Source organism: Trematomus bernacchii, unplaced genomic scaffold (genome assembly GCF_902827165.1).
Source record: "Trematomus bernacchii unplaced genomic scaffold, fTreBer1.1, whole genome shotgun sequence".
Classification (NCBI taxonomy): Eukaryota; Metazoa; Chordata; class Actinopteri; order Perciformes; family Nototheniidae; genus Trematomus; species Trematomus bernacchii.
Window position 1 is genome coordinate 30008 of NW_022987748.1, and position 72089 is coordinate 102096.

The 72089-nt window shown below is 42.3% G+C and overlaps 2 protein-coding genes across 2 annotated transcripts; one reads left to right on the forward strand and one right to left on the reverse strand.

Moving 5' to 3' along the window:
- Window positions 1-12056: 12056 nt before the first annotated feature.
- On the forward strand, window positions 12057-16949 carry lto1 (LTO1 maturation factor of ABCE1). Its single transcript, XM_034148143.1, has 5 exons — window positions 12057-12339; window positions 14076-14181; window positions 15244-15314; window positions 15819-15936; window positions 16540-16949. Exons 1-5 carry the CDS (start codon window positions 12281-12283, stop codon window positions 16609-16611), a joined length of 426 nt encoding a protein of 141 aa, XP_034004034.1. The 5' UTR covers window positions 12057-12280; the 3' UTR covers window positions 16612-16949.
- Window positions 16950-46338: 29389 nt separating this feature from the next.
- On the reverse strand, window positions 46339-52774 carry ccnd1 (cyclin D1). The gene is made up of 5 exons (XM_034148145.1): window positions 52214-52774; window positions 50669-50884; window positions 49457-49616; window positions 49137-49285; window positions 46339-49034 (listed from the first exon to the last, which is right to left on the reverse strand). The coding sequence occupies exons 1-5, from the start codon at window positions 52409-52411 to the stop codon at window positions 48879-48881; spliced, it is 879 nt and encodes a 292-aa protein (XP_034004036.1). The 5' UTR covers window positions 52412-52774; the 3' UTR covers window positions 46339-48878.
- Between the last annotated feature and the right edge of the window lie 19315 nt (window positions 52775-72089).

Genomic DNA, 72089 nt, shown 5'->3' on the forward strand with positions numbered 1-72089 from the left:
GGCTGTGATTTTAGTATTTTTAAGCAGACGTTGAGTTCGATAATTTGTACGGCCCTCGGAGGATGTTGTAAAAATTGAAATGGCCCTTGAGAGGAAAAAGGTTCCCCACCCCTGCTCTACAGTAGATGATAGGAAAGGAGGTTTGAAACTTCCTTTATAACCTCCTTTAGCTTAGGAAACAGTGGACCTTCCTTTACGAAAGGAAAGGAGAAAATGCTGCCCAACAATGCCTTGCGGCCGAAACATTTACCGTAAGACAACATTCGGCCGTTCACGGAAACAACCGATCGTGACCGAGAAATGTGTATCATGAAAGCTACGGTGCTTATTCAGCATTTTACAACTTATACCGTAACTTGCCAAAGTGCTTTGTTTTAACTCTCAACACTATAATAATCAAAATGAGAAATCTGAAGTCAATACTTCAAAGTGTTTACTGAGCTGTGTGGGGTTTCTTAAACTTTAAACATGTTTGAATGCTGATATACACAGTGATAGGTTAAGGCCTAACAAGTATATATAAAAAAATTAGTTTTAAATATTTTCATACAATCATACGTGTTGGGATTCATGTGGATTAATACGTGTGGACCGGAGGGGGGGGGGGGGGGGGGGGGCTCAGCACATGCAGGCTCAGCACATGAACCAGACCTTGCTGTTTTTATCTTTAAAATGTTTATTTTTACAATGCCATGCCTTTTTTTATGCTGCTGCAAGAAAACACTTCCCAAATTGTGTTAAATAAAGTACTTCTTTGACTTATCTTATTGCTTGTTGATAAATAATTGCACCCAACAGCGATCACACAGAAAGATGGCATCATCTAGGCGTCCCTCTGCAGTCAGAAATATCATAAACACCATCATCGTCCACAAAGCACTGTACAGGGGTTTATGGATTTAAGAGAATACTTATCACAGTGAAACCTTTATCATCTGTTGCAATTAAAGCAAATAAGAGAATAAATACTTGGTTAAATAATACATTTTAACTCTTTAGCAGGACAACTCTGCATACTGTTTGAAATTGATTTTGCTAGCTTGAGGTCCTCTAAAACATAACATTACATATTTTGTAATGGTATTAAGAATACATGATAAATAAATACATGTAGTAAAAATTACTCAATTGTAATACCCTCGTTGTGCTAGACTCAAACACATTGCTTATATATTTCAAAGAGAAGAGAACAAAAGAAAACACCTATACAAAGAGAGCGGTGCACAGCGCTTAATATTTACTTGCACTATATTTCTGTTTATCTGGGTTATTGTGTTGCACTGTTGGAGGAGCCTGTGACCTAAGATTTTCATTGTCATAACTACACTGTAGCTATGTTCGTATGACAAAATAAAAAACCTTGAACCTTGAGGCTGTGTCTTTCAGACAAACCATCATAATCATATTATTTTATGCTGTGGATACTTTAGCCTCCATCCATGTTAACAATTGTTTACACTTGCATTTATGAATATAGTTCTGCTGTGTTTTACACTTTTGTATTTATGTTTATAGTTTGCTTTGATATTTGCTTAATTTATTAGATTATTATTATTATGGGGCAGTAAGTACTGGTGCTTGAAATTCAAATATTTACTAAATAGTCAATTCTGATAACATTTTTTCGGTTTAAATAATTTGACAAACACATGTATGTGAAAAAAAAAAGATTTATTTATGTTCAATACAATACAATGAATATTTAGGTATTACATTATACATTCTAGGTATTCAGGGAGCGCATCAGACCCTCTCGTATGTCCCTGCCCTCCTCTGCACCTTGAGCCACTGCTACCCCTGGTAGACGTAGGTTTCCTCAGGCATCCTGAAGTTCTCCACCCACTGAGTGTGTGTGAAAGATGGAACAATCACATTCCACCACTCGGTAGCTCGGTCGAGCATCCAAACACATGGTCTAAGGCGGCGACGTAACTTCTGAAATACACGCAACTTCTGAAATACACAAACAAAAGCATACATATTTTAATACGTAAAAGTGGTAGCTACAATTAATTAAATACTTGAAATACTTTGGTCGTATAGGGAGCGTGAGCCTAAACACATTGCTAGTTAGCGAACGTTAGCTTACCAAGTAGCATTGTAGTTAGTAGTAGTGATTTGAGTCGTCCTGTAGTCTCTGCGGCGTAGGACTGCCCGAACTCTCGCGTCAGCTTCTTCTATACCTCGTCTTGCTATAAGTCGCCTCTTTCGAAACAACTCTTGCCTATTTCTTGTGATAATAAACCACACAGCAAGAAACAAGCAAACGATCGCTTCCACATCTCCACATCCTCCATTGTTGTGTGTTGTGTCGCATTGAAGATGACGTCACGGCAGTTTTAAGCAGCGTCGCTCCGCCTACACTGCGTTACTATAGATACTACCCCAGTTCCTAAACTGTAATGGAAACGCGCCATAAAGTGAGCTGGTCCTAACGAGGCCAATTGCGGCCAAGCGAGGCCGAGCGAGGCCGTGTAGTGGAAACGCGCCATTAGCTGCCGCTGCTCTCCAGCTACTTTTACTTTTAGTTTTATGGAATGCAACTGTTATCGCTCACTTTGATGACTTTGGCCATTATAATATGATCTGGATGTATCTGCCCAACGATCGAATTAACCGGTGTACGTATATGCAGTGTGTGTGTATTTTGGACTAATATCAACCCTACCTGCTGTGTGTCGGGGCCACCACCCCTCACCTGGCTGCTTCCGCGGCGTGAGGCCCATCCTCTAGCCAAACATCACCGACAACTATGTGGATCAACGAGCTGTTTGTGTGGTCTGTGCTCATCTGGACTGCCCTGTCGTTCAACCTAGCGACAGCGGCACTCCAATACACAGCTGCTGAGCTCCTCCGACTACGATTCCACCTGCCCGACACATCACCGGCATTGCACCTCTTTCTGGACATCGCTCGTCATCCCCGTCGGAAATATATCCACCGTGGTTCCCGGCGAAGATTTTACATCGATGACTCCAAACCCATACAATCCATCTGGTCTTCAACTCGACAACACTCAAGAAACTCCGCACGGAAAGTTGACCACACTGTCTTAAGGCCCTGACACACCAGGCCGTAATCGGCCGTTTTCGTTAGTTGGACGACGAAGCGTGCCCTGTCGCCCAAACTCAATTTGGTGTGTCCCGCACCGTCAGCCGTGACACGCCTTATTTGGCCTTTCATGGCCGACGCACGGCCGATTCAACATGTTGAATCAGCCGTGCGTCGGCCACAGGCAGTCGGACAAAGAAATCTGATTGGCTGTTCAGCTAGCGAATCAGTGCATGAGAAGTGAAACGGTTGCTTGAGAATGTCTTCCACAAGCAACACTCCAATGGCTGATAGCTCCAGTACCGCACGAAACATGTTTTCGATGGACGAGAGTGAAAATGGAACGCACATGCTATTTGTTGTTTGTTTAGATCACGCAGTCTGTTCTTCTTCTCTGTCTTCCGGTTGTTGCCTCTTTTGAATGACGAATACACACTACCGCCGCCTGCTGGTAAGGAGAGTTATTGCCACTCACGCATGCGCAGTTTGTACATGCACGGCTGAAGTCTTTGCGGTGTGTTCCAGTGCGACACATGGCCAAGACGCAGGAGAACACGGAGACGCAACAGTCGGCGTCGGCGAGTTCTCTGGTGACTGCCTGGTGTGTCAGGGCCTTTAGCCAGCTTAGCCAGGTCGGCTAACGTTAGCGCTAAACATAAACACGAACACATTGATGTCAACTTTGGACTATTCAACATCTGTTCTCTTACGACCAAGGGTCCTCTTCTCCAAGATCTCCTGACTGATCGTAAGTTTGATTTTCTCTGTTTGACAGAAACGTGGCAACAACCTAATGACTTTTCACAGCTGAATGAATCTACTCCTCCTGGGTTTGTTTACATCTGTCAACCCCGTGCCACCGGCAGAGGGGGAGGTCTCGCGATGATTTACCGCGAGAGTTTGAAAGTCTCGTCTGTATCTGTGCCTGTTCACGGCTCATTTTAATCAATTGCCTTACAACTCAATGGGCCTATCCCTACCATAGTTGCAAGCGTCTACCGTCCACCTAAGCTTAATAACAATTTCATAAACTAATTTGCTGCTTTCATCACACATCTCTGCTCACTCTCACCTAACATAATAGTGCTGGGAGATTTTAATATACATAATGGATACTGTCAACAATGCTCTCACAAAGGACTTCACATCTTGCCTGGACAGTTTTGGATTACAGCAACATATCGATTTTCCGACTCATTCCAAAGGACATTTTCTGGACTTGATCTGCTGTTCTGGTTTCACTCCTCTTAAATGTACTGCAACTGATCTTCCCATTTCTGATCACACATTAATATCCTTTACTGTCACCTTAACACTGTCCAAACCAAATCTGTCACGTGTTATTTCCTTCCGCAACATCAAGGATATTAATTTAACTACACTCTCCAGTGGCATTGACAACCTCCCCAGCATAAATTGTTCATCCCCGCCTGATGTACTGGTTTCTCATTACAATAACAATCTTCATAAACTGCTCAATACCCTGGCTCCTTTAAAAACCGGTCTGTTTCCTTCACCCATTCTGCTCCTTGGTTTACACCTGAACTACGCCAACTCAAAACAAAAGGCCGTCGATTGGAACGCCTCCGCAAAAAAACTGGACTTGTCGTTCACAAAGAAATGTACAATAACCACATTCTCCACTACAAGGACACTCTCTCTACAGCCAAATCATCATATTACGCAGTTCTCATCAGCTCTGGCGAAGGGAACACAAGGGTCCTGTTCTCTACAGTGAAGAACATTCTACGACCACCGGACTCTCTTGCACCTCATCAGTATTCAACTGCCTACTGTAACTCCCTCATGTCATTTTTTAATGACAAAATAGAAAACATTCACTAGCAACTAACTCCTAACACCACCTGCAGTATATCTCTCCCTGTTTTCACCGACCCCCTCTCTCTCATTCTCTTTCAAGTTTCACACTTCCCTCTGCCGTTGTAATATCTGACCTCATCATTAAATCCAAGCCATCTACCTGTCAGTTAGACCCTCTTCCTACCCCCCTGGTAAAAACCTGTCTACCTTCATTGTCCTCCCTTATAACTGTCATCATACACTCCTCCCTCACCTCTGGTCTTGTTCCCTCACTTTTCAAATCAGCCGCCATCATACCCATACTGAAGAAACCTGGTGCAGACCCCAACAATTTGAATAACTTTCGTCCCATATCTAACCTACCATTTCTCTCAAAAATCCTGGAAAAAACTGTTGCATCCCAGATCCATACCCACTTGTCTGACAATAACCTGTACGAACAATTTCAATCTGGTTTCCGCCCCCAACACCGCACAGAAACAGCACTGGTGAAAATCACTAACGACCTCCTTATGGCAGCTGACTCCGGACTATTAACTATCCTCATCCTCCTTGATCTTAGTGCAGCTTTTGACACCATTTCCCACAGCATCCTCATTGACAGACTGACCTCCATCGGAATCACTGACACACCCCTCCTCTGGTTTAAATCATATCTCTCTGGCCGCACTCAGTTCATCCAACTCAAAACCTTCAAATCACAGCCACTTCCAGTCACGACCGGTGTTCCCCAGGGCTCTGTCCTGGGGAACACCGGTCGTTTAAATTATACTTTTCATATGTATTATCTGTATTATCTGTGTTATCTGTGTTATCTGCGAGACATCGCCACAACGCAACGAGTCAAAATTCTCCGCTATGTCAGATTTGAATTGCTGTTTTGGGCAGTAGATAGGATCTTTGACCCGCCAAGACACAACTTACATTTAACTAAAACGTTCTTTTCTTTGTGCTCGACAAAAGTGAAATAGTGAGAATATCTCCAGGCGGAGAAACTCGACTTGAGCTCCGCCGCCGCTATGATAGTCTTGTTAGTAAACACAAACACGCCCACAGCGCGTCTCCGCATGTAACACAGGAAGTATCTAAGTACATTTACTCAAGTACTGTACTTAAGTACAGTACTCATCTCTGTTCGTCTCGCTGTTGGCGCCGCTCACTAACGTCTGGGAGCCGAGACTATATAAAAAAAATAACGGAGTAACGCACCATGTAGTAACGGTAACTGAGTTACTGAATTTAAAAGATAATGCGTTAGAGTACTAGTTACTGCCAAAAATACTTTGTAACGCGTTAGTCCCAACACTGCCTATGAGGGAAATTCAAAGCCATATAGATAAAGCAAAGTTTATCTTAAAACAGGTTTTTCACATATTGCAGTGCGTTCAAACCCCACGGTGTTAGTATAATGTTGCATGGTTTAATCTATACAAAATAATCATATTTTTTAAGTTTTTCCTACTATAAGTTATGAGTAAAAAGAAGTGTGATTAGGCTTTAGGAAAATCACAAAAATTGTGACGAACAAGTTTATTCAACTGTCGGGACTCCTCTTGTTTGGTGACATGATTGTAAGCAGAAAAAGGGAAGTATGGTAGTGTTGCAAGACCCTTGTTGCCAGTGATCTGCTGTAAATGTACAGAGGGTGTCATGGTGGGTTTCTCTTTCAATGTTCCCCCTGTACAGCTGGGGTGTGTGTGTGTGTGTGTGTGTGTGTGTGTGTGTGTGTGTGTGTGTGTGTGTGTGTGTGTGTGTGTGTGTGTGTGTGTGTGTGTGTGTGTGTGTGTGTGTGTGTGTGTGTGTGTGTGTGTGTGTGTTTTTGAGCGAGCTCTAATATCCACTTTCTAAGTATCTGACACACACCATCTGCACAGATGTCAGACATGAATTTATCTCCAACAGGTGAGAAAGTGTGTGTGTGTGTGTGTGTGTGTGTGAATGTCTACTTGTCAGTGCTACAAGAAAGAGACTGTTGCTCATGCATACATTTCACACATGCATTGCGAACCTTAAATGATCAGAAGTATTTAATCTGATTGTGAAGGGTAAAGAAGTGTCAATAAAACAAGACAATGTCTAACTGGAGAAAGGACAAAATGGAAATGTCTGTCAACAAGGTCCGCAATTGTCCGACACATTTTAAGAAGGGGCTTGGTTCATCATAACCAAATGGCTTTGTGACTGTGGGGTGATCCATGACAATCTCCCTATGTGTGCTACATGTGTGAAAGGAAAACTCCAGAAAATGCACAGAGTTCATGAGGGATCAGCTTAGGAGAAAAAGGTTTTACCTATGAAAAACAATACAGAAGTAAAAAGATGTTCACTATACAACCCAGTGTTGCATTCAAGGCTCACAATAGCAAGTGTCGATGAATCCATTTATATTCTCAGATGCATTATATACATCATACTTTAACACTGTCTTTCTCTATTGCTAATCAGTTAACAACATGGAAGAAACATTTGTGGAGGTGTGGGGCTATACATGTTGTACAGCAGGCATCCTCAAAGTCCGGACTCCGGTCCGGATCCGGACCGAACCACAACTGTCTCTGGACTCTGAGCAAATTATACTTTTCATATGTATTATCTGTGTTATCTGTGTTATCTGCGAGACATCGCCACAACACAACGAGTCAAAATTCTCCGCTATGTCCACTGCAAACAGCGCTCTGCATGTCAGACTGTTCCACTGTCTGTGTGTGTCTGTCAACGCATTGGTCCAATCACATTCAGCATCCCGTCAGCGTTTATTCCCCCCACCAACTGTCTGCGAATCAGAGGCACAGTAGGGCGGGTCTTCGCGGAATGCGGGTGGGAAAAATGCCTGTGTGTTTAAAAAAAGAAAAGTCAGAGCGAGAGTTAACAGCTCATCTAGTTGCATCTGTACTGTAGCTAGTAGCCTAGTTTCACCTACCGGGGTGGCATGGGGTGGCAACTGCCACCCTAAAAATAGGCCTTGCCACCCCAGCTGCCACCCCAGTTGGCAGCTTTGTTTTGAAAGAAAAGTTGTGGCTCATCGGACATTTATGAGAGAAAGTCTCTAATGTCCGAGTGCAAGTGAATGCAGCACAAGACGCACGTCTTGTAACCCCTCCCCCGGCCCTGATTTCATTTGAACGGTACGGCGCAAAAGGAGAAGCATTCGGACCCAAGTACTGAAGGAATGAGGTATTAGCGGTCTACAATGACAGAGAAGAGACTGTCAAGTTTGGCTGTACTCAGCATTGAATCAAAACGCACTAAAGCTGTTGATCTTAATAAGTTTGTGAGGCGTTTTGCTGAACAAGATGGTAATCGCCGCATTCAGCTGTAATAGACATGCCCCCAAAAAACAGTTTTAAGTCCTGAGAAAGTCAAATAAGACGGTGTGTAAAACTACACTGCCCAGCCAAAAAAAAGTAACCACTTTGATTTAACTAGGCCAGTAGGTAAGGACATTCCACTAGATAATAACTGAAGTATAAAAGAATGCATGACTGAAGTGATGGAGACCATGTTTGAAGGCAAACAAAAAGAGGAAATAACAGGTCAAATCAAGCAAATCCCCCTCTCAGATTCCACAGCAACCAGAAGAACATAAATACTGGCTGGTGATTTGATGAATCAGCTTTGTGATGGAATAAAAAATGCACAGTGCATTTCCTTAGCTGTGGATGAGTCCACTGACACCACTGACAATGCTCAGTTGCTGGTGTTTGTGAGTTTTTATGATGAGGCAAAGAGTTTGTTGAAGATGTGTTGGGCCTGACGAACCTCAGTGGACACACAAGGGGGCAAGACATTTATAAAGCAATAATGGGAATGCTGAATGAAAGGGGGTGCAGCTGCCTTTATTCATAACTGTGCAGCTCTTACACTGCGACTCTGAGGGATCAAGCACAGACACAATAACAATGAAAACTGCTGCATACAGAGACTTTTTGTTTTTACAACCTCGTGTTAAGAATCTTGTTGCAATTGTTTAAAAGTTTGAATGACCGTAATAAACGGACCTTTGTCTTATTGAAACACATTTTTTGGACCTTTAAGATTTGTATTTGAGTACCCCTGGTCTAGAGCCTTCAGCCGCTCTGCACCCCGCCTCTGGAACTCCCTCCCATCTGACATCCGCAATACTGACTCTCTCCCCATTTTCAAATCACGGCTCAAAACATATCTCTTCACACTCGCATATCCATCCTGATCATTATCAGGATACATCCTCTGTTTTTATTTATTTGGTTATTTGATTGATTTATATACTGCATTGTCTTGTTTATGTTTCTTATGCTGGTGTTATCTATTGTGTATCTTGTTTTTTGTGTGTTTGTACGGCGACCTTGAGAGCCTTGAAAGGCGCCTATATAAAATAAATCAATTATTATTATTATTAGTACTCTGTGATGGCACAGTGTTAGTACTCTGTGATGGCACAGTGGTAGTACTCTGTGATGGCACAGTGTTAGTACTCTGTGATGGCACAGTGTTAGTACTCTGTGATGGGACAGTGTTAGTACTCTGTGATGGGACAGTGTTAGTACTCTGTGATGGGACAGTGTTAGTACTCTGTGATGGGACAGTGTTAGTACTCTGTGATGGCACAGTGTTAGTACTCTGTGATGGGACAGTGTTAGTACTCTGTGATGGGACAGTGTTAGTACTCTGTGATGGGACAGTGTTAGTACTCTGTGATGGGACAGTGTTAGTACTCTGTGATGGCACAGTGTTAGTACTCTGTGATGGCACAGTGTTAGTACTCTGTGATGGCACAGTGTTAGTACTCTGTGATGGGACAGTGTTAGTACTCTGTGATGGCACAGTGGTAGTACTCTGTGATGGCACAGTGTTAGTACTCTGTGATGGGACAGTGTTAGTACTCTGTGATGGGACAGTGTTAGTACTCTGTGATGGGACAGTGTTAGTACTCTGTGATGGGACAGTGTTAGTACTCTGTGATGGCACAGTGTTAGTACTCTGTGATGGCACAGTGTTAGTACTCTGTGATGGCACAGTGTTAGTACTCTGTGATGGGACAGTGTTAGTCTGTGATGGCACAGTGTTAGTACTCTGTGATGGGACAGTGTTAGTCTGTGATGGCACAGTGTTAGTACTCTGTGATGGGACAGTGTTAGTACTCTGTGATGGCACAGTGTTAGTACTCTGCACTGCGGCCACAGCAACCCCGTTTCTAATCCGTGTCACAGCAGCACAAAGTTCATGTTGTGACATTATCTAACTCTATCTTCACTTCATTTTACAAAGTGTGAAGCTTTGAGGAATGAAGATATATAGGGCTAGTGCCGATGGATACGTCTCTTACTATGAGTCAGAAGATTCTAGGTCCAACTCCTGTCTAGCTCCGTTCACTTCAGCAAGTGAATCAATTGGTCCTCACTTACAACAACAACTATAACAACTCTCTACAAACTGTCCATGAAGTGAAGACCAGACTCCGGCTAGTTTAATAATCAGCACAATTTACATGATCTGCATCTGTCGGTTACGACCGGTTTTCTGTAAATAATGATAATTAACAGCAACAACCAAAGAGTTTTACATCATGCAGTGATTCAGAGTGATTTGGGGGCAGAGATCAGCAGGGTTGCTATTGGTTATTTGTCAGAGTCCCGACAGCATGTAAATATGCTCACTATGAAAACAACATGTAGAGAGATTTACAGATCTCTGCTGGATCAGAGCCTGTGTAGGAGGACCTTTGAATGATGTGTACTGTACGTACACAGAGACTGGTACAAAATCATTAAGGTCACCAGGTCCCAGTCAACACGTTCTGGCTGTGTGTATGTGTAGTGTGGATGGGAAACCTTAAGATGTTCACCACAGTCTGTGTCTGCTTTGATTGACACATAAGGTTTTCCTGCTCTTTCTTGGATCCTGACAAAGACCTTCAATGAAACCTGCTTTACTTTGCTCCAAACACTCAGAGCATACCTTAACCTTAGAGCAGCTGCCATTTACACAGCTGTGCTCATCTGGAGCCCTGCCCGGATAAATGTTTACTGAATCACTAATCCGTGGTAATGTTCCTGATGATTCTATATCAAAAAGCTCCAGCTGTGTTTTCACAGCTGTGAGAAAGGACTATTTGTTTGAAATACATCCAGAGCTGCTCAATGTTTGCAGGTTCCTTTCAGAGAACTCTAAGGATAGAAGTCTGCCGACTGATGAGAGCAGACAGCTGGAGAAACATCTGCTCATCTCCTCCTGTCTTACAGCGCCCTCTGCTGTCAGGAGGACAAATTGAGTAAACACAGCCACTATAATATCTTTCAATGCAGGATCAGGGGGTTTGCAGTGATTTAGAGTCAGCGTTCTTTAAACTTTTCTCATATCCACTGCTGTCTGACACGGTGCTGCTGTGATAATATGGTAAAGAGAGGAAACACACATTTTGGGTTTTTTTGGACTTTTGGTTGGTCAGATCACAGATCATCTGACAGGTCAAACATGCAGGAGCAGCGTTCAGCTTCTATGCCCCGCAGATCTGGAAGAGCATATAGAACCTGCAGACTGCCCCAACCCTGGGATTCTTTAAGATCCACAACCTCTGTGTGTACCACTGCTTTATCGGGGTCATTTCAAACATTATATTTCCAAACGGCACTTCTTGCAGAACTTACTCTATGTTCAATGATAATTCAAAAATATCTTCTTTCCTTTTATGAATTGCGTGTTTTGCCCCCTTCGCAAATAGATTTAAGAACAATATTAACAATATTACTTAAATTCATTTAAAAATATTTACAACATTGTTTATGTGTGAATTTCCTGTGTATCAAGAGATATACTAAAAGTATAACTGCTGTCAAGTTGTACACATGTAATTTTAAAAGATGACTATTTTATAAAATTGTAAGTGGTATTAACATGAGTATTATACATACGTTTTTGTTTACGAATATAAACAGTTGTAAAGATTACAAAGAATAGTAAGCATATGCTCAATGACCTTTAAGATTATGAGGGATTGAAGATATTCTATTATTCAAAAGGTTTGAGAACCCCATGTTTAAATAATTTAAACCATAGAATTAGGCACTGTTCAATACTACGATAATTAATGTGGAATAAGTTGTATTGAATGTATTACTTAATAATGAACTAGTTAATAAATGACTGTCATATAATATCACAGTTTTCACCACTGAGAGAGGTGGACCCTCTTTGTGGTACTGTCCGCAGAAACCCTCCTCCCGCCCCGGACCCCCAGGGGGCAGCACTGCTCTGGGGAAGGGCCGGCTGCTGCTGGAAACACCCGGAAACAGCCCGTACAGACGAAGTGGTTAGCAGCGTTAGCAGCTAGCAACCTACAGTGTTCACCTGTGTGTTAAAGCATCTGACACAGAGCTGTCAGCTGTTTGTGTCAACGTTTCTACACCGGAAGCGAGTAAGATCATTGGAGATGGCTGGCGGCTCCGGAAGTGAAGATTTATTTGATAACATTCTGTTGGCGGATGAAAGGTGAGCTTTCTGCCAGCTGTGCTGTTTTGTTTACCTGGGCACGTGCCTGACGTCAGCTGATTTTCTATAACGTGAGCGCTTTACAACACAATGGAATATCAGCCATTCACACATAGAGACAGCACACAGAGAATATAATAGAAATAAGAGGTTTGTATGCTGCACTTTGGGATAAATAGTACCTTAGCTAAAAAAACACTTAGCTAAAGTCTGGAGCGTGATACATAAATGATTTAACCCTTAAAAAATGTCAGTTTAATACTAACACTTTACACTTATTAAATATTTCTGACATGTTATTCCTCCAATCAAACTGCTTTAGTACGTTTTTGTTCTTTTTGCAGTCTTGTGGAACCATTGGGAGTTCTTCCTTCATTCGAAATACAAATGTATCTTCAGAAAAAATGTTCACTGTAAATCAGATTCTCTTTAGGATATACACTCACCGACCACTTTATTAGGTTCACCTTGATAGTAACGGGTCGGACCCCTTTTGCCTTCAGAACTGCCTTAATTCTTCGTGGCATAAACTCAACAAGGTGCTGGAACATTCCTCAGAGATTCTGGTCCATATTGACATGATAGCATCACACAGTTGCTGCAGATTTGTCGGCTGCACATCCATGATGTGGATCTCTGGTTCCACCACATCCCAAAGGTGCTCTATAGGATTGAGATCTGGTGACTGGAGGCCATTTGAGTTCAGTGAACTCATCGTCATGTTAAATAAACCAGTTGGAGATGATTTGAGCTTTGAGACACAGCGTGTTATCCTGCAGGAAGTAGCCATCAGAAGATGGGTCCACTGTGGTCATAAAGGGATGGACATGGTCAGCAACCAATCTCAGGTAGGCTGTGGCGTTAAGACGAAGATCAATTGGTGCTAAGGAGCCCAAAGTAAGCCAAGAAACTATCCCCCAAACTATTAACCCCCACCAGCCTGAACCGTTGATACAAGGCAGGATGGATCCATGCTCTCATGTTTTTACGCCAAATTCTGACCCCACCGTCCGAATGTCGCAGCAGAAATGGAGACTCATCAGACCAGGCAACATTTTTCTAACCTTCTTTTGTTCAGTTTTGGTGAGCCCGTGCAAATAGTAGCCTCAGTTTCCTGTTCTTATCTGACAGGAGGGGCACCCGGTGGGGTCTCTGCTGCTGTAGCCCATCTGCTTCAAGGTTCCACGTGTTGGTCTTCTGCATACCTTGGCTGTAACCAGTGGTTATTTGAGTAACTGTTGCCTTTCTATCACCTTGAACCAGTCTGGCCTTTCTCCTCTGACCTCTGGCATCAACAAGGCATTTTCTCCCAGAGAACTGCCGCTCACTTGGTGATTACCCTAATTGGACCATTCTCTGTAAACCCTAGAGATGATTTTGCGTGCAAATCCCAGTAGATCAGCAGTTTCTGAAATACTCAGACCATGCCCAGTCAAAGTCACTTATATCTCCTTTCTTACCCGTTCTGATGCTCTGTTTGAACTTCACCAGGTCGTCTTGACGAGTTGCTGCCATGTGATTGGCGGATTAGATTTGTGCGTTAACCAGCAGTTGAACAGTGGCCAGTGAGTGTAGGTCATAACTGGAACGTTAGATATAACCTTACACTGGATGCTGTATAGCTTCTTGTTTAACAAGCTATGTAACACAAAACAACATTTACATCTTTCTACTTTTTTAAGTATGTTGTTTTAAAAAACAATAATTTTAAGTGTGTGTGTGTGTGTGTGTGTGAGGTTCCGAGGGGAGGGTTTCCAGGAGGGCTTTGAGAGAGGGAGCCGCCGAGGGCTGCAGGACGGCCGCAGACACGGGGCCTCTCATGGGGCCAAACTGTCCACTGAGGTGAGTCAGCACACATTACATCAGCCATTGATCCACCACACAGTAGAAACACTCACATGACTGACACCATTTAGCTGACATCCCCTTGTTTGATGAGTCAGAACTTTAACAAGAACTGTTCACTAGAACTGTCGCATGTCTATATTGAAAGAGTGGTGCAGTGATGACATATCTTCGTAGGCCAACACAGAAGTTAGCATCACAAGGGCTCCCTCACTGGCTCAGCCCTTCTTATTGAAACTTGTTTTGTTAGCTACTGTATCAAAATCTATGACCACTATGTATACATGTTGTACAGTCTGTAAGTGTGTGTTGTTTTGAACTTGGAGCTTTGATGTGTCTATGGTACGATATGTTGGTTACTGGATGATATTTTTGGGTGATGTTGTCTCTTTGTCTCTTTATATGTTTTTTAAATCCGGACATGAAAAATGGGGTTAACTGGATAATCACTACTCTCACAGACTGTGAAAATATCCACTGTTAATGAATCTCTCAAATATGAAATGTTACAGTCTAACAGGACTTGATTATTGCAGAAAATATGTCAAACAAACGTTTATGATACTTACACGTTTTGTTCAGCAGGATAATCTCCACATATGAACACCACTTTGTGATTTTTTAAGTAAAAATCTAATGTTAGGCTTCAAAGGAACTACAGCACGGTCACATGACTTCACGTCTCCACCGCTAAGCTAAAGGGGGCTAATGTTGGGCGTGGTGATGTTTAGTCTTCTCATTTAGACACTGATTAGAACCACTGTTTTTAAATTCACCAGTGGGTTGACGTATTTTATGTTGTAGAACGAAACGTGAAAACATAATCAGCTTGTGTTAACCACAGAGCTTATTTCAGGATAACCAAAAACACATTCAGAAAACTACTGACTCTCAGACGAGGAATCAGGAGGTGGTAAAATGCTGACTCATTCCCGGGTTTTAGGACTCAATCCTGCACTACTCTAATAAATCAACCCGTGGTCAGTTAGTTCCGGATTCAGAATACGTTGAGATGTGTTGCTCCTGCTTGTGTACAGCCTCTTCTCCTCTAATCTACAGATTTCCTTTTATTATGGGTTTGCCGTAACATGGAAATGTCTCCTCCAACATAATGCAGATGTCAAATCCAGGTATGGCCTTCTCAAACAAGATCATTATCTTCCTCTTATTTCAGCACATTTCACTTATACTAAACATATTTTAACCTACACACTTGATGCAAATGTCTTTAGTCCAACCCCTGCTCTGCTTCAGTTTAGAACGATAAAAGCAGTAGGTCAAAACCTGACCTTTATCACAGCTCTTTTCCTGAAAATGGCTTAACGTATCCAGGCTAACATGCTACTATCATGCTAAAATGATCTAGTTCATTTATTGTCCAGCTCAGTGGCTGTTGGCACACAGATAAGACTGGATTTGTCAACAGTTTTTTCAGATTACCCTGCTGAACAAAATGTGTATGTATCATAAAAAGCCACAGACCTCATTTTCCAAAAAGAAAAACCATTGTTTTATTGAGGCAGCCCGTGCTATGCTAACTTTTGGGTTGGACTACAAAAATACATCATCACTGCACCTCTCTTTTAAATTTGTATTACGATAAAATAGTGATTTTAATTGTTAATTTAATGCAGAAAGCGTATGAAGGCGCTGGAGGCTCTGCTGGGTTTGATCCAGAACTCTCCTCATGATGATCCTCAGTCTGCAAAGCTCCAGGAGAACATGGAGAAAGTCCGTGCCAAGTTCAGACAGGTACACTCTATGTGTTAGTGAACAATAATAATAGCAGAATACACAAACAGCAGCTATCAGTTTGCATTACAGACAGCCGCTCCTCTTCAGCGGACAATAAATCATTTCTTGTCTGCCCTTCTGATGGTCTTAATATGACACAGATTTGGATCAATAGACGAAGACAAGGGAGCTAGGTATACCAAAAAAAAACATGTTCAATATCATACCCATCACTATTTTATTTCATGTCCTTTTTTCAATTAGGGATGGGTATTTATAACTGGTACTAATTTGGTACCGGTACCTCTTTGGTCAGTACTGATATGATCCTAAGTAAAAAAAAATGAAATAAAATGTAACTTTAAGTTGTTAACATCTGTATGACAATATAAGGCCATCTTATTTTGAGCAGTTTATGTGTAAATGTTTGCACAACACTAATTGTACACCGTGTGTTTCATAACGGACACAAACTCCACACAACTTCATGTCCGAGGGTTTAATCACTTCCGGTTGGAGGGCCAACGCTGTGTGTGTCTGTCAGGAAACACACAGTTTTCCAACATTTCAATCATTGGATTGGAGGGTCTCAGTATGTCTCACAGCTGACTCTGTGTCCAGGTCTGCTCTATGCTGAGTGTCCCGACTGACTTCAACGATTACATCAAAACTTCTGAAGGGACTACTTTCTGATCCTCCAGAGGGGGAGGGTGCCGAGCCACCTCTGGTCCTGGCAGAGTGGGTCTGCAGTGGACTCTGGAGGCTCTCTGTGAAGCAGCCATCTTTGAGAGGAGTGTGTGCCTCCCGTTCTGATGAGAAGCTGTGTGACGTGTAGGACAGTCCTCAGTCCTCAGGAAGGTGAGGGGGGGCTGCTGGGACTGCTTCCTGTTGGGCTTGCAGAGTAATAAACCAGAACACGGACAAAGAACGTGTTTCTCTGGACTTTGGTAAATGAGTGGATTTATGCAGTGATGAGCAACTGAAATGAAACAGCAACAAAAGTCACCAAAATAAAATCTTGGAACAATCTGCTCGTGTGTGTCTGAGGTGTCTTTGTCTGTTAAAGCAACTCATTTAGCAGAGTTGGAGAGTATTTAAGTACATTTGCTCAAGTCTTATTCACTTTCTGCTTTCACACAACATATTTGAGGAGCTTTGAAATAAGATGTTTGCTAAAAGATGTAACATGCAACAGGGTACACAGTGTCCCATTGATCAGAGGCCTGTACTACGAAGCTGGATTTTCGCTTAGCCGGCTAACTTCAGGGAAATCTCGGGCTTTCCGGTCCTACGACGCTGGTTCTCTTTTTAGCAGGCTAGATTTCCATGGTAACTTATGCTGAGCGGCAAACCTGCTCCGGAGCAGGTTAGGTGGCAGGCTAAGAGATCAACTCAGTGAAAGCACCGCCTGCTGACCAATCAGACCTCCGTGTGCGGAGTTTAAAGCTATCAAGTCATATTACAGGATAGAGGAAATACAGAAAAACTGCCGTTGCAGGAAAGACAGCCGGCAAAAATCAACTGACGATGTGAACGTGAAAATGAATAGAATATCACCTCCCATCTTCAGAGCAATCTGACTATTATAACATTAGCGTTAAGAAAGCTTAATTAAATATCTGCCACAACATAAGTAACCGGATCAGAGTAACATTAAGTACAGTCCGCGGCACTGTGAGTGCAGACGTCGATGTGTCCCATTATCATTCATATCATATCACATCATAATGTATCATATATTTCCTTATCTGAGTCAGCTGAGCCGTATCTGGCCGTGCAACACTCACAGTGTCACATACTGTATGCAGAAGTATTATTTTAAGCAACACATTAAGTTGACGAAACACTCGAGTCAAATGTAATTAAAGTCAGATCCACTCGTGTCTTAGACGGGGCAGTGATATCATAAACCTGTTAATGTACGCATTCAAACACTTTTTCTTTTACCAGCTGTATTCACCTTGCAGGTGCAGCTATGTGGCTTTTATCCTGGATAAAGTGTTTAAGTCATGGATGTTTAAAGTTTAACTTCTTCATATTTGACTAATATTATAGTTCACTTTTCATTCAGGAAGTATGACGCTGCGCTGTCAGTACGCGGCTTGTCCATGTTTGAGATTGGTCGAATGCTCCAAATACCACCCCTTTCATGTGAACGCGCACCTAACTAGATAGGACACGGCTGGCTTGAGCGATCCACTTGATATCCAGCGTCGTAGTACAGTTTAGCGAGAGCGCGTATGTTTTGGATTGGGCCAACCGGCTAACTCAAACATATCCAGGTTAGGTTGAACCAGCTTCGTAGTACAGGCCTCAGGTATACCTATCTAAAGGTACACTATGAAGGTTCCTGTGCAGAGCGTTTCACAGAGGAGTTGATTTAACTGCAGGACCGTGTTGAGGCTGGGGTTACTGATTCTGTTGAACTGTGTTATGTTCAATACAAACAGCATCAGCACCATGAAGCTCAATCCTCTCTGAAACAGTCAAAACTCAAACGTAGAGTTCACAGGAAATGTATTTATTAAATTACATTTAGCACATTTTGAATTTGAATTGAATGTTGTATTATTCACAGCTGGTACATGACAACACTAACATGGACAGCTCTGTTGTGATGTATTACAGCGAAGGAGGACAGACAAGAACATTTTGGTCAGATTTAAAGGAACCTAATTACAGAACAGCTTCTCCCACCTCTCTATAAGTTTCTTTATAAAATGTTAGAAAAACACCTCAAAGACAATTGATTTGCTTAAGTAACAGCTTTTCACTTTGTATTTGATATCCGAGTCATATTACCTCATTGTTTTGTTTTTTTGGATCACTCAAAGTGTTATTTAATATTACTATTGCTTAGTCAATAGTCAATGCAGTTTTGTATCTCCCTTACAACCACAAGCACATGCTCATACACCACACACACACACACACACACACACACACACACACACACACACACACACACACACACACACATATTTGTACACTTTTCACAATCACATTTCCTTTCTTTTTTTTACATGTCATTATTTTATTGTTTTTTTTAATTGTATGTTCTCATGGTATGCCATCAATATTAAATTCATATACTTTTTTGCAGGGAGTACAGAACACTAACATGAGAGATTACACAGAAATCAGTGCAGCTACATCCAGTTTGATAATACAGCCGTGGCCAAAGGTTTTGAGAATGACACAAGTATTTGTTTTCACAAAGTTTGCTGCTTCAGTGTTTTCAGATGTTACTTTGGTATACTGAAGTATAATTACAAGTATTTCACATGTGTCAAAGGGTTTTATTGACAATTACATTAAGTTTATGCAAAGAGTCAATATTTGCAGTGTTGACCCTTTTTATTTTTCACGACCACTGCAATTCGCCCCGGCATGCTGTCAATTAACTTCAGGGCCACATCCTTATGGCAGCCCATTCTTGCATTATCAATTAATCAAGTTTGTCAGAATGTGTGGGTTTTTGTTTGTCCACCTGCCACTTGAGGATTCACAACAAGTTCTCAATGAGATTAAAGTCTGGGGAGTTTCCTGGCCATGGATCCAAAGAAATTCTATGTTTTATTCTCCGAGCCACTCGGTTATCACTTTTGCTTCATGGCAAGGTGCTCCATCATGCTGGAAAAGGCATTGTTCGTCACCAAACTGTTCTTGGATGTTGCACTCGGAAGATGTTTTGGTGCAATTCTTTATTCGGGGCTGTGTTCTTCGGCAAAGTTGAGAGTGAGCCCCCACTCCCTCGGCTGAGAAGCAACCCCACACATGAATGGTCTCAGGATGCTGAACTGTCGGCATGACCCAGGACTGATGGTAGCGCTCACCTTTTCTTCTCCAGACAGGCTTTTTTCCAGAAACCCCAAATAATCAGAAAGGGGATTTATTAGAGAAAAGGACTTTGCCACAGTCCTCAGCCGTCCAATCCCTGTACCTTTTTACAGAATTTCAGTCGGTCCCTGATGTTTTTCCTGGAGAGAAGTAGCTTCTTTGCTGCCCTTCTCGACACATGGCCATCCTCCCAAGCCTTGGCCTCACTGTGGTGCAGATGCACTCACATCTGCCTGCTGCCATTCCTGAGCAGGCTCTGCACTGGTGGTGCCGCGATCCTGCAGTTGAAGCAACTTTAGGAGACGGTCCTGGTGCTTGCTGGACCTACTAGGGGCCCCTGAACCCTTCTTCACAACAATTGAACCTCTCCTTGAGGTTCTTAATGATCTGATAAATGATTGATTTAGGTCCAATGTTACTAGCAGCAATATCCTTGCCTTTGAAGCCCTTTTTGTGCAAAGCAATGATGACGGCAAGTGTTTCTTTTCAGGTTAACAGAGGAAGAACAATGATTCGAGCACCACCCTGATTTTAAAGCTTCCAGTCTGTTATTCTAACTCTATCAGCATGACAGTGATCTCCAGCCTGGTTCTCGTCAACACTCATCTGTGTTAGCGAGAGAATCAGTAACATGATGACTATTCCTTTTGCCCCTTTCACACCAACGCGTTTTCAGCGCCGGCTCGGAGCTAGAGCCTGAAAAGTACCGGTTTTTCCTGTTCACACCGCAGCGGCGCCGCCTCTTAGCTCCGGAATCCAGTTTGTTTCCAGCTCCAAAAAATTGTCGGTCTAGAAGCAAGAGCTTCGGAGCTAAGAGGCGGCGTCGCTTACGTCGAGGCGTGCAGGAAACTAAACCCACCTCCCCTGAACATGGGTCGACTGAAGAGTCTCGTCATGCCTGCCTACAAGCAGTAGCGCTGAGCAAAGTGACTAGAAGGCAACCACACACTTATAAAAAAAAACACACTTTATAAAGTCAGGCAACACTAACCAGGCTTCGTGTGATTCTGTTTATTTGTACCTTACTTTGACCATCCGTTCGCTGTTATTGATCATTGTGGAGAGCAGGCAGACGTTTTGTTTGTTATTATAGCAGCTATCGGATGGAATCAATACATGGGCTGCACAGGTTGTCATGTCCGACTATCACAAGTAGAATCATAATGAAAATACGCCGGTAAAATGTGCCTGTAGAAAACGGCTTAGCAAGTAGTCAGTTTAGCTTCGGTTGCTATGCTAACATCACCCATGTTATACCAGAGAAACTTTCATAACAGCGTTGTGATGCCAAACAGCGTCAATTCAGACTGACACACATTCACTTAAGGGGAACTGGGGATATGTATCAGCTGCTTGTGTGACAGTCAGACAGTGAATACTTTAGAGCCGTGTGAGCTAACGGGAGAATAAACTCCCGTGGAAGAGCAGCCAGCACTGCAGCGGTCGGTAAATGCCGCTGAAACACATTAATAAACAATGAACCACGGCACTCTGGAGAAAAGTATAAGGTTGGAGAAGTCGTTATTTAATTTAATCTGGCTTCGTATGATTAAAAGCAACACGATCATCGACCCGACGCAGTCCCCCGTTGTTGTGAGCGCCGTTGGGGAGCAAATCAGCGATGTAAACGGTGACGTCATGACGCAGCAGCGGCAGCACCATCCCGGCTCTGAGTGGTGTGAACAGAGCGGGAGCAGAAAAGGGAAACCGGAGCTGAACCAGAAAAGCTCTAGCTCGGAGCTAGAATGGGAAAAGCGCTGGTGTGAAAGCCGCATGTGTGGCAGGGCTGAAATGCAGTGTAAATATTCTTTTGGGGATTAAGGTCATTTTCTGAGCAAAGTGGGACTTTGCAATTCATTGCAGTTCATCTGATCACACTTCATAACATTCTGCAGTAAAATTGCCATTATATAAACTGAGGCAGCATACTTTGTGAAAATTAATATGTGTGGCATTCTCCAAACTTTTGGCCACGGCTGTATAAGCACTAGTTTCACATTATACAAACTACAAACAGCACACCACTAGAGGGCGGTGCAGTTATTCAACCCAGACTTTCAGTGTTCCCCCAAATCCTTAAGAAGACAAAGGCCTCAATTCATTAATCCAAAGATAAGGCATAATCATTATTGGTAAAACTGGATAAAACTGGAAAATAACTGGATGGCCTACCTGCCTGTCAGCCTTCCATCTGTGCACAAACTTATCTCGTGCCCTCATTGGTCATGTGCGCGTTCGTGTGTGTTGGAGGAGGGGCTCTATAAGGAAGTGGCAGATTTTCTCCAGTTGTGTATTTTCAAATTCTAGCGATCTCGAGCCGGTTTCTCAAACTTACCTACCCTACCTTTAACATGCATATTCAGGGCCGGCCCTAGACTTTTGGGGGCCCTAAGCGAGCTTTGGCTTGGGGGCCCCCCTCACTCTAGCGCGTTCTCACTACACACAACACGGAACCAACTTTTGTCTTATGATGTTAGCATAAGCACACATATTGTATAAAAAAGCATGTAAACACCGTGGACCTAACCTCCTCTAGGGGGGTCCTCGCCTCCTCTAGGGGGGTCCGGGGGCATGCTCCCCCGGGAAGATTTTCTTTTAAATATTGAAGTTAAAAGCATCAATCTGGTGCACTTTGAGAGCAGAATTAAGAGATCTATGGATACATCTCTCAACATCCATATGAAACAGAACTGTAAACAGATTTTTCTTTAAGGATATTTTACAAATCACTCCCCTTTCAAACTGTATTCTTGTTTTACTGTCATATAGTATTTCATACCTGTTTTTCATTTATTCTCTCTGGCTGTCCATCTCATAATGTTCACATAGAAACTAGCTGTCAATAGGAATATCATTCAGAAGAATTATAATTTCATGCAAAAATCTGTCACAAAAAGAGGTTGCACATTTAAATTCAGGTGTTGTTATGGCAACGTCAGTGGCCAAACAGCCACATTTACTGCTGCAAATACGTTCAAACATGCTGTCGACACGTAAAGCAGTGGCAACTATGCCACCATTTCAGCTGACTTTTTCTCAGAAATACTGTCACATAACATCCATATATTTCAGTGCTAGGTTGATGCTTAGCTAAGCTAACTATGAAACACTTTAACTGACAGGACTCAGGATCAACTGTGTACTGTAAGGTAGCTTCTAGCTTCATGTCGAACAGTAAGTCAACATTTCCCAGAGAGCTTTCTTTGAAATCACCAGGTAACGCTAAAAAATATTACATTTAGATTGTATGACAAATTGTTTATTTAATATATCTGGCTAGCTATAGCTACTTGCTAACGGTTTAGCTTACCCCCGCGATTCAAAGTAACGTCAACGTAGCTGTAATGTATGCTTTGCTTACATGTTCGCATAACTTGGAAGTTTACTGACATTTACATACCTTGTTCACCTGGCTCAAGTGGTGGCTCTGGGGTTGTTGTGTCAACCACGACTTGAGAATTGTCGTCTTTTTTAAGAAAAAATGTTCTTATGTCCATCTTCAAAAACTCGGAGTCCGACTGGCAGTTTATTTTAAACATTGTCACAGCTCTGAGCTCACAGGATAGGTACCTGACATCCAATAAGACAGATGTTTATTTCCATTCAACTCTCAGGTTGGTCTGGTGTCTTGCCTCTGTTGCATTCACTGAACACAGGAAATTACAATCCTGCCGTCCTCTCTAGTGTCATGATGAGGTTCAGGTAAAGCACGGTTAATGTATTATATTATTGACTCAATAATATAATACATGACTTTGAGAGTAGGCAATCTAAGCATATTAACAAAATTAATTAAACATACTTATCACGGCGACGGTGTACTGAGATTATTATTTTATTTTCATTTTATTATTTTTTCATTATTTATTTTTTTTGCTAGGGGGCCCCTAGTGGCTGCCGGGCCCTAAGCGGCCGCTTATGTCGCTTAATGGGTCGGGCCGGCTCTGTGCATATTAGCAGTATATTGGCTCTTTATTAGTCATTATAAAACACTTATTAATGCCTTATTCTACATGACCGTATTCTACAAGTAATAAGCCATTAGTTGACCGTTTTTCCTCAATAACCCTCTAATTAGTGCTTATTTATTGCAAGTAAGGAAGTTGTTGTACATGAGTTTTGGTCTTAATATGCTCTGCTCAATATGGGCCTAATAAGGCAGTAGTACCACAAGAATAGTAATTCTCCCATAATAACACTTAACAAATATGATCTATTCTTATTTAACAAGACATGAAACTATAAGTGTTAATTAAGTCTAAATAACTCAAAATGAGATATTTCTATCTAAGAACATGTTCCCTATTTTAAAGTGAAGTCTTGTTCATAACCAATAAGCTAGTAGTTTGACTCTAATTGACCTGAACAGGTTCCCTATTCTAAAGTTACCTCCTCTTCACACTTTGTAAATACATTATAGCAGGGGTTCCCAAAGTGGGGGTCGCGAGATGATTAAAAATAAAAAAACATATATATATATTAAAAATTAAAAATTAAAAGATTATTATTTTGTATTATTATTATTATCCAGTGTTTCCCACATCATTTGATTCTATTTGTAGGGGCACCGCACTCCCCCCCCATGCAAATGAGCCATAATATCATTAAATATGCGCATATTTTAATACATTTCAGGAACACAATTCTGAGCATTGGATAAAGTCAGGTTCGAAATTCTTGTTTCATTTTGTAGTCATATTAGAATCTAAAGTTTTTACAGAAGGGATTTTGGATATCTCTTTTTATCACTCCATAAATCTAAAATATCAATTTTCGCCATGTTTTTAGGTATAAAATGTTATATAATTCAGGCTATGAAGGATATATAAACAAACCCTTCAGTAAGAACCTTCAGAATATTGAGGAATAAAACTGGAAGGTTTGGTGTATGTACCAAAACTCATGTACAACAACTTCCTTACTTGCAATAAATAAGCACTAATTAGAGGGTTATTGAGGAACAACTCTCAACTAATGGCTTATTACTTGTAGAATAAGGCATTAATAAGTGTTTTATAATGACTAATAAAGAGCCAATATACTGCTAATATGCATGTTAATGAACAACTAGTTGATGGTGAATTTGTGTACCTTAATATAAAGTGTTACCGAATTATTAAAGTCTTCAACATGCTAAGACAAGGGATGTTAGAGTTTATGAATCGTTTCTCCCAAAAGGAAACTTTAACTTAAAAAAATATGACTCAAACCAGCATGTCTTAGAAAGATAAGTAATGCACACATGCGCAAATAAAGTGTAAGATTAGACAACAGGCAAAATCCGCGGTTCTGTGAGATCATCACTTGTGAAACACGGCTAGTTAGCTTTGAGAATGATTGTGTTCTGAAGAGGAGCCAGACTGAGGGATATCAGGTGAGCAGGAAGTGATGGGGGTGATGATGATGATGATGATGATGATGATGATGATGATGATGATAATGACGACGATTATGATGACGATGAGGATAAATATGTATGTACAGAGTGTGTTCAAGCTGTTGCTCACACCACAGACACTCAACAACAACATTTACAACTATGACAACAACAACAGGAGCAGGAGGCGGCAGAGAGTTAGGACCAAAGGGCACTTCTCTCTTTGTCAGTCAGTCCACTTTCTATTCCATGTCAAAACCCACAATAACCCAATAACTCGATTGTGTGTGTGTGTGTGTGTGTGTGTGTGTGTGTGTGTGTGTGTGTGTGTTTGGGTGGGTCGGAGGGGTACAGTAGCAGCTGGTTTATGCAGTGTCAGGCAGCAGGTGAACGCTGTCTTTCAGTCGGCAGCTTCTGAAGGCATACAGAGAAAAGAAAGTGAGGGAGGGGGGGGTTGACAGGGGCCAGAAGAGAGAGTCTGCATTCAGATGAGTGTTTTAGTCTGACTCGTACCCTCTCAAAGTCAACAACAATCTAAGATAGAGGCCATTACCCAGAGAAGAATCAAAAGAAAGAGAAAAGAAGGAACTGTGATTGTAGCTGCAGTAAAGTGTGAAGGAGGAAGAGCAGAGCGGGGGTAAGGAGTTGGTGGAATAATAATCATAGGATGAAGGAAAGGAAGAGAAAAGGAGGTGGGGGGGGGGGAGAGGAGAAAGATGAGGAGAAAGAGCGGGAGGGAGGGGAGGAGGGACGGAGGGCATTGAGAGAATGTAGAGGAATGTGGGAGCAGGTGGTGAGTGCTGACATGAAAAGCAGTGGTGACAAATGCTGCCGTGCAGCCGGCCGGCAACAGAAAGCCTCTGAATGAGGGGAGGGGGGCATCGGATTTCACCAAGCACACCAACAGCTCCAGGAGGAGGCGGGGGGGGCTGAGGGAACACACAGAAATCAGTGCAGCTACATCAATTGGATAATAAATGCATACACATAAAGATCAACTTTGATATTTTTTTAACGATACAGAATAAATGATATGGGATAAATGATTAGAAAAATCTTTCAAAGTCTCCTATTATACAATTTTTAGGCATATATTATAGGTCTCAGATATATAAAGTTATATAAAAAACATGTCTCTGAAGTGTTTTGCTCAAAATACCAAACAGATCACCATGCCATGCCATGCCTCATATCCCTCTGTTTCAGCCCTGATAGAGAAGTGCTGATTCTGGGTCCGTAGCAATAAAAAAAGCTGCCGTGATTAAACGCCATATTATGTTCCAAACCACATCAAGGATTATTTCTGAAACAGTATGGAGCTCAAATGCTTTCTCTCTCACGGGTTTACCACAAGGTGAGTTCCGTGTAGTGGCATTGGTTCAGTCTGTAGGGACTTGGACATTGGGCCGAAGGGTGTGGTCTGGTACTGGAGAGGAGCCAGTTCACCTCCTGGGCCACTGCCGAGGTGCCCATGAGCAAGGAACCTAACTACCAACTGTTCCCTGGTGCCGGCTAGACTGTGAGATAACTGTGTGTATGTGTATGTACCTATATAAGAAGCATGTGCATGTATAAAAAAAACAGAGTGGAAAACAGAATTTTAATAAAGGTCCATCATCTTCTTCTTTTTTATTTCCTGCTTTTTTACACATACTCTGAGTGTTAGCGATGCTTGCTAATGTAAACATAGACCATATTACGTCCAAAACGTTGCGCATTGTTTCTGATACAGCGACGTATCTGATAGGACCGTGGGCGTAAAGCCAGCCCACATTTGAGATATTACGTCATATCGGACGCAAATCTGAATAAACTCCGTTTTGGGTACAGAGGAAAAGAGAGAGGGTTTTATTTTCTGACACTTTGTGAGTTCCCTTAAACACATCAGGGACACATATTTCTGTATACAAAATATAAAAAAGTGCATTTTGCATGATAGGAGACCTTTAAAGATGAGCCAACTTTTATACTTGTAAATTAAAGGGGCCCTTTTGTGGGTTTACCCTTCCCTGTAGTATGTCTTATAGGTATGTAAATGGTCTGCAAAGGCTAACATCGCTGTGGTTTGGTGGTGGTGATGTCAATCCCCGATTTCTGGTTTCATTCACAAAGCTGGAATGATCAACAGCAGCAGCTTGGTGAGCCCCCCTCCCTGCAAAATGGATCCTGGAAACACTTCCCGGTGTGTTTGATGTGGTCTGCTCAGTAATGTCTCCCCCTGCTCTCAGACCACAAACACTTACCTGTGAGAGGACCATGAGTTACTCTCATGAGTATGAGTTGGTTCAGCAAGGAGCCGTGTTAACACGCAAACCCAGAACCACAGACATCCCTGGAATGGAGTTTAGTTCACTTCTCCAAAAACTGTTTGTAGTGGCTTAATCATAAAGAAATACAAAAGAACATTTTACTAATTTTAACTGTCGCTTGGGCACCAGTAAGCAAATCTAACTCAAGAACGTTGTCTTTGTGCATTTATTTTGTAGAATTCCAATAAACCAATATATACAGTATATAAAACAATGGTTTCACATGTGGCTTTTCCTGTTTTCCCTGGGGAAAAAAACATTTGCTTAAATCACCCAGTGCCCATAACCACCTTCAAATTAAAAGCATGAAGAATAACATTAACTAAAATAATTAAAATAAATATGAATACATTAACATTACTGCAAATACAGCTAAAACAATAAATGTTTAACTATTAAATAATATAGATCAATGTATAGCTCCAATACTGTTTTAGAACTCTGTTAAAGGCCTAATGTCTAACAATAATCTATAATGTCTTTTTTTATATAAATGATTGTATCTCTGTACAATATTTACTTATGGTAAAGTTTGTGTTCTGCACTTTATTTTGGTGATGATAAAATCGGGACTCTTATTTTGAAAGGGTTTTAAGTAAGAAGGTCCACGGAAAACACTTGACACACATGAATAACGACGGATAATAATAATAAGTAACTTTGGTTGTTTAGCACCTGGCTGATAAGGGCACAAGGTTTGTCATAACTTTATTTCATGTCTTGTTTGATGTTGTTTGGAGTTATTTTGTAGTGTTGTGTCCATGCAGTGTTTCCCACAGATCTGAAATATACTTGGGGGGGTGCTGGTAGCGGGGGGGGGGGGGGTTTGTGACGTGCAACAACATTAACATTAACCTTTCTGTTGGTCGCTTGTTAGCAGACCCTTCACGCCATGGCAGAGCGAACAGGTACAGGAAATGAAACAGAACTGTATTCATTTCAATAATCATAAAGTGTATCTTACCTTTTTTCCCCTAGTTAACTTTTTTATTTTTTATTCATGCATATTTGACTAATCACTACCCCCTCAAATAGAAATATGTGTTTACATAAATGGTGACCAAACCGTTTGAGACCCACTGAGAACTTAGACTAAGTTAACTATCTAAACACTCAGAGAGTCCTTTACCTCACCTGAGCTGAGGTTATCCCGAGCTTGAATGACACACAGAGACCAATCGAGGGCTTTGATTTATGATCTGTATGACAGTGGCCATGTCGGCAGGCCACATCATGTAGACAGCCAGTCAACCTGTGTGAGGCAGGCCACTTAACAGGCCAGGCCATCGGGAAACCCCCCGGTCCTCCCGATGGCCAGTCCGGGACTGGGTACAGGAGGCGTAGAGCGAGGGATCATTGTCCACAAGTTAATCGATCGCATATGCATGGACGAAAAAAAAAAAGATTATTATAAAAAAATTAAATTAAAAAAAAACCTAAATGGGTCGCGAAATATACTTGGGCGGCCGTTAATATACCTGGGCGGCCCGCCCAAGTATAGTCTATGTGTGGGAAACCTTGCCATGCTTTTGAACCATAGACTGTATATATAAATGGACGTAGTGTACTTGACGTCACCCATAGGATTTGCCGAGAAGCCCAGTAGGCGGAGTCGACCACTAACGTCTCGACAGTGACGTCAGAGTCTAACTCCCGCCTGCTCCAGCCTGATCCAAATAAGGGCAAAGTGGCGGAGCCGAGGCGGGACCTGCTGCCACCGAGCTGGAAGTAACAGAGCTAGCTCAAGCTAAGAAGCTAAGCTAACATGAAATACATGCATACCAAGTTACTGCGTGGCACTTTGGTTTTGATAAAACAGTGTAGTTCCACTATATAAACGTTACATTCATAATCAAACGAGACAATCTGCAAGAGAATTAGCTAATTTTTGTTATTCTTAATGCTTGTCATTCACACGTTAATAAAATAAAAATAAGTACCGATACATAGCAGAACAATTGTGGCGATGTTCAGCTTAATAAGCCTTGTTCAACATAATTTATTTAGCTAATACTACAGCGAGCTGCAGGCGAACCAAGTCCGCGTTTCGCTGCATTCCTTGATCTCCAGTTATAACGCCGGACTCCGCCGCCGGGACACTAACGGAGCTAGCCCCCTGCGGCTCCGTTAGCTCCGGCGGCCACCACTGGGATAATTGGGTCCCCTTTTAACATTTGCTCCCGTTTAGCATTATGGGCGTCATAGCCATAGACTATAAAAGTCTTACCCAAGGCTGAATCATAAACTAAACTGTATATGTATATATATATATACATGTATAAAGGGTTACGTCCTTAGCTGGCTAATAAGCTATATAACAAGCTAAGCTAACAAGCACACAAACACCTGCTAACGGGGTTAACATGTATAATATTATCATTTTAGACTTCTTGGAAGTTCTGTTAGTACATTCAACCGCACAGCACGACATTTTAATTGTCTGGTATTTGTAACAACATTCCCTAAAAGCCACGAACACGGCTAAAGGGTCAAGTACAGTAACTACAACTAGCTAACGTTGTAGCCTAGCAGAGTGGACAAGTTGCTGTTAGCTGACAGTGAGGCACGTACCTGTCCATCAAAGTGACCACGCCCTAATCTATGCAAAAACGTTAAGACCTAATATAAATAAAAGGGTCGCGTTATAAAACAATTTAATCAACAATTAATAACCATTAAGCTGGAATCTAACTATATCCCGAATAATATTTATCGCATCCAGGGGTAGAAACATGTTTATTTCTGCTGTAAAGTTGGGCATTTTAACATGGGGGTCTATGGAAATTCATCCTTTCTGCAGTCATCGCCTATCGGCCAATAGATGAACTGCAGTTTGTGGCACTTCCTTATTGGCCTCCCGGCTCTGCCCCAGAGTTTGCCGCTTGTTTTGAACTAGCAAAAATGGGGCGAAGCCTGCGAGCTAGTTCAGGCAGTCAACTCGAGCACCAATGATACATTAAGACGTGGCGCACCTCGTCTCTCTTACAACCAACCAAACCATGGGCGTCACAGCCATTATATGAGGGTGGGACAAGTCCCCCCCACCTTTTAAAATGATTAGTTTAGACCCCCCCAATGTGGAAAGTCCGTGAATCGGTCTATCCACTCGCCACTCTCTGTAGAGCGGTGTGTCAGTGCTTCATTATCAAATCCATTCCACTTGCTTATTGTGAGAATGCCCAAATCAATGAAATTCCGTACCATGTTTTCACTGCTACTTTGTACCAAGGCAGATTCTCAGAGCCGTACACATGAGCCGTACACATGCTGCGTTTTTTGTGTAGCTGTGTCTTTAGTTGTAACATTATGCGCGCCACAGTTTCCCCGCTGCAAGGCTCCGGCGCTAACAGTTCACGAGCGTGCTCCACTAGCACCCGGATATAAGGCGCTGTTATTAAAGAGGTGGAGGGAGAGTCCTCTCCTGTCATACTGAGAGGCTGATAACTACAGCTCAGTGAGGTAAAGGACTCTCTGAGGGTTCAGATAGTTCACTTTAGTCTAAGTCAGGGGTGGGGAACCTCCGGCCCCCGGGCCGTATACGGCCCGCGAGACCATTTGGTACGGCCCTCGAGGTAATTTATAAACACACGCAAAAAAGAAAAAGAAATTAAGAAATCTAGACCGCAAAAGAATTAACCTCTTCAACACCGCACCCCCGATATCGGGGGGAAAAACGCGTCATCTGAGGAAACAGTGTCTGAGGGCATCTTAATATTTAATAAACTATGAATGTTTTATATCCATATAACGGGAAGAAACTCATCTAACTGATCATTTTAATTTTTTAAATCACTCATAAAACCTTATTATTTATCCTTTCTGCACATCCAACCCATCGATCTGATCGTGAGATGACACAGAATCGATGGATACATACATTATCACTCTATGATACGAACTTGCGACTTTATAAACAAAAACAGACATCAAAACATGTGGCGCTAGGTAGCTAAAAACGCTAACATGGCTTACCTGTGTCGTAGTCTGGTCAAAAGTGGTCTTCAATGGCATTAAAACGATAAAAACGCTGCTGAAGTTAACCCATAGGTTAATCCAATGTGTCTGTGTCCCTTTGAAATGATTTCTGATAATCCATAAACAATAAACCTGCTTTTCCATTTCCAGATGTCAGAGCTAGAGTATACAGATGTAGCAGCTAATTTAGGACAGTTTGAAACGCGAGGGTCGTGGTCGGCCCGTCAACGGCCCGTGATTTGCCCGTGATCAAGAGACTGCCTCCAGTCTGACTTGAGACCGCCCCCGTGATAAATAAATGTAATTATTGTGAAGCCAGCTGCAATGGATCATTGATCCACTAGGGGGTGCAGTGGGGTTCCACACTGGAGCTCATGTGAAATCAACTTCGATACAGTAAGCTGGATGTACAGTATGTCTGGTACTACTGTATAGCGGATCTTTGTTAAGATCCATATGTCACGGATAGGATCATAGTCTGTGCTGTACAAGAGACATGTAATCATTTACAAAACATCACCATGTTGTTATTTAACAAAATAATGTTGTTTAGTCGAAAAAAAACGAACGAGAGGAAATGCAGCCGGCTCTCGATTTTTAATCCTAATTTAATCATCATCTTCACCACGATCATTTATGTTTATGTTCGCCGAATTTACATGAAATCACTGACAAATATGAATATTCTGTATTCAACTTCATTAAAACGTTATTAACGTGCCTAAACTCAGTAATTCACTAAAAATATTTATATTTTAATGGAGCCTTGTCAGGCAGATCAGGATCCCCACAGACCTTATTTCGAGCTATTTTCCAAAATCCTATGGAGAAATCCCATTGACTCTGAGACGAGGGAACCGGTAGTGGTAAAATGCTAACTCACTTCCGGGTTTTAGGACTCGTCACTGCACCACTCTATAAGGACAGCTGTCACAAACCTGCTCAGGGAATGTGACACAAGTGACAGAGTATCCATTTAAGGGTGAGTGTAAGGTGTAGGCAGGGTGTGTGAGTGTGTGTGTGCGTGTGCGTGTGCGTGCATGGGTGTGTGTGTGGCAGGCGAATGACAAACCAAACTGGGTCTGGATGCCTCCTGGAACAGAGAGAGAGACAATGAGGTTTGAGGCCTGTATTTGTAGCCTCTGTGGAGACACTCATACCCCATTCACACCAACGGTGTTTCAGGGCCGGTACGGAGCTGGAGCTTGAAAAGCACCGGGTTTTCCTGTTCACACCGCAGCGGAGCAGCCTCTAAGCTCCGGAATCCGGTTCGTTTCGAGCACCAAAAAGTTGTCCGTCTAGAAGCAAGAACCGCATACGTCACGCTTACGTCGGAGGGGGGCGAGATTAACCTGAGCTAACAGTTAAGGCGAGTACGGCAAATAAAAGTTGTAACAAGCAGTAGTGCTGAGCAAAGTGACTAGAACGCAACCACACACTTGTAAAAAAAAAACACGCTTTATAAAGTCAGGCAACACTTACCAGGCTTCGTGTGATTCTGTTTATTTGTACCTTACTTTGACCATCCGTTCGCTGTTATTGATCATTGTGGAGAGCAGGCAGACGTTTTGTTTGTTATTATAGCAGCTATCGGATGGAATCAATACATGGGCTGCACAGGTTGTCATGTCCGACTATCACAAGTAGAATCATAATGAAAAATACGCCGGTAAAAAGTGCCTGTAGAAAACGGCTTAGCAAGTAGTCAGTTTAGCTTCGGTTGCTATGCTAACATCACCCATGTTATACCAGAGAAACTTTCATAACAGCGTTGTGATGCCAAACAGCGTCAATTCAGACTGACACCAAACAGCGTCAATTCAGACTGACACACATTCACTTAAGGGGAACTGGGGATATGTATCAGCTGCTTGTGTGACAGTCAGACAGTGAATACTTTAGAGCCGTGTGAGCTAACCCGGAGCTAACGGGAGAATAAACTCCCGTGGAAGAGCAGCCAGCACTGCAGCGGTCGGTGAATGCCGCTGAAACACATTAATAAACAATGAACCACGGCACTCTGGAGAAAAGTATAAGGTTGGAGAAGTCGTTATTTAATTTAATCTGGCTTCGTATAATTAAAAGCAACACGATCATCGACCCGACGCAGTCCCCCCCCCCCATTGTTGTTGTAGTTAGCGCCGTTGGGGAGAAAATCAGCGACGTAAACTGTGACGTCATGACGCAGCAGCGGCAGCACCAGTCGGGCTCTGAGCGGTGTGAACAGAGCGGGAGCTGAACCGAAGAACCGGTTCTGAACCAGAAAAGCTCTAGCACGGAGCTAGAACGGGAAAAGCCTTGGTGTGAAAGGGGTATCACAGGTGTCCCCACTTTCTACTAACGACACTCCCTGACTGCTGCTGGCACTCTGAACAGGCTCCCAATGCCAGAGTCACTTGTACTCACTGGTTACCCGATCCAGTTTATTGAGTGGAAGGCTTCATTCACATCACTCATAGACAAAACGAAAATGTCTTCAGATGATGCACTATCTGAGAAATTATGCAGGAGGTCCAGCATGAAGAATACTTGATGGCATCTTCTTCAGACGTGACGAGGAAGCCTATAAGGATGCATGGAGCCATCTAAACCAAAGGTATGGTCAGCCCTTTATTATACAGAGAGCATTTAGAGAAAAACTGTCAAACTGGCCAAAAAAACACAAAAAGGATGCTGAGGGATTACGGCGTTGTGCTGATTTCCTAAACTCATGTCAGGAAGCCATGCCACTATGTTAAAGTTCTGGACATTTTGAATGACTGTGAGGAAAATCAGAAACTGATTGAAATGCTACCTGACTGGACAGCATCACAGTGCAACAGAAAGGTTACTCAAGTCATGAAAACTGAGCAAGAATATCCAAACTTCCAGCAGTTTGTTGATTTCATGTTTATGGAAGCAGAGATTGCCTATAATCATATTACTTCATTCTGTGCTCTCCATTCAGCAGGGGTGAACTCAGAGAAACATAATCTGAAAGAAAAGACAAGTAAAATTAGTGTTCTCCACCAACACATCCTCACTCCCAGGTCGGCCTATGTTGACGTTATGTCAAGTCCCCTGTGTCGGCTTTTTCCAACGCAAGGGGGGCGGCCCTTAGCGTACATTTTCAACTTTCCGGGATGTCCATAGGCTTCTATATAGCTCCCTAAACGTATGTTGTAGACGACTTGAGATCGCGAGCGAATGCTTCCCGCCACGGGCCATTCTCTGCTGAAACGAGACTGCATTGCATTAAAACATTATACTCTCTATATATTGTCTTTATTATGCTTTAAACAGTGTCTCGGGCTTTGGCGGCTCAAAGTATTTTGTCCGGCCGTTGTGAAAACTGCTTTGTTTATTGTCCTTGTTTTGTTTTAATTTAATGGAGAGAGAAAGATTATCTTTCGATCCCGTTTGAATTGTGCCACGAATTACACATATGATGTTTGTCAATCTTAAATAATAATTTCCATGTCAAAAAAGTCACAGTTTGTCGTAAAACTGTTGAAATATAAGACTATGAAATGTGTGTGTATGTAGCTCTCAACATGCCCAGACTTGTAGTGATTTTCACCTCTTTTAATACTTTTAATACCACATTACGTCACACGTTTGATGCGCGCCTGTGATTGAAAATCTCTTTATTTAAAAAATATGGGGAATACGGATCTCGGGGTCTCCCTGCTCCCTGTGCGCAGATGCGACGTGACATATGACGTCACATGTTTGGCATGTCTCGATTGAATATGCTTTATTTAAAACAAGGACAATAAACAAAGCAGTCTTCACAACGGCCGGACAAAATACTTTGAGCCGCCCTATAGCCAAAGCCCGAGACACTGTTTAAAGCATAATAAAGACAATATATAGAGAGCATAATGTTTTTAATGCAATGCAGTCTCGCAACCATAGACTGTATATACTCGCAACGTATGCTGCCCTGGGGTCAATGCAGTCTCGCTTCAGCAGAGAATGGCCCGCGGCGGGAAGCATTCGCTCGCGATCTCAAGTCGTCTACAACATACGTTTAGGGAGCTATATAGAAGCCTATGGACATCCCGGAAAGTTGAAAATGTACGCTAAGGGCCGCCCCCCTTGCGTTGGAAAAAGCCGACACAGGGGACTTGACATAACGTCAACATAGGCCGACCTGGGAGTGAGGATGTGTTGTCTCCACACAGCCACAGAGACTGAAACTCAAGAACAGGCAAAAACAAGTTCAAGGCCTCCATGTATACTCTGTCAAAACAGTAAACATGGTCTGCACTATTGTCCTGAGTTCAAAAGTAAATCTCTGGATGAACGAAGGAAATATGTGAAGGAAAATAAACTGTGCTACGCTTGTCTAAAGCCAGGCCATAATGCAAAAGACTGCCGTCACAGACACTCATGTGACAACTGTAAAGGAAAGCATCCTACGTCTCCATGATGACAGCTACAATAAAGCCAAAACAACATCAGTCCTGAGTCAGAGCAGCACAGATGAAACAGCAACCACACTGTCTCTTAATGTGAATACTGAGGAGCCATCTGCAAGTACCTCAATTATTATGCCAGGGTTTTTTTTTTTCTGTCAGCAATCCAGGTATGGAAAAGCTTGTGTATGCGTTGCTCGACACTCAAAGCGATTCGGTCTTCATTGAACAGGAAGTAAGCAACAGCTTGCAAACAGAAACACATCCTCTGAGGCTGAAGCTAACAACGATGATTGGAAAGGATGCATTGGTGCACAGTCAAAGGGTCCAAGGTCTCAGAGTGAGAGGTTTTAACTCCACAATCATCATCAATCTCCCTCCAACCTACACTAACGGTACGTCCACACAGCAGCGTTAAAAAAATCTTCCAACGCTTCTGCCCATTCACTTTGAATGGGGTGACGTCACTTTGCCTCACTTTTCGCCGAACTGCATTGTGGGAAGCAGAGCGGAGCTTTCCAGGCATCTCAGGCTTCAAAAGTTGAGCAATGTTCAACTTTTGAAGCTTCTGAAGCTTTCGGTGGAAGCGTCAGCCAATCAAATCATATGCCAGTACAAGCTCTAGCTAATCAAACCGCTGCTTGTGTCTCAGGGGCGGGAGATTCATGTGATTTGTTGTTGGTCGAGCTTCAGACACGCCCACCGGCAAGCTTTTTCCAAAGCCGCTGTGTGGACGGGCCGTAAGGATTGCATACCAGTGAATCGAAAACACATTCCTACCTGTGAAAGGGAAAAGCACTGGAATCATCTCTGCATAATAGCAGATGAAATCCCACCACAGCTAGAGTGTGAAATTTGCTTTTTGATTGGTTATAATTGCACTGTCGCCACGGTAAGTAATCCTGGAAGGAGATAGTGAACCCTAAGCAGAAAGGCACGGATTTAGGATGGAGTATTGTGGGTTGCACACAGAGGTTGTGCTATACTTTTTCGACGGACAGGATCGTAACATTTCCGTCAAAATCCAGTATTACCCGTCAGCCTTTACACAACTCTGACGAGGGGGGGTTATGCATGCCCACTAGTGTTAATTTCGTCAGCTATTTTTTTATTTAGTTTTAGTCTTAGTCCTGTGTTAAATTTCCTTTTTAGTTTTAGTCATATTTAGTCACCTTCATCCTGTTTTTATTTAGTCAAGTTTTAGTCGACTAAAAGTCTGAGCATTTTAGTCTTATTTTAGTCAAAGAAAATAGTAACTATTTTAGTCAAGATTTAGTCGACTAAAAGTCTGAGCATTTTAGTCTTATTTTAGTCAAAGAAAACTAATTATTTTAGTCTACTTTTTGTCAATGAAAACTGTTGAGTCTTTTTTAGTCATCAGATTATATAGAACATTTCAGTCAAACTAGTCTAGCCAAAACCAATAATTTGTCATTTTAGTCAAACTTATTTCACAATAAGATTATATCTTGTCCTTATTTGATGAATAACACAGGTTGAATGATTAAGAATGCAGCTTTGCAGAGAGTATCTGGTCAGGTTTGTGGTGTTTTTACCAGCTGTGTTATGGCCACATTGCTTCCCTTCTGATAAAACAATGCATTCGCTTTTTTTCTCCGCCTCATTGTAGCGAAAATGGGCCCAAATATCACATTGTTTCTTTCTCCCAAGCAGTGGTGGCGTTAGACTTTTTCGTTGTCAGTCATTTTGACGGACAGGATCGTAACATTTCCGTCATAATCCATTATTACCCGTCGAGGCTGTACACAACTCGTCACTCACTCGTGCTGACGGGGACGGGGACGGGGGGTATTCGGTTAACACGACCACTGCTCCCAAGCCCTGTTGTTGCCATTTTATTTTCTGTTAAATAAGGTTAGTTAGACCATGAGTTAGACCCAAGTCTTCCTGACAGTTCACAGTGTGGCGCTAGCCCGGTGTAATTCAAATGTACCGCTGCGCGCAGCACAGACCCACAGCTGCTGCCCAGCCGCAGCACAGACCCACAGCTGCTGCCCAGCCGCAGCACCGGAAATGGAACTGCTGGGAGAAAAACTGACTATCAGAGATGTAACGTTATCTTTGATAATATTTCGTCTCATAATTTTTCGTCAACGAAAGTAAAGAGAGATTTTGGCATAGTTTTTATTTAGTAAACTACATTTTCGTCAACAATATTGCATGTTGATTTCGTTACAGTTATTGTTTACTGCCGTCAGTGCCGTCTCGTCATCGTCTCGTTTTAGTCATGGAAAAAAAGGTCGTTGACGAACATATTTCGTCATAGTTTTAGTCAACGAAATTAACACTAATGCCCACTGCACATCGCGGGAGCGCGCACAGTGTAAAGCCAAAGCTCACAGACATTTCAATGATTTGTACGGCAAAATTAGGTTTGGAAACGGTATCATTTCCTTTTTGGCGGGCATGCATAACACGGCATAACACCGAAGCCTCGTTGCGCGGAAACTTTGGCGCTGTTCCGAGTTTGTTCTAATCTGTCAAAATGACGGACTGCTTTCAGATTTTTCCGTCATTGTTAAAAAAAATTCATCATAGACGGAAGATATTCGGTTAACGCGACCTCTGGTTGCACATCATCAGAAAATGACTCACTTCCAGGTGTTCAAAACGCTCATTGAGGGAAGTGATGCAAACATCAACCACCCTGTTGAAAAATGTCACTTCCATCTTTTTTAGGGCATTGGCCATTGGCTCATCAGGTGCTTCATAAGAGAACTGCCTCTGGGTTGACCTCAGCCTCTTCTCCTTGAGGACAGCATCCACATCCATGTCCTCACCCATGTCTTTAGCACTGATCTGAGCAGAGGCAAATCCAGTGGCTGTGTGGTCTTCCAGGGTGGCCTTCGTCTTTCTCAGGAGGTCAACTGCGATGTCAAGTTGCATTGACACAGACTGCATGACCTTACTGACCTGTTTGACTTTATTGAGTATGTCGTACCACACCACAGTGCAAATGGAGAAGTGGTAGGACCCCACTTCCTCAGCCAAAGACTGTGCCTCTATTTTGATCATCATGTCAGTGGCCTTGTCCCTCACCTCCAAAAGTGCATCTTGAACATCTACAGCCTGATATCGCACAGCTTCCACACTGTTGACCCGGCTCTCCCACCTGGTTTCAGACCATGATTTTAAGGTAGTGGTGACATGGCTCTTCAAAATGTCCCAGCGCTTTGTGGATGCTGAAAACAATGTAAAAACCTTTTGGAGGTAGCCAAAGTATCCAGTGGCATCTAGGGAGCTTTTCGCTGCATCAGCTAACACCAGATTGAGAGTGTGTGCGCCACATGGCACAAATTGTGCCCTCGGGTTTAGTTCAAGTAACCTGGCCTGAACTCCTTTGTTTTTCCCTCGCATATTGGCACCATTGTCATAAGACTGTCCCCTACAGTCCTCTAAGGGGATATTCAGTTCTTGGAGCCTGTCCAGGATGAGGGATGACAAACTCTCGCCAGTTGATTCCTCAGCGACAAGGAACCCCATGAAGTGTTCCGTAACTTGTGGCATCTCCTCCATTGTAACAATCCTTAAGATGACTGATAACTTCTCTGTGTGGCTAATGTCAGGTGTGCAGTCCAGAATGATGGAATAATATTTAGCCTTCTTAATTTCTTCAATCATGTGGGCACTGATTCTCTCACCGATACATTCAATGAGTTCATTTTGAATATTTTTTTCCAGATATGTGGTATGGCTTACACCCCTTTTGACTTTAGCAACGTGTTCTTTCATTACAGGGTCAAACATTGCCATGCGCTCCACTTCTTTAAGGAAGTTGCCATTGTTTGGTTTGTTGAGTGTGTCACATGTTCCCCTGAGGCCCATGTTTCTCTCAGCTAATGATTGAATGATGGCGACCAACCTTGTTACCACCTCACGCCATCTCTTCCTTTCTGTGTCTGTAAGCGTCATCTCAGTCCTATCAATAGTTTGCCCCTTTTGTAATCGAAACTCTAACTCTTTCCATGATGCCATGTGTTTAGTATGTTCTGGAGTGTTCTCGTGTGTTTTCAGTAATTGGTGGCAATTTTTCCAGTCATTTAGTCCTGCACTGATTAATTTGTATTCCTTCTGGGAGAACAGCTTGCAGCAAAAACAGTAAAGGCTGTCGTTTTTCTGTGAGTACAATAGCCAGCTTCTCTTGATTCTTTCCCCATTTACCAGTTTTCTATAAAAGTTGTGGTGGTGGCAGCTTCTCCCATCCTGTCTTTTTGGAAAAATGAAGTGTGGTTTTGCCTGATAGGGTCCTCTGCTCACAAACTCTGTTCTGACCTTATCAGACATGGATGGCCAGTCGGCAGGGTCAACAGCTGCTGCCTTTGTTGGGTCACGTGCTGCAGACTGTGTTGTGGTACTTGGGATCAATGTCTCTCCTGCAGATTGTGTAGCAGCAGGTTCACTTGGGATAGATAGTGATACCTTGTTTACCTGCATGCACAGTCAAACATGCACGGATACAGTTAGACACCCACTATGAGTGTGTGTGTGTGTGTGTGTGTGTGTGTGTGTGTGTGTGTGTGTGTGTGTGTGTGTGTGTGTGTGTGTGTGTGTGTGTGTGTGTGTGTGTGTGTGTGTGTGTGTGTGTGTGTGTGTGTGTGTGTGTGTTACATTCACATGTACATTATTAGTAATATTATTAGTAATAGAAGTGCTATTGTAATGTGCAATAATAAACTAGAAAACTGTGGAACTGTGCTGGGAAGCTTCCAGGTGTGAATGTGTGTATGAACTACCCCCCACCCTAATAAACTCAACAGGCAATATCACAAAAAACTTGACTGAACTCACCTGCTACAGGCAGTGATGCAGTAGACTCAGGACTCAAGACTCAGAGTGGGATTACCCAGATAGTTTAACAATGCACCTGGAAATTACACAGAGAATAATGTAGTAGGTATCTATTTGCAATAATACTGAGCAGTTCAGACTAGCTGACATAATTTCCTGTGCCCAAATATGCAAAATAATTGTTTTGAAGTGATAACCTAGCTCATTAATGATTTAGCAGACTTATTTTGTGCCCATTACCATTTGTAAGCTACAGATGGAACAAAATAGATAGCTTTAATAATAATAAATATATATAATGAATACAAGAAAAACCACACAGTGCAAGCTAGCTAGATGGCTCATCTGCCAGCTTCTATCATACTATATATCAGCTGCTATCGTTAGCTAACGTTAGCTAGCTAGCTTTAAACCTTTGCTTGAAAAATGCCAATAAACACAAACAGTCATCAGACATACCTCTGTTTTCCTGGAGTTTTTCCTCCTGCCTCTTTCTTCGCCTTTTCCAATGCGCCCCAGAAGGCTTTTTGTTGGGGTTGCCCCTCTTCATGTTGTGACTCAGTGAAGTTCTAATTCTTGTTCAAGCCGCGAGCGCGCGCGACACGCGAAACACAAATGGACAGAACCAAAGAAAACATAGAGGGATGCAGTGTTTGGGGCGCCCCTACATATACATATATATATTTTTTTTTTAATCTGGCTTGCACCCCCTGCGCTCCCTCTACAGTTTAACCCTCTAGGCCAGGGGTTTTCAAAGTGTGGGAAGGTGAGCCTCCCCTCAGAGAACATAAGAACAGTCGCGCCCCCCCTCCCAATTATTATTGCTATTATTATTATTATTATTATTATTATTGTTGTTGTTGCTATAATGCAGGAGTATTCAATTGCATTTCAAAGAGGTCCAGTAAGAGAAAATGTCATTAAATGTCATTAAATGCTCTGTTTTCGCTGTCTACCTTTCGCCATTTGAAATTACTCCGACTGTTTCTCTCCTCTTGTGTGTGTTTGAATCTATCGTGCTGACTCACTGACTGCACCGATTTGATTGGCTGAGTAGCGTCCCCTCCTTAAAACATTAAACAATAACTTTTTTAAACCTTTGTATCTTTACGTTTTAAACATATTGTATAAAACTCCCCCACTACTCGGACTATTCCTTGCACCCCTCTAGAATAAGCCCGACTGGTCTCAACCATATTGCATCAGTAACGTACACTTGTTCTTACAAGATCGCAAGGACACTGGTAGTGATCGGACAATTGAGTGTTGTTCAGTTTGTGTGTTGTGGAACATGCGTGTGCGTGCCTGAAAATATACCGCACACCCAATTACAATTGCATGTTCAATTCACTACCTTGGAAGTTAATAAAGTTGTTAAAGTTGGAACAGCCTGTGGACAGCCGTTCTTCCTTGCATGTCAGTCGCCGACACCTTCTTACAGAGGACAGGCAAATCTAGCTGCAGCACGACCCGTATATTTTCGCACGGTGTTCTCAACACATATTTTCTTTTAACATTTTTAACATTTTCAACATCGTGGATATATATATGCTTATATGCTCCCGGCAACACACTGAACGTCAACTTTGCCTCCTTATTACACTCACCCCTACTTTAGTGGGAACAATGAGTCTGCGTCTTTGATGCTCGCAGGAATAAACGCAGATCATCCTCTGGCTGCAGCCTTGACCGGTACTTGCTTTTGATCAAAGTCAATGCGGAAAACCCCCACTCACACAGGTAGGTGGAGGTGAAGGGAATGAGCACTGTTACAGCCTTTTTGGCGAGGTGGGAGAACTCGGTCTCCACAGACAGCCAAAAGTGGGCAAGTGTCACTTTATTAATCTTTTTCTCGTTCTTTTTTTCCTCACGCTGCGCCTCCCCTGAAGCTCTCTGGCGCCCCCCAGGGGAGGCGCGCCTCACACTTTGAAAACCGCTGCTCTAGGCGAACATCTATAAAACCAGTGCGGCGGGCCGGCCCTGGTTGTAGCAGCTAATATGAAATCTCCGTTTTTGACAAAAATAGAATGATGGATTATCAGTAATCATTTCAAAGTGACACAGACACATTGTATTAACCTTCAGCAGCGTTGTTATCGTTTTAATGCCATTGAACACAACTTTTGATCAGAAAAACAGCAAAGGTAAGACATATTTACCGTTTTGGCTCAGTAAAGCTACGCTGTATGTTATCTGGGTTTGCCTGAACTGCCGCGAGTTTTGGTCGCACAGTGATGATACTTATCCCTCTAGAATCTGTGGAATCTCAGCTTTAATCTTGTTTGTGCAGATCCGATAAGTAATAAAATATTTCTACCGTGAGTTCTGTGCTAAGTGCGTTAGCATTTTTTCTCTCAGGGCTAATTCAGAGGCTCGGCGTTAGAGTTGTGTTTTGTTTCGGTAAAAATTGTTTATATCGTCAGTTAGCTGAGTTTCTTCCCGTTAAGTGAGTATGACACATTAATAGGTTGTTAAATGTTAAGAAGCCCTCAGACGCTGTTTCTTGCCGATGTTGCGTTTTTGGCCGTGGGGCTCAACAGGTTAATGGACTATGTGCAGTCATATCATTGTGCACAAAGAAGTTCGGTCAATTTAACGTCAGCGGTGGACAACAAACATTTGTTTCATCAGAAGAAGACAGACAGGAAGTAAACAGTAAAGGGAACAGTAGAGGAAGAAAGACAGGAAGTAAACACGAAAGGGAACAGCAGAAGAATACAGACAGGAAGTAAACACGAAAGGGTGTCACTACCCGATCTGCATCCCTGCCCGATCTGCATTGCGCATGTGCGAGATGGTCCGCCATATTGGACAACTCCGTACGCCAACCCAAATAGGACACTTGACACAGTGGCGTTTGGCAAAGCACAAAAAAAACCGAGAGAGATGAGTTATTGTTATTTTTACAACGTCAGTTATTGTTATTACAACGTGACTTCACTATTATTTAACAACTCTTTTTATTGGGTTCTTTTATTTGGGGTTAAGTACATTGTCAGAATAAGTGAGAAATGGATTTAACTTCTGTTAGACAGCTATCATACTGAATAAATATTTACTGTGAATGTATGCAAAAATGTATGGCATTAATAATGTATATGTAATTACATTAACTGTGAATGTCTTTCATTTTATTTAAAATTAAATAAAATTACATGAAAGATTTTCCATAAAAAAGTTGATTCAAGAACAAATCTCTGTTATTAGATAATCACCTTTAGACATGTATTCTCTCAAATTGTTGTAAAATATAAAAGTCTTCAGTCTGTCAGATGCAATGCAAATCGTGCATCCGTTTAAGTTGAAAACTTGCGCATGCGCAAAGCATATTTGCATATTGGTCAGCCGTCTAGACGTCAAGTGTCCGATTTGGGTTGGCGTACGGAGTTGTCCAATATGGCGGACCATCTCGCACATGCGCAATGCAGGTCAGGCAGGGATGCAGATCGGGTAGTGACAAAGGGAACAGCAGAAGAAGACAGACAGGAAGTCAATACTAAAGAGAACAGCAGAAGAAGACAGACAGGAAGTAAACACTAAAGGGAACAGCAGAAGAAGACAGACAGGAAGTCAATACTAAAGAGAACAGCAGAAGAAGACAGACAGGAAGTAAACACTAAAGGGAACAGCAGAAGAAGACAGACAGGAAGTCAATACTAAAGAGAACAGCAGAAGAAGACAGACAGGAAGTAAACACTAAAGGGAACAGCAGAAGAAGACAGACAGGAAGTCAATACTAAAGAGAACAGCAGAAGAAGACAGACAGGAAAAAAACACTAAAAGGAACAGCAGAAGAAGACAGACAGGAAGTAAACAGTAAAGGGAACAGCAGAAGAAGACAGACAGGGTGTTCTTTTTTTATGAATTCCCGCCGCACTGCACATTATCCCTCCCGTAACACATTCTTAAATTAAGTATTATTTAGTTCTGGGCTCTTATTTTTGACATTGTTTAGTCATAATGACTTCAGTGGCTATGCTAACATCATCCATGTAATACAAGATAATCTTTTTGCAGCTAGAACAGGTTTCTCTGGCCCCTCAAGGTTACAATTATGAGGCAGGTGTTCCAGGCCAGCAATTGATTTGCACCTGGAGATCTCAGGCAGGTCCTAAGATTTGCCAATGAGGACAAGATCTTTGTGTTCTGTTTCCTCCACGTTCGTATCGCTCGAGTGCCTGAGAAATCTGGCTAGGGAGAGCAGGGTTGGACCGGTGACCCATCGCCAACAGGAACAGGAGGCTGGTGTGGTGGAGCAGTAGGTGGGCTTACCAGCATTACAATGTCCCAGAGTTGAGAGCAGCATAACACTTGCTACGAAAATGACTGCGACATCGGCAGGATTAACATAAGCTTCAGAGCACCAACAGCACAGCTGCGGACGCTTATATCAACAGTTAGGTAGGCCCTGGCTTCTCTCAATCGGACCTGTACACAAGCTGTAGGTGTAGGAGGCTTCATTCTGTCTGTCAGAGGGGTACAGGTACCTGGGCTGAGAGGCTCAAACCCAGGAGAATGGAGCCTCCTTATATGTGCTGATTGTGTGCCGAGTGTAGTGTGGCACAGACAGAACTGGTGTAGGAAATTTAACCAAGCCATTTTTGGAAACTGTTGACAGTCATAGGTCAGTATTCCCTGAAAGCTCAATGTCTGCAGCACAATGTACAACTGCTTTTTGATTCTTAGAAGATTTGAAGTCTAAACAAATATATACCTTTTGTTATAGGCTACTTATGAGAATCCAGTCTTATCATGATTGATGTTGGAAATAGGAGAGAACGAAACACGCACAGTGAAGCCATAAACACAACACTAAACTGCATCATGTTGTCTTTGAGCTGCAAGCTCTGGGGAGAAGTGTGTGTAGCAGTGTGTGTAGCAGTGTGTGTATCTGTGTGGGTGTTGTCTTTTTCTTCAGACACATGCAAGAAGAAGGGATGAAAAGAAAAAACAATTTTAATGCTTTTGATTTTGATGATACATTTCGGAATGGAAATCTTGAAACCTCTTGTATTTGTATTGTGTCATTTGCCTGTCATATTTGATCAAATCCTGTTTAATTTATAATGAGGTGTAAGTTAAACAAATTTGGAGCCGGGAACCATATTCCCTCATTACTGTCGGTTGTTTACTTTTTTCAGTTTCATGCACACGTTGCGCTGCTAACAATTCTCACTATAGATGACCAGTTGCGTATTAATCAGTGGCTGAAAATAGTCCTCAAAAAAAGCACTCCATTCCTCTGTTGGAGTAAAATTGACCTTAACTACATCAATAAACTGTTTAAGGTTATTGCTTAGCAAACATTTCAATAAATGTTTAATTAAATATTACTATAACCATATGCGTCATTTATACTGGGGACATGTCCCCACCACTTTGCATTAGGATGATTTGTTAAAAATGTTCTGAAAGTAGCTTGCACAAATAATTGTACACTTTGAGAACATGTACAATTGGGTGGACTGTTCACACTTTTTGGGAGTATTTCTGGTAACCAAAGTGCGACACGTTTAATATTAGTAATAATGTAATAGAGAGTGCTTGCAGTGTAGCATAGGGACTGCACACGTTTTCAAAAAAATCTGAAAAATGTCCCCACAAGTTTTTCTTACAAAGTGACGCCCATGACTATAACTACATTAGCAAGGTGTTCAACAACATGGTGTGAAGAGGTTTGCTCTTTTGTCGCCAAGAACAGACAGCCGTAGTCCATCTAATTCATCTTTTTATTGTGTAGTCGACAAGGGTTGCAGACAACTGGCATGAAGTACACAACTGTGTGGAATGATTTGTAACAAAAAACAGTCTATGGCTTACCGAGCACGACACTGAATCTATTTACAAACTCATATCAACTCACTGACAGTTTGAAAATTGGAGCAAAAAGCTTTTTTTATAAATATAAAAAGGGGCCACTATGGGCCTAAAGGGGGATAAAGTCTCTTTCACGAGACAGCTTAACACTCAACAGAGTTATACACATCCCATTTTCTGTTATGGCACCAGTATCAGAGCATGCCCTGGACGTTCCATCACAATGCTTCCTCTCAAGCAGGTTGAACAGAGCTAGTAGGCACTGAACCCAAAGTAGAATAGAATAAGGACTAAACAAATATAAAGACTACAAATTAGAGATAGATCTTGACTGTCACATGAGGTATTATGGATCAAAGCATTTCTGTACATTGTCTCATTTTCCTTGTTTTTTGGAATATTTCGGAAAATCATATGAAATTATAAACAAAAAAACAGATCACATAGAATCTACATAAACAAAACAAATGAGGATGTCAATAAAACAATTTTCTATGAGAAAATTCAAACCTAGAATGGCAGTATATTGACATGTATATGTATAAAAAACACCAAAAATGTAGCAGCAAACAACAAGAGAAAAGCATCATTTTTAATTCATTACGTTTTTTGTCATCTGTTTTTTCTTTTAAACACGTAGCTGGGATTCATTTTTCTATAGCAGCGGATTACAAGGAGTGTTTCTCTCCTACTCTCTATCCATAATGTACAATCAGAAACCTCGTGTACAGAGTTCCTACACACCGTGACTTCCAGAATACTTTTTGCAGAGAGCCTTCCTGCATTGACTCATGTGTCCATCATCACATAAAGCTCACATCAAGCTGGTGGTGGAAGCTGTGCTGTCCTGTGTAGGAACCCTGGAACTCTACAGCATTAAGACACCCCTCCCTGTTGAGCCTTCACCCTTTTGCCCCTTGTTGCCGCCTTTGCACCCCTCGGTTAGCTTGCCTGCTGTGCTCTCCACAATTTTTAGGCAAGTCCCCAAGAAACGAAGCCTGCGTCTTTTATTATTGTGCAAAATCATAGTCTCAACACTCCTCTTCTTTTTCTTTTAGCTTCATGCCTTCCACGATTCCATGAGCGGTATTTCAACTGAGGTAGCGTGAGCGAGGAGACGATGAAGAGCAGAGCAGAGTTTTAGTTGGAATCATATTTCTGGCTGCTCTGGAGGCAGATAGTTCAACAGGAGGTGGAGACACAGAGTCTGAAAACTAGAAAATGAAGGCTTAAAGAAACAATAAATAATATGTTTAACTATATAAAAGGAAGAATCATTTTGACTATAAAAAGAATACTCCTTTTGCTTGGACTGGACCTTCAGATTCTGGCTCCTCACTTGAATTTAGAGCAGCGTGTGGAACATGGGTTGAACTCAAACTCAGATTGTTGGCAGCTCCAGAAAGCCGTGGGCTCTGAGTCCCATGGCAGTATCAAGCAGCATTTAGTCTTGTTTCTGCCATAAAGCGCAATTCTTCTTCCATTAGATGAAAATATTCTGCAGCTGTCGCTCTGACTCTTCATCGCCAAGAGACCCCTGCTCCACCCCCCCATTATATTTTGTTTTACAAACGTAATCACTGTGATTTTTTAGGCGACCAGCAGTGCTGACCAAAAGTGCTTTTTTTTTTTTGACAGTTGGAATGGTTTCGGTTGAACTACACAGAGAAGAACAGCAGACTGTGGATGACTCTGCTCGTGGATCTCCTCCAGCCTCAACACCAGCAGGCCACTGAAACACAGCCTCTTACACTACACTTGGTTTAAAACACAAAAGCTTGGCAGAAAAGAGGTATAAAACTAATTGAAAAAATACATCTAAAATTATATATCATAAAGTGACTAAACATAAGCAAGCAGGGATAAATGAATGTTTGCACTGCAACAATACAAACATTGGAGCTTGGACAGGAAGTCAAAACATTAGATATACGAATAGAGAAATGAAAAATAAAAAGTCTCTTTAACAAAAGTCAGATTTCATATTCAGACCTGAAGACACAACAAGGTCCTACTGTACATGACACTTTGGGATGTTGGGTCAGCGGTCATTTCAAGATTCCTACTTTTATATGTGAGGGAATGAGAAAAGATCTACTAAATAGTTGTGTGGCTTCAGCTCCAGCCCACGCAGGCCATCAGCATTCCGTGTCTTTTTTCTTGTACATTTCTGTAGTGTTCATTTATTTCCCCAGAGAGGGAGGGGACACTGGCAGGAAATGCGACATGGGAGTTGTTGCAGGGCGGGGGGCTCGGTACCCTCTTGGCCGACGTAGCGGACAGCGGGCATGTGAGTGACATGTCGGCCATGATAGCAGCCCACCAGGAAGAAGGAGGGGGGGGGGGGGGCTGAGGTCAGCCCGCCATCTCCACCCTCTGTCGACAACGTTCCCTCCATCATCAGGTCATCACACAACACCTTGGTCAGTCATTTCAGATGTTGATGTCTCTGACATCTGTAGGGGTGCAGGACAGGTCCACGTCCTCGTCCACACGTTTGGTTTCCGTGGAGCTGCTGTGCTGCTGAGCCTGCCGCAGGCTGGACTCCAGCAGGGACTCGATCTGCTCCTGACACGACCGCAGGCAGTCCTGCAATCACAGAGGAAACACTGAGCAAACAGCTTCATACTACTAACAATCTGTGCACATACAAATATAGGTTTGGGTTTAGAACAATGTATGTTTGCATACCGGGTCACTGCGAATAACCTGTGACAGGAAGTTGGTGAGGTTCTGGGAGGACAAGGAGGCGTCGTGGCTCTTCAGGTAGAGACCTTGAACAGCTGCCACCACGCTGCCCGCCGCCACCATGGAGGGAGGACTGGCAATGAAGTTAACATCTGTGGGAACGGCACAAATCTGTTTGAGTTCTAATTGGCTACAGGAAAGATCAACTAACTACAGAGGAAACAGGGAATGAAATACTAAAACAGATCAAGAAGTGTAGAAAATGTATAAATAAGTCTCAGTATACTGAGGAGACATGAGCCGTATTAAGGCCGGTGTCGTACCTGTAGCACAGAGAGCCACGAAGGTCTGCGCGTGTTTCCTGAGGATCTGTTTGGTGGTTGGGTAGATCTCCAGCTTGGACAGGAAGTGATCGATGAAGTCGTGAGGCGTGACTGAAGCCAGGTCCCATTTCAGCTTCTTGAGAACCAGCAGCTCCATTTGCTGTGGATGGATCAGACCAGAGGCATTCACTCACACTGACCCACTTATAGTACACAACAATGTTTCCTCCTTTCTCATCATTTGGTCATTTGGCCTGCTAGCACCACTCAGTTCTTATATGTGGTGATGTAAGCTGTATGTGTATAGCTTACATCTCTGACAGCATCCTAGTTCATGTTACCAGCTGTCTTTGTATCACTGTAGAGGTCAAAATACCCCAGATTTCGGCTTTGTCAGTAATGCATTTTAATACATTTATATGCAATTTACGACTATTTTCGCGCTGTGAAAAGTGCTAAAATAATTCATATTATTATCATTATTAGTATGTAATTATAAAAGCTGCAGAAACAGATCCTTTTCCTTGATTTTTTTCAAACTTTTTGAAATGTGCTGCATACTTAACTGCCTATACGTATTATATATATGCACAGTACCATCAATAATAGTAAAATCAAGAAATATTTTAATAATATGTACAAATAAATAAAAGAAAATATATCAAAACAATAAATGCATATCTTTTTTAAGAATAATAATGTTTGTATTTGTTGTGTGTAAACACAAAGGATCTGTACATTTAAATATGATTATATTATGAAGTAACCCAAACATAAGCAATGGAAACAGCTGCACATACACAACATGTCACAGCAAACACAAAAGCAGAGTGTGTCTTCACTTCTTCATGTTCACTTTGTCATTGCCAACAGCCTGCACCTCTGTCTCACGGCCACTAGGTGTCGCTGTGAGTCAGTGCGTGTTTTGTTGGCAGTCACTGAGACCATTCATGAAATGAGAGAGGCCTTCCAGTCACCATGGGAAAGTCTCAGACAGCCATTAAGGCACTGCTGCACCAAACGTACATTTACGCTTTTTCCAACCCAATAATCTTTCTATGTCTAATCAATAACATATTTAGATTTTGCCATAATGCTGACACTGACAAATCACACAAAATGTGTGTTCTGGTCATGTGCTTTGCCCTGCATACTGCTTATGTAGTTTACTGTACATGTTATGCAACATCCATGTCTGCAGAAGTCAATTACCAGCAGTTCTCCAGGGTGCACCGAGTTGTCCGTGTAGATACACAGTTTCTCCGCCGTTAAGGGCACGGTTTCCTTCATCTTGGATGCCAGAAACATGCATGTAGCTCCCAACAGCTGTAGTCTTGTTTTCCTGGTGGCCTCCACTGATAAAAATCTGTCCAAATAGTTCATAGCCAGCGGAAAAACCTCCTCCTCACATTTCTGTTCCTCGCAGACCTAGGAGATGAGAAAAGCACTTAAGAGTTTGCTGGAAGAAAAATCCCCATTCACATGCATTGTTTAGTGTTGCCCGCCCCCCCCCCCCCCCGACTTTATCTTATTCCGCACAGCTGTTTGCATTCAATCGCCATGCTAGGCACAATCATCCAACAAATACATTAACAAGAAGTGAACATTTGATGCATGTATTACCTCAAGTTTGAGGTTTAAATATTCCGTTTGAATCGCTGTTCAAGGTAAAGAGAATTCACGTGTTGCATACAACATTCTAAATAATAATGTGTTTTTTGTATTAAAGTAAGTAGGCCTCAGAGTTCTGTAGTTAAAGAAAAGAGTGTGGAAATAGCGTGCAGTCAGTTCTGACGGAGACACAAAGGTGGCGTCGATGCAAGTTAGCCTCTGCAATTTCAACTTCGTCATCTTTTCATTAAATATTTAGAAATATTTAAAAATTACCAGGGTGTGTGTAATTATCATGTAAATGATCCCTATCATATGCCTGATCGGATGTGATTAGAATATGTCGAATTCAGACACATTTGAATTTAAAATAAATACATTTCTCTGACTGGTCTTCTTCACGTGCTGTGCGACACTTCCTCTCGGCTCTCCGATGCACAATTTCAAAAATTAAAACAAAATATAAAACTGCAATGAATTACATCCAAAAGTTCATGGTAATGTTAATAAACACATATTCTATCAAATCCGACTGTTAAAATGTATTTAATACTTTTGCCCTTTTACAAAATGTCCTTTTTCCGGAGCGACCTTCACAGAGAGCAGCGGCTCTTTAACAGCAGAACAAAGTTTTCCATCCGATTTCAGAGAAACACACTGCAGCAGACACTCTTACCATGTCCTGTGATATACATGCATTTCTAAACCATTTAACAGACTTACTGTCATTCTTCCTGATGTTATAGATTTTTAATGTTATTAAAATCCTTCTCATAACAAAGATGGCGCGTAACTGGCACGGGCCAGACTGCATACGTGTACATTGCTGTTATTTTGGAATATTTCCCCCATGTTATTACATTTCATAACCTTATGGAAGAAGCCGGCTAAAACATAATCAATACAAAATGTATTCATGGTGGAAAGGGATGCAGTCTCGAGGCAATATCTCCTCTTATAGCCGAAGGACCACCCAGCACTCATGAGGACTTCACAGCGTTTATGTAACATGCAGTAAATGAACACACATCAGCTTTAAACACCTTTCATCCTGTTCTAAGCTAACGTTATACACAGATAATAACGAGACTAGCAACAAGTAAGCAGCGGCACTGAAGTTGAAAGTTAAAGGGAAGTAAGACCCACCTCTAACATCCAGGTGGCAACTATTTTCCTCATTTTGGGCACAATTTCTTTCTGAACACACTTGAAGTAGTTGGGCGACGGTAGGTAGTTCTCCTCTGCTTTCAGCATGGTGTTCAGAACTCTGTCGTTCAGCAGGTTCACGTCCTGGTAGGCTCTCCTGATGGAGTCCACCTCGCAGCACAGCAGCTGGTCCTCCATAGTACTTCACCTAGTAATATTATCTCCGCCGTTTATTAAAGATTTAGTATCGCCCTATACAAATGTCCCTCTATTACTGAAGGAGCAGGCTACAGCACACAGAAGGATATATTGCTCTAATTTTGAATAATTTTAAATCACTTTCTTTCTCCTCGCTGCTGCTGCGAGCTGTTGCTCCTCCGGTGTGCGCGAGCCGTCTGAAGCTCAGAACGCTTCCCTTCGCGAGACAAAAAGCCCTGACTCGCGCACGTACTGACACACACACAGATATACACACATAGACACGCACACACACACAAAGTTTGTCAGCGAGCGCGCGCTGAATAGGAGGAGGTGGTGGAGCGCGATGACGTCAGCTGTTGTTAGGAGGCGGGGGGATCAAAGAGACTGGCAGTCTGCTAGGGAGCGCGCGAGGAAGGGATTCTATTATATACATATATATATAAGGAAAGAGAGAGAGGGGATGTCCCCCCCCCCCCACTCTCTGCCGCCACTGCCCCCTCCTCCTATAGCCTGGTAGCTTCTGAGAAGGTGGTGGGAGGTCCATGGCTCAGAGTCCCCGGTGGAGAGGAGCTGCTGACCGGGGGGAGGGTGGCAGCTTGGTGTCGGTAGGGGGCGATAACGGCTCACACCCCTTCTTCCTCCTTTTCCCCAACACTCAATGAAAGCTCTTTCTACAAACTGAGTGAACATGAGGTGAGCACATGGGACAATAGCGCAGTGTGAAACACACAGTGGGCTGCTGCTTTATCTATCTCCATTCATGTGTAGGCTACTCCAAATAACACAGGGGACAGGTTAGGATAAAGTCTCAGGATATGTCACAGACACAGCTACCTATTTACCCAGTTACCTGTCATTTATACATTAATGAAAGAAAGTGAATTGTTGTGCACCAGAAGCTCTGTAATGTAGTTCAATGAACATAAAGGTCACCATGTGGCTCCCTCACCACTGATCTAATGTGAGTCTGAGGTCTAAAAAGTCCTTGTTTGAGGACTGGTGAGTCAACATCTGTAAATGGGAACCCCACTGTTTGCATATTAACTTTCTGATGTCAAAAGGGGATCGATCTATGTTATAGATATATAACATATATAGATATATTTAACAGGAAAAATACTGGTTCAAATTACAACATGAAGGGAAAATGCTAAAGTTTAAAGTTCTAACACACACACACACACACAAACAGGAGGAGACTGGAGTTTCACCAATGGGAGGAATTGCTGTTACTAGGCAGATGTCGGCATAACTTTTCATGTGGAGAAAAGTTCAGTTGACATTGTTATTGATAACCCTATCAAAGTCCTTTGACGTAGTATAGTCATTCACATAATCAATATGGGCTTTATCTACTGACAGCACCGCTTTATATGGAGCCTACATCCCTGCTGCGTTATTAAGAATGAAAAGAGGACCGTAGCATATATGAATACATTACTTTGAAACACAGCTTATCAATCAGAGCATGAAGCCATGCATTGGGTTGCTTAAGTTAAAACCAGCATTTACTGTTCAGTTATGAACTTTTAATCTAGTTTCAATATGAATAGGAGCTTTTCACATTCCTGGAATTCCTCCTGAGCTATTGGGTAGACTACCGTAATGCCTGCAGAGAGTTAGTCCTCTGTGGAGCCTGCAGTCACAACACATCCACACTGTGTTGCTGTGAGGGATCACAAATAGTGGATTCATCATTTATCTTTAACTGAATTGATACTTCCAGATGTTTACTTTTCGTTGACCTTTTCACTTCACAAATGTAGTACAATGTAGTTTTGTTATGCGATTGAATCTTACAACTACACCTTTTAATTGTCTTCATTTTACGAATTGTGTATTACTCAAGCATGTTATCTATAGCATATGCATGTCAGAACAAGACACTGAGGGAACTTTTTTGTATCAACATCTCTTCTTATTTCATTGTTTGAACGTGTTTCCAAATGTGAGCAAGAGTGTTGTCAAACATTATATATATATATATATATTTATATATATATATATATTTATATATATCTTGCAGACACAGAGAGGGACACATCATTTGGACAGCTGAAGCCAACAGTAGTTCTGATCCACTTCATGTCACCTCATATATGACTTGTCTCTGTCTCCAGCCCCTCTCGTGCACAGACAGTTAGATAGAGGCTTTCTATGGGAAACAAAGGGAGCTGGAGCATGTGACTTTTGCAGTGAGGCTCTTCTAGCAGCTTTATGGTAACAGGGGAAGGAAGTGTTTAAAGGGACAGCGGAGAGCTGAAGTGAAACCAGCAGGGAACAGAGTGGCTGCTTCAGACTACTGATCACATTACCACAGAGCCCACGGCTGAGAAATAGATGATATGTCAGGAGGACTGCCATTAACGACATACAGGCCATTCCTTTTGGCCTGGTTTTCATTCACTGGCAGTGTGCTCATAAATGTTCGCTCCATTCAACCACTTGTCAACTAAACTACACAGCCTGTTTTTTCTTAATTCAGTCCCTTGATAAAAATGATAGATATGCGATATTGCGTTTTCACTAATAATCTAAAGACTAGACTAAATTCATTTCAGTTCATCATGTGGGGAACGTGGGTATCTGCACTGGTCCATCCAATATTTGTGAAGATATATCCGGCTGCTGAAAGCTTTAATTCTTTGACCGATTATATCATCAAATAAAGGCTTTTTAAAGTCTTAAACCAAGATAAGTGTTTTTATTTCTGCATAAAAACCTTTATCATCTGAACGGAACCGATCTCAGGCATCAGACTGTGTTTCAGAGCAGGCCTGTCCACATTTGATATCTCTTTGCCAACATTGTATGCAAGCTAATGCTGAAGTCAATGGTTGATTTAAGAGTTAATATCTCACCTATCAGGAATTTAAGTTTCCTACAGGTTACACTGCTGAAGTTTCACTTGGACTCCACAGATAAAGGCGTTCATCAGTGCAGCAGTTTAATTATGTGGAACAGCAAAGCACACTGGATTCTATCTCTGTGCCTGTGGTTGTTCTTTGTGACTTGAATGAGTGTCACCTTTCCCCATGTGTGTGAAAGAAACATCAGTTTTCATCCTCAAATGTCCTCAGTCTTACCCATTCACTCCCTCCATTCCACAGTCCTGCCTTTCATTCATTCACTCCTTTGGTTGGTGTGTGTGTGTGTGTGTGTGTGTGCCCACTCATCTCCCCCTTCTCAGACCCCCCCCAGATGGTATTTGTAACCCCCACTCTCCAATTTGACATGTTTCTTGGCCCTTTCTACACCATGGTTGTTTTAAGTTTTTTTGTCCATAACTCTGTATAAACCTGGTTGTTTTTACACCATACACCCACACAATACATACATATATTACATCATTCATGTAGACATGCTGTATGCTAGCAGCCCATAGCATGCATGCCTTTCATACCTGCATGTGCCAACAAGGTAACCATTTGCCTGTGATGATTAGTCACACCCTCCTTGGCTTTTTCTTGTCTTTCTTTGTATTATCTTTCTAATTCTGTAGCCACGTATGAACAAGAAATGTACTTTGATAACTGCCACAAGCAGGGGTAGACATTAAGAGTAAAACATCATTATCACTGGCCCCACCATTGTAACCACTGGCCCAAGAGCATTCGTCAAGAAAATCGACTAATAATTAAGAAAATGAACACATTGTCAGGTTGGGGAAAATTAGGACCCAAGTGCAGTTAAATTACTAAAAAGGTTTGGTAACAAAAAGCGAGCTTTATTAAAAAAAAGCCGAAGACAGGAAAAACAAGAAACTAATTAACATAAACAAAACCGGGGAGCACGACAGACAGGAATAAACTTACAGACGGGAACAGGCAGGAGACATGGACAAGCATAGACTAGCATAGGCGAGGCAGGGAACACGGACAAGAAGAGACCACAGGTAGCAGGGACATGAAACGACGACAAACAGACATGGAGCACAGGGGAAGACAAGACTAAATACACAGAAGGGTAATCACAGGACAAGACACAGCTGGGCAGGGGACGCAGAAACACAAGGGCAACAGGTGAACACAATCAGACACACCAGGGAAACTAACGACAGGAAGGCAAACACAGGAAGTAGGACCAGACAAGACACAAGGAGGAAAACATTTCAAAATAAAAAAGGTGGAAAATGAAAACAACATAAATCCAAAACCATGACACACATTTGTTGTTGCAATAGTAATTTATGCACAAACTACATTACTACTTGTACTACAACATTTGAATCATCAGTTCTTCCTCATTTTCCTCAATTGTTCATATTTGGTTTAATAAAATAATGATATTGTGGTCATTGTTAAAATCATTGCTATTATCCTTATTATGAGTATTATTATTTGTATAATGCGCTTTCTGCCTTCCTGTCATTATCAGGAGTTAGAAATATAATGGCTATGTAATAGCCTATTAGAACCTTCATTATATTCATATAATAATATTTTGGCGAATGGTTAGGTGGCGCGAAAGTCAGTAGTGAAGGAGCGCGCTCACGTGGGAGCCTGCTCACGCTGCGCTCTACTCCGCAGCAAACAGCTGTTTGCTTTTCACCCAACAACAACAACAACCGCCTCACGAAACGCTATGTTGTAGCGTTAATAAACGAAACAATTTAACAAAATTGCTTGTCAAAATACCAATACCACAGGTCAATTTTTTTTTTAAAGCAATATTTTTAGTGGCCCGAGCGGGCAAGTGGAAAGTACGTTATGCTGTACCCCCTGCTGGCCCAGGGTGTCTAAATAGTGCTTCTGGGCCAGTGGGCCATTTATAATGTCGAGCCCCAGCCACAAGGAATATGCTAGATGATTACGCGGCTTGGTTGAATATTTGACTTTGATGTGGCAATTTGGACATTTCAGAGGTTGTTAATACATGATAACCCACCACTGCTAAGCAAAATAATGACCGTTGCTAAGGAGGATCAAGGGAGAGAAGGAAAGAGGTTAAAGACGGAGTGCTGGACGTCAGAGGGATCACCAGAAGAAGACAGACAGGAAGTAAACACTAACCGGAACCCGGTATGGGCTCTGCAGTGTTTAGGACTTGTTAGTGGAACAGAAACTATGAACTGACTTGGACAGTTACAGAAAACCTCGATCAGTGCTGTCGTCATTTTAAATTACGTTGTTGTTGCCTCAGTTCTAGCTGTTAGTACGCCGTGGAACTGAGTATTTCTTTATTAGTGGAAGCAATAAGTCAAAACCAGTCAAGTTGTTTGTTTGTTTAGTATTTAGCTGTGTTAAGCGCCGGGTGTTCTTTTATCAATAATGAGCGCCTCCGTGCACATTATCCCTTACTTATTTCATGTTTCTCAGTTGTTGTGCCTTGATTTAACTCCTTAAAGCAAAGCCGTGTGTGAGTTTGCCACTGAAGTGGAGACATTTGTTTTCACTCTTTCTATTTCCAGCTTTGAAGTCCTGATGCCTCTCTATAGTCTCTGAATGACCTCCAGCTACACAGTCGGTATATATCTGTGCAAGGGCTTCCCTTCCTCCAGCCGCCCTGCAGAAGCTGAGTGAAAGAAGCAGGCAGAGAAAGAGGGCTCTTTCCTGTGAATGAAGCTCCTTTCTCTGTGAGGGCAGCTCCACAATGACCCTGTAAAGATGGATAGGGAGATTGTCCTGTGAAGTGATCCGCGAACACAGATAGGCGGGGGTCAATCCGGGCGTGTGTGTGTGTGTCCTGCACCACAACTGACCTGACAGCACCTCTGGTCTGGCTAGATGGGTGGGTTGTAGGGCCAAGGGCAAGGATAAGAGGGGAAAACCCAGCACAATGGGTCAGTGGGAGTTTGGCGGGGGCAGGGTGTGTTGGTATGCATGCATCCCATAGCACACACAACTGGAGTCTCCAGGGTGCTGCTTTGATAAGTATCTGTGAATGAGCCTCCTGCTGACTACTAGCTAGGCTTTGACCAGCTAACATTTGACATACAGTTTACCCAGAGGCTACAAACTGGCTGAGCATGGCTTTCCAATGAGGCTTTCAAACACATGTTCATCTCAATTTGACATCATTTATCTTTACATTTCATATAGCTAACTTTTTTATCCAAAGCTACTTACAATAACCATCAAGTTATAATCTCAGCAAACAAGAATCCCGAGAGTACGTAAGCTTCCAGTTAAAACCGCTGTGAGTGCTACTGTGTTTGCTTTTCAACACATCTTTGTGTACTAGTATAACCAGTGGTGAAGTAAGTAAGAAGTACAATTTTCAGGTACTTGTACTTTACTTGAGTGTTTCAATATGTTGCTACTTTGTACTTCTACTCACTTCACTACATTTATTTCATACCTTTAGTTACTTTACAGATGTAGATGAATGATGTGAAATATAATCAAGTGTTAAATCAGACTTTAGTTCCACCTGGAGTAAATTCACAAGCTACCCTGCAGTATACAAAGTCATTCAAACTAGCTGCACCTTTACCAGCTTTGAGAACACTTTCATGATCAATCATTATAAAACATATCATATATAGTATTCTGAAATGGGATTCGACTGAAAGTCGGTTCTTGTTGCATTTACATTTGATTCTGTTGACACTGAGGCCATATGCACACGGGAACGTTTGCGTTTATGCACAGTATGCGCTTTAAAAAAAGTCTTCCGTTCACATGCATTCGTTTCCAGTGACGTGCGGTGAGGTTCATGGCTGGTGAGGCACTGACTCACTGAGTCAGATTTACAAATATTATATTTTGACCTTAATCGAAATATTCGGTTATTTTCAAAAGCTTTTTTAGTCTGATGCTTCGATTAATTTTAAACAGACCGTTCAACAAAAGGATAGCCAAAATCTAAATATTGGATTGTTCTTTCTTAGTAAGATCCCATTTTCATTACAAATGTGGTCTTACCTTGACTTGAAGATGAAGTCCATGCTATCCTTCTGGACAACAATCTCTATTACTTTTTTGTAAAAGTCCTCCTTATCTTCCTGTAGTTTCAAAAGTCTAGTTTGTTGTTACGTCTACCGTCTCTGCGTAGAATTACAGTAGCAACAAGAACCTGTGGGCTCACGTGCGCCCCCTTCAGTGCGGCAGAGGTTATGGCTGCCTCCCCTGGTGCATTTTCATTGCCGTTGAGACCAGCGAGCCTAAATATCATATATACGTGAAATAAGTTATTTAGAGACTATGGATGGCGAGGATAAATGTAATAAAGGGATCTACAAACATTACATTGGTGACCTACAGTGAGATGGTAACAGGCATGCGCTTAGGGCCCGCTTTCCAGCCAGTTTCTGTGGGGTGACGCATTCTGAGGTGAGGCAGATCTCATCTGTGCCTCACCTGACTCCACAGTAACTGGCTTGAGCGCGCTCACAAAATAAGTGCCCGCGCTAAATTAGTGCCCGTGCTCCAGCAAGTTACTGTGGGCTTACGAGAGGCAGAGCTCGTCCCTGCCTCACTTCTCATCGCTCCCGTAGCGGAGCTCGGCAAATTTGCTGATCTTGACTATAAAAAGCGATTAGAATCATACATAAATCACACTTACAACACAGATCAGTGGAGACATTTTATTATTATTACTATTTCGTTTTTCTTTAGTTGTTTTTCCATTACATTGGAGTATGACAGGTGAGGCTCTGCCTCCCCTGCCTCCACTGACTGCACGTCGCTGTTCGTTTCATTTAACGTGTCTGTTCAAACGAGACCCCTGGAAACGCTGTAGTACATATGCCGGGACTGTAAGTGGCGCTGTACTTCCACACGAGACCGCTCGAAAGCGCTGGACACGCTGTAGTACATATGCCGGGACTGCAAGTGTCACTGTAACTTCCGCCACAAAATACACCAAAAGCAGCGAAGAAGACCCCGGAGCAGCCCGGAGCATGGCCCGGAGCAATGTTGCCATGGCTACCCTTCTGTTTATGCCCCACGGTGAATTTAGCAACATGTAGTTCATGTAATTCTCCATGTCCACTTGTTGCTGATGGTTGTGGTAGAGGAGCTGTAGATTTTGCACTAACATCTGTAGCATGGTTGAACTGTAGATGTTGTACTAACATCTGTAGCATGGTCAGTAGCAGTAGCACTAGCAGTAGCTACTGACAGTAGCTACTGGCCATGCTACAGCAGTGAGCAGCAGAGGCGGGGAGAGGTGGGGCTATCGTTATTTTTTCAGGAAATATTCGTATAGAGGTGATTACACGGACTCGTTTGACCCCCCAGAGAGTTTCGTTTGCAAATCTATCCACCTTGGGACCCGTTATCGTTTGTGGGGTCCGTTTGTTACGGCCTCGTGTAAATAATATTTTTGCACATTTAAGTAGAAATGTAATTGAAATTCTATTTATTTTTCCTTTTTTTTATTGATTGTTATAATTGTACTCAGCCATGTTATGTTAGATGTCAATCCACTTACACTGTAACTACTCTGGCCTTGAAATAAGGTTACACATCTAACTGATGTCCACTAATCCCTATAAAACAAAGTTCAAGCATACATTAAGCACAAAACAATAAATGTTGTACACTGTCCCTGCCTGCACCATGTCCAATGTTGGACAATGTTGTCTCGTTGTTGCGATTAAACTGATCTTGTATCTTGCATATTTCACCTTAGGAAAGTGGGAACGCGATGACAGCTTCCTTGACACCATCATGGCGATGGACCGCCGTGCCATGGTCAGCAAGGAGAATGAGGACCTGCGTGCCAAGGAGATGCACGACGAACGGCTGCTGCATTCACACAAGGCCCAGGAATCGGACGACTAGCTGCTCATGGTGCCAGGTGGAGCAACAAAATACCTTTCAGGCTGGGCTTCTGGCAGTGCTAAGCGAGCTGATTAAATCCAACAGGCCTTCAATACAAAAATTAAGAAAAACTTGTCGTCGTTGATAAACTGTACAATGACTTGTTGGGAGGCGTGTGGTGCAGTGGTCTGGTGCGTTGGTGTTCGGATCAGGGGAGCCCAGGTTCAAACCCCACTGCAGTCAGGATGTCGTTGTGTCCCTGGGCAAGACACTTCACCCCAAATTGCCTACACCTGTGACAGTTAATTTTGTATTATTGTGATTATATATATATGCCACTGTTATTAATACTGACACCTAACTTTGCACTAAGGTGTGTCTGCTGCTGAGCCTATCTATTGTTATTATATATATATATATTGCCACTGTTATTATATTGTTTTGATACTACTGACACTTATTGATCTGCTGCTGATAAATAAAAGAGAACCTACATGCACGGCACTAGCATCATGACTGTCTTTGTTTAAACCAGCAGCAGTGCAGCGGTACACAGACTAACCTGTGTGTGTGTAACGTAGTTCTTCAGGTGTGTATGCTTAACATGTATGTATTTATCACAGTAAAGATGGTATACAAAAGCTTTTTAAAGAGCTTTCAACCTCATCCCATTGTCTTTAACACACATTTAACATAATAATATACTCATATTAATATACAAATATACAATATGAGTACTGTTTTGATACTGACATTTAATCTTTGCACTAAGGTGTGTCTGCACTATTGTAATTGTGTCTGTTGACTGTGGTAAATAAGAGAGAACCAAATGCACTGTACAAAAGATCAGCTTTATTGTCAATTTACAATTTCCATGCTGTTCAGATGCCTCAAGGGCTGTGCGCGTGTCTTGCCCCGCGGCGATTTTTTAAGGTTGCGTCTCCCCAACGTTGCTTCCAGGCGAATACAGAGGAGTTGAAAAGATCCCTTGGACATTCGGAAATCTTTGATCCACTGCACATTGGTGTACGTTTGCACCACCTTTTCCCACCAGGCCGATGTTCTATTGTTCACCCAGAGAGAGCGCGGGACACAACGCGTTCCGTAGTATTCGCATATCTGGAATACATACAAAGACACAAATTAGCCCTACATAACTCCATAAATCCTACATTAGATAGTATTAATGTGATTTAATGAACGTACCATTGCTGTTCTTTGGGCGTGATAACGGTCATCATGCTCAGCTGTCCTACGGCGAAACACGTCCATAGCGTGTGATTTCGTCGTCTAATCCTTTTGTTAAGGCTTCTTAACCGCCTTCGCCTCCGACTCAGCATTTCTATTGCATTTGAATGGTCGATCTGTATTTGTATTTGTGGTTATTGGCTTAAATAACTCAGTTACGAAGCTGTATAACACGACCACCAAAACGTCAACTCCATACCGTGTCTGAGGTCGGAAGGTAAACAGAAGCATACAGCGGAAGCGGAAGTTTTTTTTCTTCTTCTTCTCTCGGTGTTTTGGCGAATTGCAACTTTAAGGTGCATACCGCCACCTACTGTACTCGCCGTGAAGTTGTTTGCGGCCTGCCAGTAAACCCAAAGCAGAAGAAGAAGAAGTGACGTCAGCGGCTCATTTGCCTAATCCACCCCCAGGAACTCATTTTGGTGTGAACGCGATCTGCTTTAGTTCATCAGAACTAAAGAGCTCTCATGAACTAAAGTTCTCATGAACTACTGTGGGAAAAGTACTTGGTGTGAACGCCCCTAATAAGAGCAATTTATTTATTTTATTTATTTATATTGCAAATACTTTTGTACTTTTATTTGAGTAACATTTTGAATGCAGGATTTCTACTTCTAACAGAGTATTCCTACACTCTGGTACTTTTACTGAACTATTCATATCTCACACTGCACTGTAATTTGTATTCATGTACCTTTGTTTTTCATGTTTTATTCTCTTTGCTTTTTAATGACTGTTTTTAAATGCCATTTTATAATGTGTTTCCACTGCACTATTTCTTAATGCTCTTAATGTCTTTCTTTTGTAAAGCACTTTGAATTGCCTTGGGTTGAAAGGTGCTATATAAATAAACGTGCCTTTCCCTGCCTTTACTCAAGTGCAGGACCTTCTCCCAGCCTTGCTAACAGGAAGCTAACAGGAGCAGAGGGGAACGTTGGAACCACCTGCAGGATTCTCCTGACACAGGGTGAAATGTTCTCCTGTAGCTGCGAAAAGAAACAGCTCCAAACATGCCCGGTCTGTTGAGTCGGGAGGTTTTTAATTAACTAGGGGAATCACTGCTTTTTATTTGCATTTATTTGAATAGAATTTGCATATGGCCTTCAAAGTATGTAAAGTATTCCTGAAACCATTTGGACAAATCTTCATAGAACCACCTGGGGCACTTCATAACAACATGGGAAAACCCCCACCTCACATTCATGAGGTCTATTTAATACAATGTGTATCAGAGTCAAAGTAAACTTTATTATCAATATCTCTGTGTGTGTGGTACAAACAGGGAGACCGAATGACTGTTTCCCAACAATGAATTGTTGCCGCAACAATAAATATATATAAATAGCAGTCTGGTAGACAAAAACGGATCAATATATAACCATGAATGAATATACAGCATAACAACAGTAATTCAAGTGCAATAACTGTCCATAGCATAGCATAGATGTCCATTCACCTTTTCTCTGGATGGTAGATGTGTTAATACATTGCTTAGTTTTAAAACAAGTATGCACTAAACATCTATTATAGTACTGATGTTAAAGCGGTACAGTGTGCAGGCAGGCATGCCGTTGAACAATCACTCTCTCATTCAGCAGCAGTGTGCCTGACTGTTCGTCTTATCAGACAGTTGGCCCGGAAAAGCCCTAACTGAGTTTGTTTAGTGAGCAATGCTTCCGTTTACCTCCAACTGTATCCAGAGCTGCAGATTTGGAGCTGATAGCGACTCCCTGCAGCGCGGCCCTCAGGTAAAGGTGTGCTCCGTCTAAAACACTGAGCACAGAAACACCCTCACATTGCATTTAACCTCAGGAATATGAGTAACTGTCAAATTACTTTAACAAAACATGATGTCTAGTTGCCAGCATAGACCCAGACATGTTGAGTACCCAAACATTTTATGTAAAAAATGTATAGTAGGGTCCCCCGCACATAGAAACTGCAAGATGATAACTTGCATATGTACATACAATTATCGTAACTGTTCATTACAATTAATGGCATTATAGTCATGTAAACAAAAGTAAAAAAATGGCTTGGCCGATTTGGACCATTTGAAGTGGTTTTGGGGGTTATTGAGAATCCTCAATCCATTTTTGACATTTTAAGGATAAATAATGCCAGTTTAAACCAGAAAGCGGCATATTAATACTCTTTTTTGGGCTGATTTTGACCATGAGTATAGTTGCGACCATTGGATATAGAGAGCACAAGATGAACATTATTTGTGCTGGGGACCCGTACTATACATTTCTAACATGAAACTTTGGGGTCCTGTTTCAAAATAGGAGCTGGCAACTAGACCAGGCATCCTCAAAGTCCGGACTCCGGTCCGGATCCGGACCGAACCACAACTGTCTCTGGACTCTGAGCAAATTATACTTTTCATATGTATTATCTGTATTATCTGTGAGACATCGCCACACGATGGTCTACGAGTCAAAATTCTCCGCTATGTCCACTGCAAACAGCACTCTGCATGTCAGACTGTTCCACTGTCTGTGTGCAGTGTTGGGCAAGTTACTTCCAAAATGTAATATATTACATATTACTTATTACTGTCTTTTGAAAGTAATAAGTTACATTACAATATTACTGTCTCTGTAATGTAATGAGTTACACTACTTTTTAGTTACTTTTTAGTTACTTTCACCAAAATAACCGCAAAGGAATGGCTAGGTATTTGAAATGCTAAAATGTAGTTTAGTGCAGCTCATTATACATTCAGTGAAGGGCGATGTGGTATAGCATAACAACTGTGTAGGCCCTTAAGGCTATAACAGCTTTTATTACACGGCTTAGTTGAATACTCGATTCTGATTGTAAATTCTTAACATGTGACACGTTGTTAATACAGTACAGACCACTGTCAAGGACTATAATGAAGGTTGCTAAGGAGGATCAAGAAAGAGAAAGGAAAAGAGATTAAAAGACGGAGCGCTGGACGTCAGATAAATCACCAGAAGAAGGCAGAGAGGAAGTAAACAATAACAGGACACAGAATGGGCTCTGTATTTTGTTTAGTATATGGCCATGTACAGGTCCGGTTCCAGAACAAAATGACTCAGGGTGCATCTGAGATTACAGGGGGCGCAGCAGTAGTAGGTTTACATGAGCAATAGTGGCCGGCAACAGCAATGAAAAATAGCATTGATGGTCCCCAATGAACAGATTATGGCATTTGTTATGTTTTGAAACCAAGCAAGTGAGAACATTTCAAGTGAGTTAAAAGTGCAATCCTGAAATATTTCATATAGTCCAAAGTAGACTATGGCAAAGAAAAGCACAAAAGCTTCAAAACTGTACTGATAAAACAAATGAGAACATATTGTAAAGCAAGGCAAATATTATTTGAACAAGCTCATGGTTTGAAATTGCAAACATTAAAAGGCAAAAGTATTATTAAAACCATGTACTACATCATCACCTTGGTCCCATCATATACTCTGGGAAGAGAATATTTACTGTGCTTGAAAACTGGTATCACATCATCATGTGAGGTTGACTTTGTGACCTGGAGAACATTTCAGCTGCAACATTAGCTTGTTGATAAGCTTGGGATATGAGATATTTTTGTAGCCATTCGTGGTGAAGGCATCTGTGCTATTGTATGCATGATTTTTGACCCAACATTTCTACAGGCATGGCAGAATATGGCACTATTTTCACATGAATATTCTAGCCATTCTATTTTTATACCACGAGCTGCAAAATGACCGCCTAACCCCACTGTACAGGCGGGTACTTGTTTAGATATACCTGGGCAGGCTCTGTTTTGCCGTGGTATCCTGGCACCTACGGGCCGCAGAGGGGCGGCGTAGTTTCGGGCCAAGAAGACTGCTGCTCCGGGGGCGAGGGCAGTGAGTCCACAACGGAGGGTAACGAAGTTGTTTGCGGCCTGCCAGTAAACCCAAAGCAGAAGAAGAAGAAGAAGAAGAGACGTCAGCGGCTTCATTTGCGTAATCCTCCCTCAAGGACTTATTCCGGTGTGAACGCGATCTACTAGATAGTTCCGGAACTAAAGATTTCCGGGGAACTAAGTTCCGGGAACTATTCCTGGGAAAAGTACTTGGTGTGAAAGCGCCTATTGGTTCCAAGCAAATGGAGCAATTGAGCTAAATGCCCTTTTCCAAGCTCAGTGAGGACTTTAGGGACAGTTATCTCCTCAGAACCAAGCTGATGGGATCCCGTACTCTTCTGTCTGATGTAAATCTTCACCGAGCTCGGCAGAGCACCGAGAATAGCCTTATAAATAAGGGTGTGCCAATGCTTTTGTCGACGGGTGGTCAGAGCAGACTGTCTAACCCGAGTTTACCAGCAGCAATGATTGGTAAAGGTTCTAAATTAAGCCCAGTAAAACATTAGCTTTGGCTAAAAGAGTAAAAAGCTTTATAGTTATTTCAAAATATTAATTCTAGAGAGTGTACTGTGTCCTCTGTCATCTGCCGTTGCTCACAATGTTTTTGGTTCTAGAGCCAGAGACAGGAAGTACTTGACATTTGATTAGTGAACTCCATCATCAATCATGAATCTGGCTGCCTATTGGCCACATCATGGAGTTGTGTCCTCATGAGGAAACAGCTTGAGTTGTATTGACATGTCTTGTTTAGTGTTATATTATTACTTAATCAATGCTCGCTCTGTTATTACTTTATTATGATGAGCTCTTTTTTTTTCTTCTGGTATCCAGACTAAGACCATGGTTACACACAGCAGTGTGTATCATGGCCAAAAGGTTGTGTGTGTCGGAGCAGGATCCTCTGAGCGACCCTCCTTATTGATCCCAGCAGCTGCTCCTCATCGACTACACATGCTCTGCTGCTTACCTCCTCATCACCATCATGGTAATATGGGATATTGATTGTGGAGCAGAATTATCAGTCTACACACAAGGACATCCAGTGTCTGACAAAAAAACAAAGGATTGTGAATTGATTTGTTCTGTATTCCCAGCCTTATGTTATGTTCTGCAGCCTAATCCCCAGTCACCTTGTGTCCAATTATTTAATTTCTAACCACACATTTTGGGGTATTTGCACTTACCATCAAAATATATGTCAGCTTAATTGATCAGCTGTCGATGACTATCTCTGTGTGTGTGTGTGTGTGTGTGTGTGTGTGTGTGTGTGTGTGTGTGTGTGTGTGTGTGTGTGTGTGTGTGTGTGTGTGTGTGTGTGTGTGTGTGTGTGTGTGTGTGTGTGTGTGTGTGTGTGTGTGTTTGTCGAAGGGAGAGCAGTCTGTTTTCAAGCCCACATTTATCCAAGAAGAGGAAGAGTGTCGCCTCCTGGAGATCCACATGTTTGTCATTTTCTCGTCTCCCTCTCTCTGTCTTCATGTATCTCTACCTTTCTCTCCATCTCCCCCCCACACCGTGGTTCCTCCATCTCCACATCAAGAGCAGGCAAAAGGCAGAAAACCCGCTGAGGCCCTCCCCATTACTCACTTTTTTGCATATTTGTTGAGTTTGCTGCATGTACAGTCCCCTCCAAAACTATTGGAACAGCGTGGCCAATTGCTTTATTTTTGCTGTACACTGAAAACAATTTTAAAAAGTGTGAAAAGTGAATAATACTTTGGGTCGTTGATGAAGGATCTCCCGATCAGTTTGCTCTCTTTAAATTGGCAGAGAAAATGTTTCTCTAGACTTCTGAGTTCATTATGCTGCTGCCATCATGTGTTACATCATCAATGAAGATCAATGAGCCCGTCCAGAAGAAGCCATGCAAGCCCAAGCCATGACATCACCTCCACCATGTTTCACAGATGAGATGTGTGTTTGGGATCATGAGCAGATCCTTTCTTTCTCCACACGTTAGCCTTTCCATCACTTTGGTAAAGGTTCATCTTTGTCTCATCAGTCCATGTCCAGGTGGAAGATATACTCAGATTGTTGCTTAAGTAAACGTCTTAATACTAAACTGTAGAAATACTACGTAGCAATTAAAAGTATTTTACTGAAAATGTTACTTAAATAAACGTACAAAATTATAAGAATCAAAGTAAATGATTCTAATACAAAACTAATGCTTTATGCCAGTATTATATCTTCAGTGAGACAACTGGCTGTCATTAATGTTGTCATGATTTTTTCTATTAGTGATGGGAATTATGGCTCTTTGAAGGGAGCCGGATCCTATGGCTCCGTTCCTTTGCGAGAGCCGTTCAAAAGAGCCGTTTTTTTTTTTAAGGGGGCGGGGTTAATAGGTTTATCTGCGAAACATACATTACATTACATGTCACTTCTTAGACACTTTTATCCAAAGCGACTTACATACAAGTAAAGGGGGATCAGAGGGTGTGTGCCAATTACAGAGGCATCACACTACTCAGCCTCCTCGGGAAAGTTTACTCTAAGGTACTCGAAAGGAGGGTCAGGCCGATTGTCGAACCTCAGATTGAGGAGGAACAATGCAGATTCCGTCCTGGACGTGGAACGACGGATCAGCTTTTTACTCTCACAAGGATCCTGGAGGGGGCCTGGGAGTACGCTTATCCAGTCTACATGTGTTTTGTAGATTTGGAGAAGGCGTATGACCGGGTTCCCAGGGAGTTAATGTGGGAGGTGCTGCAGGAGTATGGGGTGAGGGGGTCTCTACTCAGGGCCATCCAATCTCTGTACTCCCAAAGTGAGAGCTGTGTCCGGGTCCTCTGCAGTAAGTCGGACCCATTTCCGGTGAGGGTTGGCCTCCGCCAGGGCTGCGCTTTGTCACCAATCCTGTTTGTAATATACATGGATAGGATTTCGAGGCGTAGTCGTGGGGGAGGGGGTCTGCAGTTCGGTGGACTAAGGATTGCACCACTGCTTTTTGCAGAGGATGTGGTTCTAATTGCTTCATCGGTCTGCGACCTTCAGCACTCACTGGATCGGTTCGCAACCGAGTGTGAAGCGGCTGGGATGAGGATCAGCACCTCCAAATCTGAGGCCATGGTTCTCAGCAGGAAGCCGATGGACTGTCCACTCCAAGTAGGGAATGAGTCCTTACCCCAAGTGAAGGAGTTCAAGTATCTCGGGGTCTTGTTCTCGAGTGAGGGAACAATGGAGCATGAGATGGGCCGGAGAATCGGAGCAGCGGGAGCGGTACTGCAGTCGCTTTGCCGCACCGTTGTGACGAAAAGAGAGCTGAGCCAGAAGGCAAAGCTCTCTGTCTACCGGGCCATTTTCGTTCCTACCCTCACCTATAGTCATGAAGGATGGGTCATGACCGAGAGGACGAGATCGCGGATACAAGCGGCCGAGATGGGTTTTCTCCGCAGGGTGGCGGGCGTCTCCCTTAGGGATAAGGTGAGAAGTTCAGTCATCCGGGAGGGACTCGGAGTTGAACCGCTCCCCCTTCGCGTCGAAAGGAGCCAGTTGAGGTGGTTCGGGCACCTAGTAAGGATGCCACCTGGTCGCCTCCCTAGGGAGGTGTTCCAGGCACGTCCAGCTGGGAAGAGACCAAGGGGTAGACCTAGGACCGGGTGGAGGGATTATATCTCTTGGCTGGCCTGGGAGCGCCTTGGGATCCCCCAGTCAGAGCTGGTTGATGAGGGGAAAGGAACGTTTGGGGCTCTCTGCTGGAACTGATACCTCCGCGACCCGACCACGGATAAGCGGGAGAAGATGGTTGGATGGATGGACTTACATACATTCAGTACTGTGGGCAATCCCGACAGGAGCAATTTGGGGTGAAGTGTCTTGCCCAGGGACACAACGACATGCTGACTGCAGTGGGGTTTGAACCTGTGCTCCCCTGATTCAAAGTTCAGCGCACTAAGTTCAGCGCACTATACCACTGAGCCACATAATAACATAATGAAAATAAATTACATTTCATTTTGCTGAAGCTTTTATCCAAAGCAACTTACAATAAATATATTGCAATGCTCAAAACAGCAGCATCCAACAGTCTCCAATCCTTGGATATTAGATGTCACTGCATGCATGTACGGAGCACCCGTAGCGCGGAGATCATCATATCATTCTGTCTTGTATTACTTGTATCTTGGCTTCCGGTTTTGGGCATGCTGGCTGCGCATCACTCATTCACCAATGGGTAAAGTTTAGATGGATTTAGGAACTTCCCCTCGATTCTATTGGCTCTAATGGTTCGAAAGTGGTGTCAATCATCAAAATCGACCGATGGTTTCCAGAGATATGGCAAATACACCCAAATGACCCCAGAGGTGTTGTTTTTTTCTAAACCTCTCTAAAAAGGTCAAATGTCACTTGTTTTGCATCAATCTTGATACAGGGTACTTATTATATGTTATAGTTTGGATTCCTAAAGCTTTTTGTCTTTTGTCATTCAAGGGTGGTTTTCACTATAAATAATGAGTTTTTTGGACGGAAACTATAATACATTTTTTTTTACTATGTTCAATCTGAATTTACTTTAAAATATAAACATCTACATTGATTCTGACTTTTCTACATCCAACTCACAGGTGTATCATTGATTTGAGAAAAAAGATTTTTAATTTACCCCTTTTAGAAGTGAAGATTCTTTTTTCATTTAATCGTTTATTTGAACAGGGACAATGCATATTAATGAACACATTTTAGCTTTGAGCTAATTTCCATCCGCAGTCCCTCACATACAACATATAAGAACATGACATTTATAAAGATAGCAAAAAGAAATACATGATATGCAAAAAGAGCAAGAGCAGCAAACACAAGTATTTACCACATGGCAGTACACTATAGCAGCAACGACATATACAGTGCAGGAGAAGATACAAGAGCTACCTAAAGTGCAAGAGGAGATACCCCTGTGTTAAAGTGCATTTAGCGGTGATTACACGTATGTTTGTTGCTTAAACATTCTTTGAGTTGACCTTTAAAACTATTGAGAGTGGGACAATCCCGTATCTCAGTTGGGAGGCTATTCCACAATGAGCTGCCTTTAACGGAGAGGACATTTTGTCCAAAGGTGGTCCGTCTATGGTGGACTTCAGTCTCCTCTGGTTTCTGACCTAGTGCAGTGTCCAGTGTGTTTTCTGTGGATGAATTCCCCTAAGGGAGGGGGGGGGGCCAGTCCATGTAAACATTTATTAAAAAAGCACATACTTTTAAAAGACTTAAAATTGTCAAAACTCAAGAAATGGTGTTTCTCTAGGATGGTACAGTGGTGGTATGAATTTGGCTTTCTTTCAAACACCTTGATAGCTCTCTTGTACAGCTGTTCTACAGTATGGGTTTCAGGTGTGTGGCACAAGCAAACGACCAGTTTGTAAAACAGTATTCAATGTGGGATAGAATCATACAGTGGAAGTATGACTTTGCAGCACTGACAGTTAAGAAGGGTCTAATTTGTTTAACATTTAGCAAGATATAGTCATTTGTTCTGGGCATGTCATTTTCAAGCCTGAAACCTGAAAAACAGGCTCAGGGCTTAACAGGTTAAAGTCAGATCCACTCGTGTCTATGGGGCAGTGATATCATAAAACTGTTAATGTACGCATACCAGCTGTTCTGTATTCACCTTGCAGCTGCAACGATGTTGCTTTTATCCTGGATAAAGTGTTTAAGTCATGGATGTTTAAAGTTTAACTTCTTCATATTTGTCTAACATGATAGTTTACTATTCAATCATGAAGTATGACGCTCCGCTGTCAGTACGCTTGTCCATGTTTGTGATTGGTCAAATGTTGCTAACCCCGCCCTTTGCACGTGACCGCGCTCTTAGCCGGACAGAGAAACCCTGGGTTGATTTAGCGAGTTGATAACCAGCGTCGTA

What these genes read in the sequence shown, in the direction of transcription:
- lto1 (XM_034148143.1), top strand. Translation starts at nt 12,281, where the DNA reads ATGGCTGGCGGCTCCGGAAGTGAAGATTTATTTGATAACATTCTGTTG. An exon ending in ATTCTGTTGGCGGATGAAAG is followed by an intron (nt 12,340 to 14,075) that starts GTGAGCTTTCTG and finishes TGTGTGTGTGAG; the next exon opens with GTTCCGAGGGGAGGGTTTCC. An exon ending in AATGCAGATGTCAAATCCAG is followed by an intron (nt 15,315 to 15,818) that starts GTATGGCCTTCT and finishes AATTTAATGCAG; the next exon opens with AAAGCGTATGAAGGCGCTGG.
- ccnd1 (XM_034148145.1), bottom strand. Translation starts at nt 52,411, where the DNA reads ATGGAGGACCAGCTGCTGTGCTGCGAGGTGGACTCCATCAGGAGAGCC. An exon ending in TTGCCACCTGGATGTTAGAG is followed by an intron (nt 50,885 to 52,213) that starts GTGGGTCTTACT and finishes CTCATCTCCTAG; the next exon opens with GTCTGCGAGGAACAGAAATG. An exon ending in AGGTTATTCGCAGTGACCCG is followed by an intron (nt 49,035 to 49,136) that starts GTATGCAAACAT and finishes CTGTGATTGCAG; the next exon opens with GACTGCCTGCGGTCGTGTCA.